The sequence below is a fragment of the Pleurodeles waltl genome, chromosome 5 (genome assembly GCF_031143425.1).
Source record: "Pleurodeles waltl isolate 20211129_DDA chromosome 5, aPleWal1.hap1.20221129, whole genome shotgun sequence".
In the NCBI taxonomy this organism is placed as follows: domain Eukaryota; kingdom Metazoa; phylum Chordata; class Amphibia; order Caudata; family Salamandridae; genus Pleurodeles; species Pleurodeles waltl.
This window is the reverse complement of record NC_090444.1, coordinates 772,914,374-772,986,462: the sequence shown is the minus strand read 5'-3', so window position 1 is coordinate 772,986,462 and position 72,089 is coordinate 772,914,374.

The following is a 72,089-nucleotide window of genomic DNA, read 5'->3' as shown; positions in this document are numbered from 1 at the left end:
CGCTTAGCCGATTCCATCAACATTCAAATAGCCGCCATGGAAAATACTATAAAAACAACTATTACTTTGACAGCCTTTAAATGTCGTCTTACAGAAATCAATGCTGAACTAAACGAGGCAAAAGAGTTTCTAACTCAGCAGACGATAACAAAACTCCAGAAAGACATAGTAAAGTTCAGCAGGGAGAAGGCTTATCCTTATATTAAGGAGGATTATGACGTTGATAATCAGTCACGCTCTTCCGATGAATCAACCACCCCATATAGAAAACCACGCCAGTATAGCAGCGGTTCATCGTCAGATGGGTGGAGTACCGATGAGAGCAGACCACAACCATTCTATAATTATCCTCCTTACCCTATTAATCAACCAATACCTTGGCAACCACCTTATCCATTCTTCCAACCCCGTCCCATGATGCAGTTCGAGCCTTTTTTAGGCCGGGGCAGAGGCAGAGGCAGAAGAAGAGGAAGAGGCAGATCTGTTCAATGGTCCAAGGAAGAACCACAGATGGTGACAAGGAGCCACACAAGGAATCCCACACCCAGAACTTAGTGGTTGACTTGTCACACAAAATCCTCTCAGTTGATGAGACTAATGTCTTGAATAGGGGACTTGGCTTTGTACCCACTCCCAATGAGGATTTTTTCCGACTTCACATTGAACTAGCTCAATTTTTTCGAAAGATTCGCCTCCATGTGTTCTTTAAAGATAAACCAGTTGAACCAAGGGGTGATTCGGGCCTTAAAAAACCTTCCACTTTTCTACCTCCCACAACGATGATGCCAACTGAAGTACTCACATTTGAAAAGGCAGTACTAGCAGATGTCTCTCGTTTATGTCCAAAAAACTCGTATGTGAATATTCCTCAACGAGAAAAACAGGCACTACAATAGCTAGCTACTAACTCTGACATAGTGATTAAACAAGCAGATACAGGTGGAGCAATTGTAATAATGGATTCAGTGGATTATAGACGTGAGTGTTTACGCCTCTTGAGCGACAACACATATTACACAAAGATAACTCAAGATCCTACCGAGAGACTCCAAAAACAGATTAGAAATCTTTTGGAAGAAGCTAAGAGCAATTCATGGATCACTTCAAAAGAAGCAGAATTCCTTGATACAGAACACCCGAGAACACCTTACTTTTACTGCTTACCCAAAATCCACAAGGGAATTCAACCACCTCCAGGACGACCCATTGTATCGGGTATTGGATCAGTCCTAGAACCACTGTCTATCTTCTGCGATAATTTTTTACAGCCACTTGTGAGATCTTCCTCCACCTATCTACAAGACACAAAGGATGTCCTAAACTTAATTGACTCCATAAACTTGACTGGAGAAGTAAAGGGGATCATTACCCTAGACGTGGAAGCACTTTACACTAACATTCCCCAAGAAGACACTCTGAGGGTGGTTGAGACAGCACTTTTGGATGACTCTACTGATTTTTCAACACCGATACCTTTTATAATGCAACTTGCCACCTTAGCTCTGACGGAGAACTTTTTTGAGTTCGAACAACAGTTTTTTCACCAGATTAGAGGGACTTCGATGGGAAGCACTTTTGCCCCTAGTTTAGCATGTTTATATATGTATGATTTCGAAAGAAAATACATTTTAACATCAACAAATCCCTTTGATAATCACATAAATCTTTGGAAACGCTACATAGATGATATTTTAATCATCTGGCAAGGCCCGTTAACATTAACTGAGGAATTTATAACTTGGATTAATTCCCTTGATCCATTTCTAAAGTTTACTGCTTCAGTATCCACTACCCAACTACCTTTTTTGGATTTGATGATTACTATTGACAATGGTTTTCTGAGTACTAGGACCTACCACAAACCAACAGATCGAAACAGTCTTCTTCTATATGAAAGCCATCACCCTAAAGCTCTAAGAGAAAATTTACCAGTGGGTCAATTCTTACGACTAAGGCGCAATTGCAGTTCTACTCATGAATATGATAGACAGGCTGACATTCTTCAAACTAAACTTTATGCTCGACACTATCCAGCTAAGAATGTAAACGCCGCCCGCAAGAGAGCGAGAAATAATCACAGGGAAAGTCTACTTGAAAAAAATATAAGGACTCCGCAGACACGTATAACCTGTGTCACCACATTCACTCCACTGTCTAATACCATTAAAAAAGTGCTCAACAAACGGTGGTCTATTTTAGAGAGTGGAGGTTCTGTTATACCAAAACCCATCTTCGCCTTTAAGCGCACTTCGAATATTAAAGATATAGTGATCCACACACGTCCACAAAAACATGATGTCCCGTTACAAAAAACACTATGGGACCTTCCACCTGTTGAGGGTCACTTCCCTTGTGGCAATTGTAACGTGTGCTCGCTAACAAGTAAAATGACATCACTTGACCTTGACCCTATTGGCAAATGGTCTCTAAAAAGACACACCAACTGTAACTCCAAGAACTGTATCTATATGGTCACATGCCCTTGTGGCTTACGTTATGTAGGAATGACAACTCGACCAGTGAAAATACGGATAAATGAGCACAGAAGTAACATTAGATGCCAGAGAGTAACTACAAAACTATGTGCCCATTTTTTGGATGTTGCCCATACGCCAGATGAACTTCGATGGGTGGTCCTTGAAGCCCCTAAAAATCTCCCTAACGGTTCTAACTCACTTTTTAGAATAGAACAGCGATGGATTTTTAAATTAGGGACAGCGTCACGGGGATTAAATGATGATATACCTTGGACTGCCCTCTCATCATAACTCTTTCTCCCCCCTTTGTTTAATGAATAATACATCGAGTATTCCTCATATAACCTCGTATGATTCTGATCTAGTATCGATAAGAATCATTAGCTGACAGTAATTCTTTTTATTTTTTTCTCTATTTTTATTTTTTGCGTTTTCCCTGTATTAGGCAAATACCTGTATGTCTCCGTGGGGGTTTTTACATTTACCATGTCTTGCTAGTCCTGTTAATAACATCCCTATACACACACATGTATAATTGCGTTATATATATCGTGTGCTTTTCCAGTTTTATGTACGCCCACTTTTTTCACCTAATAGGATATTTTCGATCTTCTGTATCGTACATTTTCAACTCCAGGCTCAATAAAACGACTCCGTATCTGTAGTCCCTTATTCAGGCCATTATCCTCCTTAAAACTACGGGCTGTAGTCCGTTTTCCCTTTTTACTAGATGCGAACCGGCAACTATTTCCGGGTTCGCATATCAGGTTTCCTCGTCAAAAACCTCGGCAGAACGTTGGACCTCTGTTCGATAAGGACACGGGTCTCGAGGGTAGGTTAATCAGCCTACTGCCAAGGAATGAGAAGTAAGTCTTTTCCTGTGCCTCTTTCTCGTCTATCCCCACCTTTTTTCCGTTTTTCTTTTGCCGATTTTTTTCACTTTGCAACAATGCGTGTTGACTCAGTTAACCAGCGACATACTACGAGCATTCACTTATGAATGTTCAATTTCCCTTTATAAATCACATAGCTGACTCGTATGAGTGTCATAACATTTATCCACTCTCTCTGAACGTTGATTATATGTAAGACTAGATAATCTTCAGTCCTACATTGGCTCTAACCTTGGTACTATTGACCGATACCAGATCGATGGCAAGAGGTTTCAAAAGCAATCACTTACGACAAATCCTTTTAACCATAAAATTATGACTGAAGTTTTGAGATGATTACTGACTCCTCCATCAACACTCACTCATGACATTCTTCTATGAATTATGGTTCTCTTTGCTGACATTAATGCCATATTAATAATGATAACGGTTTCCATGCTTAGCAGTGACTTGATTTGGCGATCTGTGAGCCAAGGATGTTTGTGAACTCCTTGTTATTCTAACCTCTCTTGATTATGCATCAACAGAATATTAGTTCCTTTTCCTGACCTTGATCCTTTAAGCACTATCCTGAAATTGGGGATGGTAAGCTGCCTTTTTTTATATTTTTTCACTAGTGTGAGACACTGTAATCTATACTAACTTCACATATGCACTAACCTTGCATTTTGAATGACACAATCTGATCATGGGTTATGTTTTATCTACTTAGGGTGACCTTTTCGTACGAGTAGAACTAAGTAAGTGACTACTTATTCTTAGACATTGTTGAATATTAGTTCTGGCATTTTGGAGTAGATTTCCTTTTGGTCCTGAAGAAGCGTCATAGGATCCGGCTGGACCACTCGGACGCGAAACATGTAGACCTGCTATAGAGTGATACCGTATAGTGTCTATCCTCGTTTTTTTGAGAGTGGGTGACCATCATTCATCACCCTCGACTCTCTGCCTTGTTTTTAATCTTGGTCTTCATCACATAAAACTGATTAAATTATGAGTGATATTTGTTGATGATGAACCAATTTTAATTTGTTCTATTCACTCCATTTACATTTGGGTTCTTCGAATTGGGCACCCAGTCTAAACAAATGCTTTTGGATGTGCGACTATTTGAGCACCCCGGTTAAGAGCTCCCCCATGGGGGGAGCCCGTTAGGCATTGCAGTACCAGCCTAACGAGGAGCTGTCCCAATGATGAAGCCAGTCATCCATTGCGATGCATGAGGGTTCTTGCTCCTGTAGATTTTTGTTCACTCTAATAAACTATCTAGATAGGAACAGTGTACTCTTAGATTCATAACGTTTACATTGGGAGGCTGTACACTGGACCTGTAATCTCCCGGTCCCTCTTCTATTTATAAGTTGTATGTACAGTAGCTATACTGTGGGACCTTTTAGCTATCTATACTGAAACGTAATTCTTACGTGTTGACCCAGTCGTACTTCATAATCATGGAAGACTTCCAGGGCTTAAGTTATGATGATGAAATGGTATCAGCTATATTACAAGCACCTTCTATTCTTGGTAACGAAGGATCAAGTCCATCAGGAAGCCTTAAGGAAGAATGGAACAAACTTTCCACTCTAAAACGCGAATTAATCAAGACAGTCATGCATGGCACCATCATGACCGAATACTTACGAGCAAATATAGCACCTAACGGTTTACTAGTGGCCAATATACCTAGAATTTTCCTACAAGATCTGGCATTTAGAAAAGACTGGGCACAAATTGCATGGAAGTGCACCAGAGATTGGCTGATACTTATCATCAACACTTCCAAACGCTTAGCCGATTCCATCAACATTCAAATAGCCGCCATGGAAAATACTATAAAAACGACTATTACTTTGACAGCCTTTAAATGTCGTCTTACAGAAATCAATGCTGAACTAAACGAGACAAAAGAGTTTCTAACTCAGCAGAAGATAACAAAACTCCAGAAAGACATAGTAAAGTTCAGCAGGGAGAAGGCTTATCCTTATATTAAGGAGGATTATGACGTTGATAATCAGTCACGCTCTTCCGATGAATCAACCACCCCATATAGAAAACCACGCCAGTATAGCAGCGGTTCATCGTCAGATGGGTGGAGTACCGATGAGAGCAGACCACAACCATTCTATAATTATCCTCCTTACCCTATTAATCAACCAATACCTTGGCAACCACCTTATCCATTCTTCCAACCCCGTCCCATGATGCAGTTCGAGCCTTTTTTAGGCCGGGGCAGAGGCAGAGGCAGAAGAAGAGGAAGAGGCAGATCTGTTCAATGGTCCAAGGAAGAACCACAGATGGTGACAAGGAGCCACACAAGGAATCCCACACCCAGAACTTAGTGGTTGACTTGTCACACAAAATCCTCTCAGTTGATGAGACTAATGTCTAGAATAGGGGACTTGGCTTTGTACCCACTCCCAATGAGGATTTTTTCCGACTTCACATTGAACTAGCTCAATTTTTTCGAAAGATTCGCCTCCATGTGTTCTTTAAAGATAAACCAGTTGAACCAAGGGGTGATTCGGGCCTTAAAAAACCTTCCACTTTTCTACCTCCCACAACGATGATGCCAACTGAAGTACTCACATTTGAAAAGGCAGTACTAGCAGATGTCTCTCGTTTATGTCCAAAAAACTCGTATGTGAATATTCCTCAACGAGAAAAACAGGCACTACAATAGCTAGCTACTAACTCTGACATAGTGATTAAACAAGCAGATAAAGGTGGAGCAATTGTAATAATGGATTCAGTGGATTATAGACGTGAGTGTTTACGCCTCTTGAGCGACAACACATATTACACAAAGATAACTCAAGATCCTACCGAGAGACTCCAAAAACAGATTAGAAATCTTTTGGAAGAAGCTAAGAGCAATTCATGGATCACTTCAAAAGAAGCAGAATTCCTTGATACAGAACACCCGAGAACACCTTACTTTTACTGCTTACCCAAAATCCACAAGGGAATTCAACCACCTCCAGGACGACCCATTGTATCGGGTATTGGATCAGTCCTAGAACCACTGTCTATCTTCTGCGATAATTTTTTACAGCCACTTGTGAGATCTTCCTCCACCTATCTACAAGACACAAAGGTTGTCCTAAACTTAATTGACTCCATAAACTTGACTGGAGAAGTAAAGGGGATCATTACCCTAGACGTGGAAGCACTTTACACTAACATTCCCCAAGAAGACACTCTGAGGGTGGTTGAGACAGCACTTTTGGATGACTCTACTGATTTTTCAACACCGATACCTTTTATAATGCAACTTGCCACCTTAGCTCTGACGGAGAACTTTTTTGAGTTCGAACAACAGTTTTTTCACCAGATTAGAGGGACTTCGATGGGAAGCACTTTTGCCCCTAGTTTAGCATGTTTATATATGTATGATTTCGAAAGAAAATACATTTTAACATCAACAAATCCCTTTGATAATCACATAAATCTTTGGAAACGCTACATAGATGATATTTTAATCATCTGGCAAGGCCCGTTAACATTAACTGAGGAATTTATAACTTGGATTAATTCCCTTGATCCATTTCTAAAGTTTACTGCTTCAGTATCCACTACCCAACTACCTTTTTTGGATTTGATGATTACTATTGACAATGGTTTTCTGAGTACTAGGACCTACCACAAACCAACAGATCGAAACAGTCTTCTTCTATATGAAAGCCATCACCCTAAAGCTCTAAGAGAAAATTTACCAGTGGGTCAATTCTTACGACTAAGGCGCAATTGCAGTTCTACTCATGAATATGATAGACAGGCTGACATTCTTCAAACTAAACTTTATGCTCGACACTATCCAGCTAAGAATGTAAACGCCGCCCGCAAGAGAGCGAGAAATAATCACAGGGAAAGTCTACTTGAAAAAAATATAAGGACTCCGCAGACATGTATAACCTGTGTCACCACATTCACTCCACTGTCTAATACCATTAAAAAAGTGCTCAACAAACGGTGGTCTATTTTAGAGAGTGGAGGTTCTGTTATACCAAAACCCATCTTCGCCTTTAAGCGCACTTCGAATATTAAAGATATAGTGATCCACACACGTCCACAAAAACATGATGTCCCGTTACAAAAAACACTATGGGACCTTCCACCTGTTGAGGGTCACTTCCCTTGTGGCAATTGTAACGTGTGCTCGCTAACAAGTAAAATGACATCACTTGACCTTGACCCTATTGGCAAATGGTCTCTAAAAAGACACACCAACTGTAACTCCAAGAACTGTATCTATATGGTCACAAGCCCTTGTGGCTTACGTTATGTAGGAATGACAACTCGACCAGTGAAAATACGGATAAATGAGCACAGAAGTAACATTAGATGCCAGAGAGTAACTACAAAACTATGTGCCCATTTTTTGGATGTTGCCCATACGCCAGATGAACTTCGATGGGTGGTCCTTGAAGCCCCTAAAAATCTCCCTAACGGTTCTAACTCACTTTTTAGAATAGAACAGCGATGGATTTTTAAATTAGGGACAGCGTCACGGGGATTAAATGATGATATACCTTGGACTGCCCTCTCATCATAACTCTTTCTCCCCCCTTTGTTTAATGAATAATACATCGAGTATTCCTCATATAACCTCGTATGATTCTGATCTAGTATCGATAAGAATCATTAGCTGACAGTAATTCTTTTTATTTTTTTCTCTATTTTTATTTTTTGCGTTTTCCCTGTATTAGGCAAATACCTGTATGTCTCCGTGGGGGTTTTTACATTTACCATGTCTTGCTAGTCCTGTTAATAACATCCCTATACACACACATGTATAATTGCGTTATATATATCGTGTGCTTTTCCAGTTTTATGTACGCCCACTTTTTTCACCTAATAGGATATTTTCGATCTTCTGTATCGTACATTTTCAACTCCAGGCTCAATAAAACGACTCCGTATCTGTAGTCCCTTATTCAGGCCATTATCCTCCTTAAAACTACGGGCTGTAGTCCGTTTTCCCTTTTTACTAGATGCGAACCGGCAACTATTTCCGGGTTCGCATATCAGGTTTCCTCGTCAAAAACCTCGGCAGAACGTTGGACCTCTGTTCGATAAGGACACGGGTCTCGAGGGTAGGTTAATCAGCCTACTGCCAAGGAATGAGAAGTAAGTCTTTTCCTGTGCCTCTTTCTCGTCTATCCCCACCTTTTTTCCGTTTTTCTTTTGCCGATTTTTTTCACTTTGCAACAATGCGTGTTGACTCAGTTAACCAGCGACATACTACGAGCATTCACTTATGAATGTTCAATTTCCCTTTATAAATCACATAGCTGACTCGTATGAGTGTCATAACATTTATCCACTCTCTCTGAACGTTGATTATATGTAAGACTAGATAATCTTCAGTCCTACATTGGCTCTAACCTTGGTACTATTGACCGATACCAGATCGATGGCAAGAGGTTTCAAAAGCAATCACTTACGACAAATCCTTTTAACCATAAAATTATGACTGAAGTTTTGAGATGATTACTGACTCCTCCATCAACACTCACTCATGACATTCTTCTATGAATTATGGTTCTCTTTGCTGACATTAATGCCATATTAATAATGATAACGGTTTCCATGCTTAGCAGTGACTTGATTTGGCGATCTGTGAGCCAAGGATGTTTGTGAACTCCTTGTTATTCTAACCTCTCTTGATTATGCATCAACAGAATATTAGTTCCTTTTCCTGACCTTGATCCTTTAAGCACTATCCTGAAATTGGGGATGGTAAGCTGCCTTTTTTTATATTTTTTCACTAGTGTGAGACACTGTAATCTATACTAACTTCACATATGCACTAACCTTGCATTTTGAATGACACAATCTGATCATGGGTTATGTTTTATCTACTTAGGGTGACCTTTTCGTACGAGTAGAACTAAGTAAGTGACTACTTATTCTTAGACATTGTTGAATATTAGTTCTGGCATTTTGGAGTAGATTTCCTTTTGGTCCTGAAGAAGCGTCATAGGATCCGGCTGGACCACTCGGACGCGAAACATGTAGACCTGCTATAGAGTGATACCGTATAGTGTCTATCCTCGTTTTTTTGAGAGTGGGTGACCATCATTCATCACCCTCGACTCTCTGCCTTGTTTTTAATCTTGGTCTTCATCACATAAAACTGATTAAATTATGAGTGATATTTGTTGATGATGAACCAATTTTAATTTGTTCTATTCACTCCATTTACATTTGGGTTCTTCGAATTGGGCACCCAGTCTAAACAAATGCTTTTGGATGTGCGACTATTTGAGCACCCCGGTTAAGAGCTCCCCCATGGGGGGAGCCCGTTAGGCATTGCAGTACCAGCCTAACGAGGAGCTGTCCCAATGATGAAGCCAGTCATCCATTGCGATGCATGAGGGTTCTTGCTCCTGTAGATTTTTGTTCACTCTAATAAACTATCTAGATAGGAACAGTGTACTCTTAGATTCATAACGTTTACATTGGGAGGCTGTACACTGGACCTGTAATCTCCCGGTCCCTCTTCTATTTATAAGTTGTATGTACAGTAGCTATACTGTGGGACCTTTTAGCTATCTATACTGAAACGTAATTCTTACGTGTTGACCCAGTCATACTTCATAATCATGGAAGACTTCCAGGGCTTAAGTTATGATGATGAAATGGTATCAGCTATATTACAAGCACCTTCTATTCTTGGTAACGAAGGATCAAGTCCATCAGGAAGCCTTAAGGAAGAATGGAACAAACTTTCCACTCTAAAACGCGAATTAATCAAGACAGTCATGCATGGCACCATCATGACCGAATACTTACGAGCAAATATAGCACCTAACGGTTTACTAGTGGCCAATATACCTAGAATTTTCCTACAAGATCTGGCATTTAGAAAAGACTGGGCACAAATTGCATGGAAGTGCACCAGAGATTGGCTGATACTTATCATCAACACTTCCAAACGCTTAGCCGATTCCATCAACATTCAAATAGCCGCCATGGAAAATACTATAAAAACGACTATTACTTTGACAGCCTTTAAATGTCGTCTTACAGAAATCAATGCTGAACTAAACGAGACAAAAGAGTTTCTAACTCAGCAGAAGATAACAAAACTCCAGAAAGACATAGTAAAGTTCAGCAGGGAGAAGGCTTATCCTTATATTAAGGAGGATTATGACGTTGATAATCAGTCACGCTCTTCCGATGAATCAACCACCCCATATAGAAAACCACGCCAGTATAGCAGCGGTTCATCGTCAGATGGGTGGAGTACCGATGAGAGCAGACCACAACCATTCTATAATTATCCTCCTTACCCTATTAATCAACCAATACCTTGGCAACCACCTTATCCATTCTTCCAACCCCGTCCCATGATGCAGTTCGAGCCTTTTTTAGGCCGCGGCCGGGGCAGAGGCAGAGGCAGAAGAAGAGGAAGAGGCAGATCTGTTCAATGGTCCAAGGAAGAACCACAGATGGTGACAAGGAGCCACACAAGGAATCCCACACCCAGAACTTAGTGGTTAACTTGTCACACAAAATCCTCTCAGTTGATGAGACTAATGTCTTGAATAGGGGACTTGGCTTTGTACCCACTCCCAATGAGGATTTTTTTCCGACTTCACATTGAACTAGCTAAATTTTTTCGAAAGATTCGCCTCCATGTGTTCTTTAAAGATAAACCAGTTGAACCAAGGGGTGATTCGGGCCTTAAAAAACCTTCCACTTTTCTACCTCCCACAACGATGATGCCAACTGAAGTACTCACATTTGAAAAGGCAGTACTAGCAGATGTCTCTCGTTTATGTCCAAAAAACTTGTATGTGAATATTCCTCAACGAGAAAAACAGGCACTACAACAGCTAGCTACTAACTCTGACATAGTGATTAAACAAGCAGATAAAGGTGGAGCAATTGTAATAATGGATTCAGTGGATTATAGACGTGAGTGTTTACGCCTCTTGAGCGACAACACATATTACACAAAGATAACTCAAGATCCTACCGAGAGACTCCAAAAACAGATTAGAAATCTTTTGGAAGAAGCTAAGAGCAATTCATGGATCACTTCAAAAGAAGCAGAATTCCTTGATACAGAACACCCGAGAACACCTTACTTTTACTGCTTACCCAAAATCCACAAGGGAATTCAACCACCTCCAGGACGACCCATTGTATCGGGTATTGGATCAGTCCTAGAACCACTGTCTATCTTCTGCGATCATTTTTTACAGCCACTTGTGAGTTCTTCCTCCACCTATCTACAAGACATAAAGGATGTCCTAAACTTAATTGACTCCATAAACTTGACTGGAGAAGTAAAGGGGATCATTACCCTAGACGTGGAAGCACTTTACACTAACATTCCCCAAGAAGACACTCTGAGGGTGGTTGAGACAGCACTTTTGGATGACTCTACTGATTTTTCAACACCGATACCTTTTATAATGCAACTTGCCACCTTAGCTCTGACGGAGAACTTTTTTGAGTTCGATCAACAGTTTTTTCACCAGATTAGAGGGACTTCGATGGGAAGCACTTTTGCCCCTAGTTTAGCATGTTTATATATGTATGATTTCGAAAGAAAATACATTTTAACATCAACAAATCCCTTTGATAATCACATAAATCTTTGGAAACGCTACATAGATGATATTTTAATCATCTGGCAAGGCACGTTAACATTAACTGAAGAATTTATAACTTGGATTAATTCCCTTGATCCATTTCTAAAGTTTACTGCTTCAGTATCCACTACCCAACTACCTTTTTTGGATTTGATGATTACTATTGACAATGGTTTTCTGAGTACTAGGACCTACCACAAACCAACAGATCGAAACAGTCTTCTTCTATATGAAAGCCATCACCCTAAAGCTCTAAGAGAAAATTTACCAGTGGGTCAATTCTTACGACTAAGGCGCAATTGCAGTTCTACTCATGAATATGATAGACAGGCTGACATTCTTCAAACTAAACTTTATGCTCGACACTATCCAGCTAAGACTGTAAACGCCGCCCGCAAGAGAGCGAGAAATAATCACAGGGAAAGTCTACTTGAAAAAAATATAAGGACTCCGCAGACACGTATAACCTGTGTCACCACATTCACTCCACTGTCTAATACCATTAAAAAAGTGCTCAACAAACGGTGGTCTATTTTAGAGAGTGGAGGTTCTGTTATACCAAAACCCATCTTCGCCTTTAAGCGCACTTCGAATATTAAAGATATAGTGATCCACATACGTCCACAAAAACATGATGTCCCGTTACAAAAAACACTATGGGACCTTCCACCTGTTGAGGGTCACTTCCCTTGTGGCAATTGTAACGTGTGCTCGCTAACAAGTAAAATGACATCACTTGACCTTGACCCTATTGGCAAATGGTCTCTAAAAAGACACACCAACTGTAACTCCAAGAACTGTATCTATATGGTCACATGCCCTTGTGGCTTACGTTATGTAGGAATGACAACTCGACCAGTGAAAATACGGATAAATGAGCACAGAAGTAACATTAGATGCCAGAGAGTAACTACAAAACTATGTGCCCATTTTTTGGATGTTGCCCATACGCCAGATGAACTTCGATGGGTGGTCCTTGAAGCCCCTAAAAATCTCCCTAACGGTTCTAACTCACTTTTTAGAATAGAACAGCGATGGATTTTTAAATTAGGGACAGCGTCACGGGGATTAAATGATGATATACCTTGGACTGCCCTCTCATCATAACTCTTTCTCCCCCCTTTGTTTAATGAATAATACATCGAGTATTCCTCATATAACCTCGTATGATTCTGATCTAGTATCGATAAGAATCATTAGCTGACAGTAATTCTTTTTATTTTTTTCTCTATTTTTATTTTTTGCGTTTTCCCTGTATTAGGCAAATACCTGTATGTCTCCGTGGGGGTTTTTACATTTACCATGTCTTGCTAGTCCTGTTAATAACATCCCTATACACACACATGTATAATTGCGTTATATATATCGTGTGCTTTTCCAGTTTTATGTACGCCCACTTTTTTCACCTAATAGGATATTTTCGATCTTCTGTATCGTACATTTTCAACTCCAGGCTCAATAAAACGACTCCGTATCTGTAGTCCCTTATTCAGGCCATTATCCTCCTTAAAACTACGGGCTGTAGTCCGTTTTCCCTTTTTACTAGATGCGAACCGGCAACTATTTCCGGGTTCGCATATCGGGTTTCCTCGTCAAAAACCTCGGCAGAACGTTGGACCTCTGTTCGATAAGGACACGGGTCTCGAGGGTAGGTTAATCAGCCTACTGCCAAGGAATGAGAAGTAAGTCTTTTCCTGTGCCTCTTTCTCGTCTATCCCCACCTTTTTTCCGTTTTTCTTTTGCCGATTTTTTTCACTTTGCAACAATGCGTGTTGACTCAGTTAACCAGCGACATACTACGAGCATTCACTTATGAATGTTCAATTTCCCTTTATAAATCACATAGCTGACTCGTATGAGTGTCATAACATTTATCCACTCTCTCTGATCGTTGATTATATGTAAGACTAGATAATCTTCAGTCCTACATTGGCTCTAACCTTGGTACTATTGACCGATACCAGATCGATGGCAAGAGGTTTCAAAAGCAATCACTTACGACAAATCCTTTTAACCATAAAATTATGACTGAAGTTTTGAGATGATTACTGACTCCTCCATCAACACTCACTCATGACATTCTTCTATGAATTATGGTTCTCTTTGCTGACATTAATGCCATATTAATAATGATAACGGTTTCCATGCTTAGCAGTGACTTGATTTGGCGATCTGTGAGCCAAGGATGTTTGTGAACTCCTTGTTATTCTAACCTCTCTTGATTATGCATCAACAGAATATTAGTTCCTTTTCCTGACCTTGATCCTTTAAGCACTATCCTGAAATTGGGGATGGTAAGCTGCCTTTTTTATATTTTTTCACTAGTGTGAGACACTGTAATCTATACTAACTTCACATATGCACTAACCTTGCATTTTGAATGACACAATCTGATCATGGGTTATGTTTTATCTACTTAGGGTGACCTTTTCGTACGAGTAGAACTAAGTAAGTGACTACTTATTCTTAGACATTGTTGAATATTAGTTCTGGCATTTTGGAGTAGATTTCCTTTTGGTCCTGAAGAAGCGTCATAGGATCCGGCTGGACCACTCGGACGCGAAACATGTAGACCTGCTATAGAGTGATACCGTATAGTGTCTATCCTCGTTTTTTTGAGAGTGGGTGACCATCATTCATCACCCTCGACTCTCTGCCTTGTTTTTAATCTTGGTCTTCATCACATAAAACTGATTAAATTATGAGTGATATTTGTTGATGATGAACCAATTTTAATTTGTTCTATTCACTCCATTTACATTTGGGTTCTTCGAATTGGGCACCCAGTCTAAACAAATGCTTTTGGATGTGCGACTATTTGAGCACCCCGGTTAAGAGCTCCCCCATGGGGGGAGCCCGTTAGGCATTGCAGTACCAGCCTAACGAGGAGCTGTCCCAATGATGAAGCCAGTCATCCATTGCGATGCATGAGGGTTCTTGCTCCTGTAGATTTTTGTTCACTCTAATAAACTATCTAGATAGGAACAGTGTACTCTTAGATTCATAACGTTTACATTGGGAGGCTGTACACTGGACCTGTAATCTCCCGGTCCCTCTTCTATTTATAAGTTGTATGTACAGTAGCTATACTTTGGGACCTTTTAGCTATCTATACTGAAACGTAATTCTTACGTGTTGACCCAGTCGTACTTCATAATCATGGAAGACTTCCAGGGCTTAAGTTATGATGATGAAATGGTATCAGCTATATTATAAGCACCTTCTATTCTTGGTAACGAAGGATCAAGTCCATCAGGAAGCCTTAAGGAAGAATGGAACAAACTTTCCACTCTAAAACGCGAATTAATCAAGACAGTCATGCATGGCACCATCATGACCGAATACTTACGAGCAAATATAGCACCTAACGGTTTACTAGTGGCCAATATACCTAGAATTTTCCTACAAGATCTGGCATTTAGAAAAGACTGGGCACAAATTGCATGAATTGCACCAGAGATTGGCTGATACTTATCATCAACACTTCCAAACGCTTAGCCGATTCCATCAACATTCAAATAGCCGCCATGGAAAATACTATAAAAACGACTATTACTTTGACAGCCTTTAAATGTCGTCTTACAGAAATCAATGCTGAACTAAACGAGACAAAAGAGTTTCTAACTCAGCAGAAGATAACAAAACTCCAGAAAGACATAGTAAAGTTCAGCAGGGAGAAGGCTTATCCTTATATTAAGGAGGATTATGACATTGATAATCAGTCACGCTCTTCCGATGAATCAACCACCCCATATAGAAAACCACGCCAGTATAGCAGCGGTTCATCGTCAGATGGGTGGAGTACCGATGAGAGCAGACCACAACCATTCTATAATTATCCTCCTTACCCTATTAATCAACCAATACCTTGGCAACCACCTTATCCATTCTTCCAACCCCGTCCCATGATGCAGTTCGAGCCTTTTTTAGGCCGCGGCCGGGGCAGAGGCAGAGGCAGAAGAAGAGGAAGAGGCAGATCTGTTCAATGGTCCAAGGAAGAACCACAGATGGTGACAAGGAGCCACACAAGGAATCCCACACCCAGAACTTAGTGGTTAACTTGTCACACAAAATCCTCTCAGTTGATGAGACTAATGTCTTGAATAGGGGACTTGGCTTTGTACCCACTCCCAATGAGGATTTTTTCCGACTTCACATTGAACTAGCTCAATTTTTTCGAAAGATTCGCCTCCATGTGTTCTTTAAAGATAAACCAGTTGAACCAAGGGGGGATTCGGGCCTTAAAAAACCTTCCACTTTTCTACCTCCCACAACGATGATGCCAACTGAAGTACTCACATTTGAAAAGGCAGTACTAGCAGATGTCTGTCGTTTATGTCCAAAAAACTCGTATGTGAATATTCCTCAACGAGAAAAACAGGCACTACAACAGCTAGCTACTAACTCTGACATAGTGATTAAACAAGCAGATAAAGGTGGAGCAATTGTAATAATGGATTCAGTGGATTATAGACGTGAGTGTTTACGCCTCTTGAGCGACAACACATATTACACAAAGATAACTCAAGATCCTACCGAGAGACTCCAAAAACAGATTAGAAATCTTTTGGAAGAAGCTAAGAGCAATTCATGGATCACTTCAAAAGAAGCAGAATTCCTTGATACAGAACACCCGAGAACACCTTACTTTTACTGCTTACCCAAAATCCACAAGGGAATTCAACCACCTCCAGGACGACCCATTGTATCGGGTATTGGATCAGTCCTAGAACCACTGTCTATCTTCTGCGATCATTTTTTACAGCCACTTGTGAGATCTTCCTCCACCTATCTACAAGACATAAAGGATGTCCTAAACTTAATTGACTCCATAAACTTGACTGGAGAAGTAAAGGGGATCATTACCCTAGACGTGGAAGCACTTTACACTAACATTCCCCAAGAAGACACTCTGAGGGTGGTTGAGACAGCACTTTTGGATGACTCTACTGATTTTTCAACACCGATACCTTTTATAATGCAACTTGCCACCTTAGCTCTGACGGAGAACTTTTTTGAGTTCAAACAACAGTTTTTTCACCAGATTAGAGGGACTTCGATGGGAAGCACTTTTGCCCCTAGTTTAGCATGTTTATATATGTATGATTTCGAAAGAAAATACATTTTAACATCAACAAATCCCTTTGATAATCACATAAATCTTTGGAAACGCTACATAGATGATATTTTAATCATCTGGCAAGGCCCGTTAACATTAACTGAGGAATTTATAACTTGGATTAATTCCCTTGATCCATTTCTAAAGTTTACTGCTTTAGTATCCACTACCCAACTACCTTTTTTGGATTTGAGGATCATTATTGACAATGGTTTTCTGAGTACTAGGACCTTCCACAAACCAACAGATCGAAACAGTCTTCTTCTATATGAAAGCCATCACCCTAAAGCTCTAAGAGAAAATTTACCAGTGGGTCAATTCTTACGACTAAGGCGCAATTGCAGTTCTACTCATGAATATGATAGACAGGCTGACATTCTTCAAACTAAACTTTATGCTCAACACTATCCAGCTAAGACTGTAAACGCCGCCCGCAAGAGAGCGAGAAATAATCACAGGGAAAGTCTACTTGAAAAAAATATAAGGACTCCGCAGACACGTATAACCTGTGTCACCACATTCACTCCACTGTCTAATACCATTAAAAAAGTGCTCAACAAACGGTGGTCTATTTTAGAGAGTGGAGGTTCTGTTATACCAAAACCCATCTTCGCCTTTAAGCGCACTTCGAATATTAAAGATATAGTGATCCACACACGTCCACAAAAACCTGATGTCCCGTTACAAAAAACACTATGGGACCTTCCACCTGTTGAGGGTCACTTCCCTTGTGGCAATTGTAACGTGTGCTCGCTAACAAGTAAAATGACATCACTTGACCTTGACCCTATTGGCAAATTGTCTCTAAAAAGACACACCAACTGTAACTCCAAGAACTGTATCTATATGGTCACATGCCCTTGTGGCTTACGTTATGTAGGAATGACAACTCGACCAGTGAAAATACGGATAAATGAGCACAGAAGTAACATTAGATGCCAGAGAGTAACTACAAAACTATGTGCCCATTTTTTGGATGTTGCCCATACGCCAGATGAACTTCGATGGGTGGTCCTTGAAGCCCCTAAAAATCTCCCTAACGGTTCTAACTCACTTTTTAGAATAGAACAGCGATGGATTTTTAAATTAGGGACAGCGTCACGGGGATTAAATGATGATATACCTTGGACTGCCCTCTCATCATAACTCTTTCTCCCCCCTTTGTTTAATGAATAATACATCGAGTATTCCTCATATAACCTCGTATGATTCTGATCTTGTATCGATAACAATCATTAGCTGACAGTAATTCTTTTTATTTTTTTCTCTATTTTTATTTTTTGCGTTTTCCCTGTATTAGGCAAATACCTGTATGTCTCCGTGGGGGTTTTTACATTTACCATGTCTTGCTAGTCCTGTTAATAACATCCCTATACACACACATGTATAATTGCGTTATATATATCGTGTGCTTTTCCAGTTTTATGTACGCCCACTTTTTTCACCTAATAGGATATTTTCGATCTTCTGTATCGTACATTTTCAACTCCAGGCTCAATAAAACGACTCCGTATCTGTAGTCCCTTATTCAGGCCATTATCCTCCTTAAAACTACGGGCTGTAGTCCGTTTTCCCTTTTTACTATATGCGAACCGGCAACTATTTCCGGGTTCGCATATCGGGTTTCCTCGTCAAAAACCTCGGCAGAACGTTGGACCTCTGTTCGATAAGGACACGGGTCTCGAGGGTAGGTTAATCAGCCTACTGCCAAGGAATGAGAAGTAAGTCTTTTCCTGTGCCTCTTTCTCGTCTATCCCCACCTTTTTTCCGTTTTTCTTTTGCCGATTTTTTTCACTTTGCAACAATGCGTGTTGACTCAGTTAACCAGCGACATACTACGAGCATTCACTTATGAATGTTCAATTTCCCTTTATAAATCACATAGCTGACTCGTATGAGTGTCATAACATTTATCCACTCTCTCTGAACGTTGATTATATGTAAGACTAGATAATCTTCAGTCCTACATTGGCTCTAACCTTGGTACTATTGACCGATACCAGATCGATGGCAAGAGGTTTCAAAAGCAATCACTTACGACAAATCCTTTTAACCATAAAATTATGACTGAAGTTTTGAGATGATTACTGACTACTCCATCAACACTCACTCATGACATTCTTCTATGAATTATGGTTCTCTTTGCTGACATTAATGCCATATTAATAATGATAACGGTTTCCATGCTTAGCAGTGACTTGATTTGGCGATCTGTGAGCCAAGGATGTTTGTGAACTCCTTGTTATTCTAACCTCTCTTGATTATGCATCAACAGAATATTAGTTCCTTTTCCTGACCTTGATCCTTTAAGCACTATCCTGAAATTGGGGATGGTAAGCTGCCTTTTTTATATTTTTTCACTAGTGTGAGACACTGCAATCTATACTAACTTCACATATGCACTAACCTTGCATTTTGAATGACACAATCTGATCATGGGTTATGTTTTATCTACTTAGGGTGACCTTTTCGTACGAGTAGAACTAAGTAAGTGACTACTTATTCTTAGACATTGTTGAATATTAGTTCTGGCATTTTGGAGTAGATTTCCTTTTGGTCCTGAAGAAGCGTCATAGGATCCGGCTGGACCACTCGGACGCGAAACATGTAGACCTGCTATAGAGTGATACCGTATAGTGTCTATCCTCATTTTTTTGAGAGTGGGTGACCATCATTCATCACCCTCGACTCTCTGCCTTGTTTTTAATCTTGGTCTTCATCACATAAAACTGATTAAATTATGAGTGATATTTGTTGATGATGAACCAATTTTAATTTGTTCTATTCACTCCATTTACATTTGGGTTCTTCGAATTGGGCACCCAGTCTAAACAAATGCTTTTGGATGTGCGACTATTTGAGCACCCGGGTTAAGAGCTCCCCCATGGGGAGAGCCCGTTAGGCATTGCAGTACCAGCCTAACGAGGAGCTGTCCCAATGATGAAGCCATTCATCCATTGCCATGCATGAGGGTTCTTGCTCCTGTAGATTTTTGTTCACTCTAATAAACTATCTAGATAGGAACAGTGTACTCTTAGATTCATAACGTTTACATTGGGAGGCTGTACACTGGACCTGTAATCTCCCGGTCCCTCTTCTATTTATCCGTTGTATGTACAGTAGCTATACTGTGGGACCTTTTAGCTATCTATACTGAAACGTAATTCTTACGTGTTGACCCAGTCGTACTTCATAATCATGGAAGACTTCCAGGGCTTAAGTTATGATGATGAAATGGTATCAGCTATATTACAAGCACCTTCTATTCTTGGTAACGAAGGATCAAGTCCATCAGGAAGCCTTAAGGAAGAATGGAACAAACTTTCCAGTCTAAAACGCGAATTAATCAAGACAGTCATGCATGGCACCATCATGACCGAATACTTACGAGCAAATATAGCACTTAACGGTTTACTAGTGGCCAATATACCTAGAATTTTCCTACAAGATCTGGCATTTAGAAAAGACTGGGCACAAATTGCATGGAAGTGCACCAGAGATTGGCTGATACTTATCATCAACACTTCCAAACGCTTAGCCGATTCCATCAACATTCAAATAGCCGCCATGGAAAATACTATAAAAACGACTATTACTTTGACAGCCTTTAAATGTCGTCTTACAGAAATCAATGCTGAACTAAACGAGACAAAAGAGTTTCTAACTCAGCAGAAGATAACAAAACTCCAGAAAGACATAGTAAAGTTCAGCAGGGAGAAGGCTTATCCTTATATTAAGGAGGATTATGACGTTGATAATCAGTCACGCTCTTCCGATGAATCAACCACCCCATATAGAAAACCACGCCAGTATAGCAGCGGTTCATCGTCAGATGGGTGGAGTACCGATGAGAGCAGACCACAACCATTCTATAATTATCCTCCTTACCCTATTAATCAACCAATACCTTGGCAACCACCTTATCCATTCTTCCAACCCCGTCCCATGATTCAGTTCGAGCCTTTTTTAGGCCGCGACCGGGGCAGAGGCAGAGGCAGAAGAAGAGGAAGAGGCAGATCTGTTCAATGGTCCAAGGAAGAACCACAGATGGTGTCAAGGAGCCACACAAGGAATCCCACACCCAGAACTTAGTGGTTGACTTGTCACACAAAATCCTCTCAGTTGATGAGACTAATGTCTTGAATAGGGGACTTGGCTTTGTACCCACTCCCAATGAGGATTTTTTCCGACTTCACGTTGAACTAGCTCAATTTTTTCGAAAGATTCGCCTCCATGTGTTCTTTAAAGATAAACCAGTTGAACCAAGGGGTGATTCGGGCCTTAAAAAACCTTCCACTTTTCTACCTCCCACAACGATGATGCCAACTGAAGTACTCACATTTGAAAAGGCAGTACTAGCAGATGTCTCTCGTTTATGTCCAAAAAACTCGTATGTGAATATTCCTCAACGAGAAAAACAGGCACTACAACAGCTAGCTACTAACTCTGACATAGTGATTAAACAAGCAGATAAAGGTGGAGCAATTGTAATAATGGATTCAGTGGATTATAGACGTGAGTGTTTACGCCTCTTGAGCGACAACACATATTACACAAAGATAACTCAAGATCCTACCGAGAGACTCCAAAAACAGATTAGAAATCTTTTGGAAGAAGCTAAGAGCAATTCATGGATCACTTCAAAAGAAGCAGAATTCCTTGATACAGAACACCCGAGAACACCTTACTTTTACTGCTTACCCAAAATCCACAAGGGAATTCAACCACCTCCAGGACGACCCATTGTATCGGGTATTGGATCAGTCCTAGAACCACTGTCTATCTTCTGCGATCATTTTTTACAGCCACTTGTGAGATCTTCCTCCACCTATCTACAAGACACAAAGGATGTCCTAAACTTAATTGACTCCATAAACTTGACTGGAGAAGTAAAGGGGATCATTACCCTAGACGTGGAAGCACTTTACACTAACATTCCCCAAGAAGACACTCTGAGGGTGGTTGAGACAGCACTTTTAGATGACTCTACTGATTTTTCAACACTGATACCTTTTATAATGCAACTTGCCACCTTAGCTCTGACGGAGAACTTTTTTTAGTTCGAACAACAGTTTTTTCACCAGATTAGAGGGACTTCGATGGGAAGCACTTTTGCCCCTAGTTTAGCATGTTTATATATGTATGATTTCGAAAGAAAATACATTTTAACATCAACAAATCCCTTTGATAATCACATAAATCTTTGGAAACGCTACATAGATGATATTTTAATCATCTGGCAAGGCCCGTTAACATTAACTGAGGAATTTATAACTTGGATTAATTCCCTTGATCCATTTCTAAAGTTTACTGCTTCAGTATCCACTACCCAACTACCTTTTTTGGATTTGATGATTACTATTGACAATGGTTTTCTGAGTACTAGGACCTACCACAAACCAACAGATCGAAACAGTCTTCTTCTATATGAAAGCCATCACCCTAAAGCTCTAAGAGAAAATTTACCAGTGGGTCAATTCTTACGACTAAGGCGCAATTGCAGTTCTACTCATGAATATGATAGACAGGCTGACATTCTTCAAACTAAACTTTATGCTCGACACTATCCAGCTAAGACTGTAAACGCCGCCCGCAAGAGAGCGAGAAATAATCACAGGGAAAGTCTACTTGAAAAAAATATAAGGACTCCGCAGACACGTATAACCTGTGTCACCACATTCACTCCACTGTCTAATACCATTAAAAAAGTGCTCAACAAACGGTGGTCTATTTTAGAGAGTGGAGGTTCTGTTATACCAAAACCCATCTTCGCCTTTAACCGCACTTCGAATATTAAAGATATAGTGATCCACACACGTCCACAAAAACATGATGTCCCGTTACAAAAAACACTATGGGACCTTCCACCTGTTGAGGGTCACTTCCCTTGTGGCAATTGTAACGTGTGCTCGCTAACAAGTAAAATGACATCACTTGACCTTGACCCTATTGGCAAATGGTCTCTAAAAAGACACACCAACTGTAACTCCAAGAACTGTATCTATATGGTCACATGCCCTTGTGGCTTACGTTATGTAGGAATGACAACTCGACCAGTGAAAATACGGATAAATGAGCACAGAAGTAACATTAGATGCCAGAGAGTAACTACAAAACTATGTGCCCATTTTTTGGATGTTGCCCATACGCCAGATGAACTTCGATGGGTGGTCCTTGAAGCCCCTAAAAATCTCCCTAACGGTTCTAACTCACTTTTTAGAATAGAACAGCGATGGATTTTTAAATTAGGGACAGCGTCACAGGGATTAAATGATGATATACCTTGGACTGCCCTCTCATCATAACTCTTTCTCCCCCCTTTTGTTTAATGAATAATACATCGAGTATTCCTCATATAACCTCGTATGATTCTGATCTAGTATCGATAACAATCATTAGCTGACAGTAATTCTTTTATTTTTTTCTCTATTTTTATTTTTTGCGTTTTCCCTGTATGAGGCAAATACCTGTATGTCTCCGTGGGGGTTTTTACATTTACCATGTCTTGCTAGTCCTGTTAATAACATCCCTATACACACACATGTATAATTGCGTTATATATATCGTGTGCTTTTCCAGTTTTATGTACGACCACTTTTTTCACCTAATAGGATATTTTCGATCTTCTGTATCGTACATTTTCAACTCCAGGCTCAATAAAACGACTCCGTATCTGTAGTCCCTTATTCAGGCCATTATCCTCCTTAAAACTATGGGCTGTAGTCCGTTTTCCCTTTTTACTAGATGCGAACCGGCAACTATTTCCGGGTTCGCATATCGGGTTTCCTCGTCAAAAACCTCGGCAGAACGTTGGACCTCTGTTCGATAAGGACACGGGTCTCGAGGGTAGGTTAATCAGCCTACTGCCAAGGAATGAGAAGTAAGTCTTTTCCTGTGCCTCTTTCTCGTCTATCCCCACCTTTTTTCCGTTTTTCTTTTGCCGATTTTTTTCACTTTGCAACAATGCGTATTGACTCAGTTAACCAGCGACATACTACGAGCATTCACTTATGAATGTTCAATTTCCCTTTATAAATCACATAGCTGACTCGTATGAGTGTCATAACATTTATCCACTCTCTCTGAACGTTGATTATATGTAAGACTAGATAATCTTCAGTCCTACATTGGCTCTAACCTTGGTACTATTGACCGATACCAGATCGATGGCAAGAGGTTTCAAAAGCAATCACTTACGACAAATCCTTTTAACCATAAAATTATGACTGAAGTTTTGAGATGATTACTGACTCCTCCATCAACACTCACTCATGACATTCTTCTATGAATTATGGTTCTCTTTGCTGACATTAATGCCATATTAATAATGATAACGGTTTCCATGCTTAGCAGTGACTTGATTTGGCGATCTGTGAGCCAAGGATGTTTGTGAACTCCTTGTTATTCTAACCTCTCTTGATTATGCATCAACAGAATATTAGTTCCTCTTCCTGACCTTGATCCTTTAAGCACTATCCTGAAATTGGGGATGGTAAGCTGCCTTTTTTATATTTTTTCACTAGTGTGAGACACTGTAATCTATACTAACTTCACATATGCACTAACCTTGCATTTTGAATGACACAATCTGATCATGGGTTATGTTTTATCTACTTAGGGTGACTTTTTCGTACGAGTAGAACTAAGTAAGTGACTACTTTTTCTTAGACATTGTTGAATATTAGTTCTGGCATTTTGGAGTAGATTTCCTTTTGGTCCTGAAGAAGCGTCATAGGATCCGGCTGGACCACTCGGACGCGAAACATGTAGACCTGCTATAGAGTGATACCGTATAGTGTCTATCCTCGTTTTTTTGAGAGTGGGTGACCATCATTCATCACCCTCGACTCTCTGCCTTGTTTTTAATCTTGGTCTTCATCACATAAAACTGATTAAATTATGAGTGATATTTGTTGATGATGAACCAATTTTAATTTGTTCTATTCACTCCATTTACATTTGGGTTCTTCGAATTGGGCACCCAGTCTAAACAAATGCTTTTGGATGTGCGACTATATGAGCACCCCGGTTAAGAGCTCCCCCATGGGGGGAGCCCGTTAGGCATTGCAGTACCAGCCTAACGAGGAGCTGTCCCAATGATGAAGCCAGTCATCCATTGCGATGCATGAGGGTTCTTGCTCCTGTAGATTTTTGTTCACTCTAATAAACTATCTAGATAGGAACAGTGTACTCTTAGATTCATAACGTTTACATTGGGAGGCTGTACACTGGACCTGTAATCTCCCGGTCCCTCTTCTATTTATCCGTTGTATGTACAGTAGCTATACTGTGGGACCTTTTAGCTATCTATACTGAAACGTAATTCTTACGTGTTGACCCAGTCGTACTTCATAATCATGGAAGACTTCCAGGGCTTAAGTTATGATGATGAAATGGTATCAGCTATATTACAAGCACCTTCTATTCTTGGTAACGAAGGATCAAGTCCATCAGGAAGCCTTAAGGAAGAATGGAACAAACTTTCCACTCTAAAACGCGAATTAATCAAGACAGTCATGCATGGCACCATCATGACCGAATACTTACGAGCAAATATAGCACCTAACGGTTTACTAGTGGCCAATATACCTAGAATTTTCCTACAAGATCTGGCATTTAGAAAAGACTGGGCACAAATTGCATGGAAGTGCACCAGAGATTGGCTGATACTTATCATCAACACTTCCAAACGCTTAGCCGATTCCATCAACATTCAAATAGCCGCCATGGAAAATACTATAAAAACAACTATTACTTTGACAGCCTTTAAATGTCGTCTTACAGAAATCAATGCTGAACTAAACGAGACAAAAGAGTTTCTAACTCAGCAGAAGATAACAAAACTCCAGAAAGACATAGTAAAGTTCAGCAGGGAGAAGGCTTATCCTTATATTAAGGAGGATTATGACGTTGATAATCAGTCACGGTCTTCCGATGAATCAACCACCCCATATAGAAAACCACGCCAGTATAGCAGCGGTTCATCGTCAGATGGGTGGAGTACCGATGAGAGCAGAACACAACCATTCTATAATTAGCCTCCTTACCCTATTAATCAACCAATACCTTGGCAACCACCTTATCCATTCTTCCAACCCCGTCCCATGATGCAGTTCGAGCCTTTTTTAGGCCGCGGCCGGGGCGGAGGCAGAAGAAGAGGAAGAGGCAGATCTGTTCAATGGTCCAAGGAAGAACCACAGATGGTGACAAGGAGCCACACAAGGAATCCCACACCCAGAACTTAGTGGTTAACTTGTCACACAAAATCCTCTCAGTTGATGAGACTAATGTCGTGAATAGGGGACTTGGCTTTGTACCCACTCCCAATGAGGATTTTTTCCGACTTCACATTGAACTAGCTCAATTTTTTCGAAAGATTCGCCTCCATGTGTTCTTTAAAGATAAACCAGTTGAACCAAGGGGTGATTCGGGCCTTAAAAAACCTTCCACTTTTCTACCTCCCACAATGATGATGCCAACTGAAGTACTCACATTTGAAAAGGCAGTACTAGCAGATGTCTCTCGTTTATGTCCAAAAAACTCGTATGTGAATATTCCTCAACGAGAAAAACAGGCACTACAACAGCTAGCTACTAACTCTGACATAGTGATTAAACAAGCAGATAAAGGTGGAGCAATTGTAATAATGGATTCAGTGGATTATAGACGTGAGTGTTTACGCCTCTTGAGCGACAACACATATTACACAAAGATAACTCAAGATCCTACAGAGAGACTCCAAAAACAGATTAGAAATCTTTTGGAAGAAGCTAAGAGCAATTCATGGATCACTTCAAAAGAAGCAGAATTCCTTGATACAGAACACCCGAGAACACCTTACTTTTACTGCTTACCCAAAATCCACAAGGGAATTCAACCACCTCCAGGACGACCCATTGTATCGGGTATTGGATCAGTCCTAGAACCACTGTCTATCTTCTGCGATCATTTTTTACAGCCACTTGTGAGATCTTCCTCCACCTATCTACAAGACACAAAGGATGTCCTAAACTTAATTGACTCCATTAACTTGACTGGAGAAGTAAAGGGGATCATTACCCTAGACGTGGAAGCACTTTACACTAACATTCCCCAAGAAGACACTCTGAGGGTGGTTGAGACAGCACTTTTGGATGACTCTACTGATTTTTCAACACCGATACCTTTTATAATGCAACTTGCCACCTTAGCTCTGACGGAGAACTTTTTTGAGTTCGAACAACAGTTTTTTCACCAGATTACAGGGACTTCGATGGGAAGCACTTTTGCCCCTAGTTTAGCATGTTTATATATGTATGATTTCGAAAGAAAATACATTTTAACATCAACAAATCCCTTTGATAATCACATAAATCTTTGGAAACGCTACATAGATGATATTTTAATCATCTGGCAAGGCCCGTTAACATTAACTGAGGAATTTATAACTTGGATTAATTCCCTTGATCCATTTCTAAAGTTTACTGCTTCAGTATCCACTACCCAACTACCTTTTTTGGATTTGATGATTACTATTGACAATGGTTTTCTGAGTACTAGGACCTACCACAAACCAACAGATCGTAACAGTCTTCTTCTATATGAAAGCCATCACCCTAAAGCTCTAAGAGAAAATTTACCAGTGGGTCAATTCTTACGACTAAGGCGCAATTGCAGTTCTACTCATGAATATGATAGACAGGCTGACATTCTTCAAACTAAACTTTATGCTCGACACTATCCAGCTAAGACTGTAAACGCCGCCCGCAAGAGAGCGAGAAATAATCACAGGGAAAGTCTACTTGAAAAAAATATAAGGACTCCGCAGACACGTATAACCTGTGTCACCACATTCACTCCACTGTCTAATACCATTAAAAAAGTGCTCAACAAACGGTGGTCTATTTTAGAGAGTGGAGGTTCTGTTATACCAAAACCCATCTTCGCCTTTAACCGCACTTCGAATATTAAAGATATAGTGATCCACACACGTCCACAAAAACATGATGTCCTGTTACAAAAAACACTATGGGACCTTCCACCTGTTGAGGGTCACTTCCCTTGTGGCAATTGTAACGTGTGCTCGCTAACAAGTAAAATGACATCACTTGACCTTGACCCTATTGGCAAATGGTCTCTAAAAAGACACACCAACTGTAACTCCAAGAACTGTATCTATATGGTCACATGCCCTTGTGGCTTACGTTATGTAGGAATGACAACTCGACCAGTGAAAATACGGATAAATGAGCACAGAAGTAACATTAGATGCCAGAGAGTAACTACAAAACTATGTGCCCATTTTTTGGATGTTGCCCATACGCCAGATGAACTTCGATGGGTGGTCCTTGAAGCCCCTAAAAATCTCCCTAACGGTTCTAACTCACTTTTTAGAATAGAAAAGCGATGGATTTTTAAATTAGGGACAGCGTCACGGGGATTAAATGATGATATACCTTGGACTGCCCTCTCATCATAACTCTTTCTCCCCCCTTTGTTTAATGAATAATACATCGAGTATTCCTGATATAACCTCGTATGATTCTGATCTAGTATCGATAACAATCATTAGCTGACAGTAATTCTTTTTATTTTTTTCTCTATTTTTATTTTTTGCGTTTTCCCTGTATTAGGCAAATACCTGTATGTCTCCGTGGGGGTTTTTACATTTACCATGTCTTGCTAGTCCTGTTAATAACATCCCTATACACACACATGTATAATTGCGTTATATATATCGTGTGCTTTTCCAGTTTTATGTACGCCCACTTTTTTCACCTAATAGGATATTTTCGATCTTCTGTATCGTACATTTTCAACTCCAGGCTCAATAAAACGACTCCGTATCTGTAGTCCCTTATTCAGGCCATTATCCTCCTTAAAACTACGGGCTGTAGTCCGTTTTCCCTTTTTACTAGATGCGAACCGGCAACTATTTCCGGGTTCGCATATCGAGTTTCCTCGTCAAAAACCTCGGCAGAACGTTGGACCTCTGTTCGATAAGGACACGGGTCTCGAGGGTAGGTTAATCAGCCTACTGCCAAGGAATGAGAAGTAAGTCTTTTCCTGTGCCTCTTTCTCGTCTATCCCCACCTTTTTTCCGTTTTTCTTTTGCCGATTTTTTTCACTTTGCAACAATGCGTATTGACTCAGTTAACCAGCGACATACTACGAGCATTCACTTATGAATGTTCAATTTCCCTTTATAAATCACATAGCTGACTCGTATGAGTGTCATAACATTTATCCACTCTCTCTGAACGTTGATTATATGTAAGACTAGATAATCTTCAGTCCTACATTGGCTCTAACCTTGGTACTATTGACCGATACCAGATCGATGGCAAGAGGTTTCAAAAGCAATCACTTACGACAAATCCTTTTAACCATAAAATTATGACTGAAGTTTTGAGATGATTACTGACTCCTCCATCAACACTCACTCATGACATTCTTCTATGAATTATGGTTCTCTTTGCAGACATTAATGCCATATTAATAATGATAACGGTTTCCATGCTTAGCAGTGACTTGATTTGGCGATCTATGAGCCAAGGATGTTTGTGAACTCCTTGTTATTCTAACCTCTCTTGATTATGCATCAACAGAATATTAGTTCCTTTTCCTGACCTTGATCCTTTAAGCACTATCCTGAAATTGGGGATGGTAAGCTGCCTTTTTTATATTTTTTCACTAGTGTGAGACACTGTAATCTATACTAACTTCACATATGCACTAACCTTGCATTTTGAATGACACAATCTGATCATGGGTTATGTTTTATCTACTTAGGGTGACTTTTTCGTACGAGTAGAACTAAGTAAGTGACTACTTATTCTTAGACATTGTTGAATATTAGTTCTGGCATTTTGGAGTAGATTTCCTTTTGGTCCTGAAGAAGCGTCATAGGATCCGGCTGGACCACTCGGACGCGAAACATGTAGACCTGCTATAGAGTGATACCGTATAGTGTCTATCCTCGTTTTTTTGAGAGTGGGTGACCATCATTCATCACCCTCGACTCTCTGCCTTGTTTTTAATCTTGGTCTTCATCACATAAAACTGATTAAGTTATGAGTGATATTTGTTGATGATGAACCAATTTTAATTTGTTCTATTCACTCCATTTACATTTGGGTTCTTCGAATTGGGCACCCAGTCTAAACAAATGCTTTTGGATGTGCGACTATTTGAGCACCCCGGTTAAGAGCTCCCCCATGGGGAGAGCCCGTTAGGCATTGCAGTACCAGCCTAACGAGGAGCTGTCCCAATGATGAAGCCAGTCATCCATTGCGATGCATGAGGGTTCTTGCTCCTGTAGATTTTTGTTCACTCTAATAAACTATCTAGATAGGAACAGTGTACTCTTAGATTCATATGGTGTAAAACACTCCAAGTGACATCTACGCAATCTACTAGTCACCATCCTCAAACAGATGGTCAAACGGAGAGACTAAATCAGACTTTGAAACAATACCTACGTGCCTACGCTGAAAAGGCACTTAATTCTTGGACATCTATGCTCTGGTTAGCTGAGTTCGCTTACAATAACTCATTCCACACTTCTATTGGCGTTACACCCTTTTTTGGTTTATTTGGCTATCATCTTGACACCTTGCCCATCACAATTCCTCAAGAAAGTTCTCTTACTCCAGCTGTGTCAGAAACCATTCAACATTTACATCAAACCCAGAAACTGATTCAACAGCATTTAGAAAAAGCCAAACAAAAATATAAAAGGCATTATGACAAGAAACATTGGGGGTCATTCTGACCTCGGCGGTAAAAGGCCCTTACCGCCGGTCAGAAGTCCGCCATTCTACCGCCGCGGCCGCGGTAAACCGCCACGGTCATTCTGACCACCAACTGTGAAACCGCCAACAATCCGACATCCAAGGAAGGCCGCCTCATCAGCGGGCCGCGGAAAACTGGAGATGACCAAACCTCCACCGTCACGCCAACACAAACACGTCCATGCCATTCTGACCCACGAATCCACGCGGCGGTCTTTCAACCGCGGTATTCCATTGGCGGTACACACTGCCGCGCTCAAAATACACACCCAGCTCCAAAACACAGCCACATTGGACAATTTGAAATACGCACACCTGAGACACATACAAACAACACTCCCACACATCCAATCAACTATAAAACACACACCCACATCACCCACAAACCCCCACTAGTTGGAAATCGGAGTGAAGGCGATAGAGATAGAGATAGAGAGAGCGAGCACAGCAAAAGAAAACCCGAACACACACAGGAACCCAACTTCATCACCCACAACACATCTACGCACACATCACCACATATCACCACGCACATCACCACAAACACCACCCCACACCTCATCCACACCACCCCATGGCACCCCAAAGACACCCAAGGTTTTCGGACCAAGAACTCCGGGTCATGGTGGAGGAAATTATGAGGGTTGAGCCCCAGCTCTTCGGCACACAGGTGCAGCACACCACCATAGCAAGGAAGGCTGAGCTATGGCAAAGGATCGTAGACAGGGTCAACGCTGTGGGACAGCATCCCAGAAATCGGGAAGATATCAGAAAGCGATGGAACGACCTACGGGGGAAGGTGCGCTCGATGATCTCCAGGCACAACATCGCTGTGCAGAAGACTGGCGGCGGACCCCTACCCACTCCACCCCAATTCACAGCATGGGAGCAAGAGGTGGTAAACATCCTGCATCCTGATGGCCTCGCTGGAGTAGGCGGAGGAATGGACTCTGGTAAGTCGAATCTCAACTACTTCACCCCCCCCAACCACCAGCATGCCAACCCCCACCCCACCCCCAATCTCAACCCCCCAGCACACAACCTCCCTGCCAATGTCTCACCAGCACAACCCACCCTAAACAGCACCAACCTCTGAATGCCAACACAAACCATAGACAGCCACCACCAAAGCATGACCATTGCACATACCCATTCCCCCACCACCCTCACAACACCTCCCACAAGGGAATGCCAGCACTGGGGGACAAGGGCACTCAAAATGCACGCCATGGCACACACAGAAACAATAACCATACTCCTTTACCCCTGCAGGGCCCGAACGCCAACACACCGCCACAGAGGGTCCAGATTTGTCCATCCCACCCCCAGAAGAGGCCCCCAGCGAGGACAGCAGCTCTGTCGACCTAGAACCTGATGACCAGCCCGGACCATCGGGGACCTCTGGACAGTCGGTTCCCCACACACAGACACAGGCCACAGCAGACCCAAACCCCTCTGGGAACACCAGCACAGCTCCCACCCAGCGGGCCCATGCCTCTGTCTCGCGGACGCGTCAATCAGCGGTGTGTCCGCCACTACAGGGCACCCAGGCTGACCCACCACCCCAACAACAACAGGGACCTGGGGGCAGTGGTAGTGGGCACACCGTCCAGGGGACAGAGGCCCGGGGAAACAGGGCAACTGGGAGGGCTGCTGTGCGACAGGGGGGGGAGGACAGGCCCAGGGAACCGACTCTCCAAGAGGCCCTCACCACCATCATGGGAGCATACCATCACTCCCAGGAGACGATGGCGACGGTACTGGCCAGGTTCACAGAGATCCAGGCACAGCAGGAGGAACGTTACATGGGGTTCAGCAATGAACTCAGGAACATCGCTACCGCTATGGGGACCATAGTCCAGGCCCTCAACCGGATAGAAACCACATTGCGGGACCATGTGGCACCGCAAAGGGCCCCTGTCACTAGCCAGGAACAGCCTACCACCTCCGCCGGCGCTAGTGGTCAGGAGGCCCCCACAGAACGACGGGCCACCAGAACCCCACCTCCTGCTGAAGAACAACCACCCCGCAAGAGGAACCTGACATCTCAAAGGAAGACAGAGTAGGATGCCAAGACCCCCGCCAGCCTAATATCCCCCCGGATGTCATTCCACTGTCCCACAGTGTCACCCTGTCCAACCTTGAACTGCCCCTGCTCCATCCTTCCACAGGCATATGGACAATGCACCTGTGCGACCGAGAACTGGACTCTGCCCTGGACATAACTCCACCCTCACCCATCACCGTTTTAATATCATGTACCAATATCTAGCACTAAAAATAAATCACTCATTGCACTGAAATCATTCAGGAGTCAGCCTGTATTATTTACAAATGTATAACACATTACTGATCAATAATGTTCTGTTATTTTTGTGATGACAACATACCAGTGTCAATAAGCATTAGTCCATGGGCTAACCAAGCAGAAGTCATGCAGTGGGTCATATATCACTGAAAAGGGAAGGGAAAATCAAACATCAGTTTAAAGGAACTGGGGGGAAATACACAAAGTAAAGATGCAGGGGGCTTTCAGTAAATGTTAAATGGCGTGGGTGATTCTTACCTGTGTGCTACTGAAAATACTGTTGGATAACTCTGTCCCTGTTGTCTGGGTCGTCCTCTTCGTCTTCCTCCTCTTCACTCTCCGCAGGCTCCACAGCTGCTTCAACAACACCATCTGGACCATCCTCCTGCAGGAAAGGCACCTGACGTCGCAATGCCAGATTGTGAAGCATACAGCAGGCCACGATGATCTGGCACACCTTCTTTGGTGAGTACATCAGGGATCCCCCTGTCATATGCAGGCACCTAAACCTGGCCTTCAGGAGGCCAAAGGTTCTTTCGATGATCCTCCTAGTTCGCCCATGGGCCTCATTGTACCGTTCCTCTGCCCTGGTCCGGGGATTCCTCACTGGGGTCAATAGCCAAGGCAGGTTGGGGTAACCAGAGTCACCAATTAGCCACACACGGTGTCTCTGTAGCTGTTCCATCACATAAGGGATGCTGCTATTTCGCATCACATACGCGTCATGCACTGACCCAGGGAACTTGGCATTCACATGGGAGATGTACTGGTCAGCCAAACAGACCACCTGGACGTTCATAGAATGGTAACTTTTCCTGTTTCTGTACACCTGCTCATCGTCTTTTGGGGGTACTAAAGCCACATGGGTCCCATCAATGGCACCAATTATGTTGGGGATATGTCCAAGGGCATAAAAATCACCCTTCACAGTGGCCAAATCAACCTCCTCAGGGAATACAATGTAGCTCCGCATGTGTTTCATCAGGGCAGATAACACTCTAGACAAGATTTTTGAAAACATAGGCTGAGACATTCCAGATGACATGGCCACTGTTGTCTGGAATGAGCCACTTGCCAAAAAATGGAGGACTGACAGAACCTGCACTAGAGGGGGAATTCCTGTGGGTTGGCGGATGGGGGACATCAGGTCTGGCTCCAGCTGGGACCACAGTTCATGTATAGTGGCTCGGTCAAGTCGGGATCGTAGTATGATATGGCGTTCTTCCATTGTCGACAGGTCCACCAGCGGCCGGTACACGCGAGGATTCATCCGTCTCCTCGCAAGTCCCAGCGAACGGTGCCTAGGAAGGACAACATGGAGCACAGAGTCAAGCAAATCACAGGTACGTTCACCACAGCATGCATAGCACACGATTATCTATGTATTGAAAGGCGTGTATGTGTGGCAATGCAAGGCCTAGGCCTGTGTGACGCAGTACAAATTAAGCCATGTGGGCCCTTGAAATGGCGGCTGCCTGACCTGTGAAGTGGGACAATGGGATGTGAGGTCAATGCGCTGGCGTGGCACACCGTGGCGGTAGGCGGTCGAAGACCGCTATACGAAGCCGCATTGGCTAACATTGAAGCCTATGGGTTTCAGGAGCCAATGACGAGGTGCGCCAGCGGTCGCGGTACGCACCGCCGCGGTACGCACCGCCGCGGGCGTGACCGCCATTTTCTATCTGCTTAATCACTCGAGACCTGATCATCCACAGGAGAGGACCTATACTGCAAGTGCTGCTGTGACCTCGGTCTGGAAGTGACAATGGCTGCTGCGACTGGGGAAAGGGCCCCTGCCTTCACGTCTGAGGAGTTGGAGAAACTTGTGGATGGGGTCCTCCCCCAGTATGCGTTACTCTACGGTCCTCCAGACCAACAGGTAACTACACTGGGTGCACATTGAATGGGATATGCCTGTGTGGAGTGGGGTGGATGTAAGTTTGTGGGGTGGGGGGCGAATGAGGAGTGCAACGCACGACAGATGAGAGCATGTGCCATATGGCAAGGTTGGGGGGGGGGGGGCCAATCCCATCTAACATGCAGAAAATGTATGATTTTTTCCTTCCCACCCTGTACATGTCAAATAGGTCAGCGCCCATCAGAAAGTGGACATTTGGCGTGCCATCGCCAAGGAAGTCCGGGCCCTGGGGGTCCACACAAGACGGGGCACCCACTGCCGCAAGAGGTGGGAGGACATCCGCCGCGGGACCAGGAAGACCGCCGAGTCACTGCTGGGGATGGCCTCCCAACCTAGGAGGGGTGCCAGTCGTACCCTGACCCCCCTGATGTCCCGGATCCTGGCGGCGGCCTACCCTGATTTGGATGGGCGCTTGAGGACATCACAGCAGACACAAGGGGGTGAGTATCAGCACATTCTGCTATCTCTCTGCGCAGTGGAGGCGTCTGGGTGGGGGAGGAGGGTTGTGGGTGACATTAGGCCAGGGCGCTTTCTGTAGTGTAGTCCTCTCCTTTAGGCATGGCCCTGTGCTCCCGGCCCCCACCTCTGTAGGGTGACAAGTACAGCTATCGATGGTCCAGCATCACACATGTGCGCGTTTGTCGTCTCTAGACCTGTTGTCCTAGTCAGAAGTACTGAGTAGTGTACCCCGAATGCGCGGCTTAGTGCATGAGGCTCCTGTGTCTGTCCTCTCCGCCAACGGTGTTGACATTGCATGCACTCAACCTGGTCTTCGTTTTTCTCCCCCCACCCTTCTTCTTCATCTTCTTGTGCATGTGTGCATTAGCATCATCAGGCGGAGGAGAATTGGCATCGGAGCACGAGGGAGCTGCAAGTCACAAGGCCCCGGTGGGACCAGGAACAGACACCGAGGGCACCAGTGATCCGGAGGGCGAGGGGAGCACCACAACGGGGACCGGTGGTGACACCAGCGACAGCGACACGTCCTCGGATGGGAGCTCCCTAGCGGTGGCGGCAACATCCGGGCCCCCTGCCTCTCCAGGTACAGCCACCCAGCGCACCAGCCCCGCCCTCCCAGCAGCCCCTCAGCCTACGCTCCGTGCCCGCTCGCCCAGGAAGGCGGGCGTCTCCTTCGCCCCAGGCACCTCAGCCCCTGCCCCTGTTACCCCTGCTGCCCTCACTGAGGAGGTCATTGACCTCCTTCAGACCATCATTGTTGGGCAGACTACCCTTTTGAATGCCATCCAGGGGGTAGAAAGGGAGGTGCATCGGAGCAATGCCTACCTGGAGGGCATTCATTCGGGTCAGGCTGCCCATCAACGATCGTTCAATGCTCTGGCCTCAGCACTGATGGCAGCCATTGTCCCTGTTTCCAGCCTCCCTCTTCTGACTGCCTCCAGCCTGTCTCTGTCTCCTGTTCCTCAGCCTATCCCATCCACACCATCTGACCAGCCTGCACACACCTCAACACCCAAGGGCAGCTCATCCAGACACAAGCACCACAGAAGCCACAAGCATTCACGCAAGCAACACCCAGATGCAGACATTCCAACAGTCACTACCACCTCTGTGTCCCCCTCCTCCTCGTCTCCCTCCTCCCTCCCTGTGACGTCTACACTCACACCTGCATGCACACCACCATCAGCCAGTGCTTCCATCACCAGCACACCCTCCAGTTCAGTACGCACACGTGCAGTCACCACCCCCACTACCATTTACACGTCCCCTGTGTCCTCTCCCACTGTGTCTGTCACCCCCTCTTCCAAGACACACAAACGCAGGCAGACACCCACCCAACAGCCATCCACCTCATGACAGCCTCCAGCACAAGCACCTGCACCCAAAGACAGCACACCTGACTCTCCTACAACCACATCCTCTTCCTCCACTCCCATCACCACTTCTCCTACCTTTTACCTTGGTCCTAAGAAAGTTTTCCTCGCTAATCTTGACCTCTTTCCCTCCACTGACCCACCCCCTCCATCTGCAAAGAGTCCCAAGAGCACCTCAGCCACCACCAGCCCAGCTTCGAGTGTCACTGTGGTGCATGGGTTCTGGAGTCCACCCTTTGCCAGCAGTGACACTTCAATCAGCAGCAAGGGGACAGCCAGCCCCCCACCAGGCAAGAGGACCAGGAAGCTAAAGGGCCGCCGTGAGAGGACTGACACGGCTGCCCCCAAGGAGCAAAGTTCGCCCACTTCACCAGCCACAACATCTAGGGGAGGCAAGGGCCCGAGAGCCCCATCTAAGGAGCAAAAGGGCAGCAGGGCGGAGAAGTCAGCCAGCAGGAGCGCGGAGCAGGAGGGGCCCACAAGCCCCTTCCCGGGTGTTAGGAAGAACACCAAAGGGCCCAGGACTCCGTCACCGAAGGGTCCAGCAACAGCACGGTCGGAGGGCGACTGAGCAGGGAGTCCAGGCCAGGTCTGGCTCCCTTGACCTACTGGACGAGCACCGCTGAAGAGGGCCCCGCCGTGCAGAAGAGCACCGCTGAACAGGGCCCCGCCGTGCAGAAGAGCACCGCTGTACAGGGCCCCGCCGTGCAGAAGAGCACCGCTGAAGAGGGCCCCGCCGTGCAGAAGAGCACCGCTGAAGAGGGCCCGCCGTGCAGAAGAGCACCGCTGAAGAGGGCCCCGCCGTGCAGAAGAGCACCGCTGAAGAGGGCCCCGCCGTGCAGAAGAGCACCGCTGAACAGGGCCCCGCCGTGCAGAAGAGCACTGCTGAACAGGGCCCCGCCGTGCAGAAGAGCACCGCTGAACAGGGCCCCGCCGTGCAGAAGAGCACCGCTGAAGAGGGCCCCGCCGTGCAGAAGAGCACCGCTGAAGAGGGCCCCGCCGTGCAGAAGAGCACCACTGAAGAGGGCCCCGCCGTGCAGAAGAGCACCGCTGAAGAGGGCCCCGCCGTGCAGAAGAGCACCGCTGAACAGGGCCCCGCCGTGCAGAAGAGCACCGCTGAACATGGCCCCGCCTTGCAGAAGAGCACCGCTGAACAGGGCCCCGTCGTGCAGAAGAGCACCGCTCCGCTGGGCCCTTCCTGTCAAGCACCGCTCCGCTGGGCCCTTCCTGTCAAGCACCGCTCCGCTGTGCCCTTCCTGTCAAGCACTGCGCCGCTGGGCCCTTCCTGTCAAGCACCGCTCCGCTGGGCCCTGCCGTCTCATGCACCGCTCCGCTGGGCCCCGCCGTCTCAAGCACCGCTCCGCTGGGCCCTTCCTGTCAGGCACCGCTCCGCTGGGCCCCGCCGTCTCAAGCACCGCTCCGCTGGGCCCTTCCTGTCAAGCACCGCTCCGCTGGGCCCTTCCTGTCAAGCACCGCTCCGCTGGGCCCTTCCTGTCAAGCACCGCTCCGCTGGGCCCCGCCGTCTCAAGCACCGCTCCGCTGGGCCCTTCCTGTCAAGCACCGCTCTGCTGGGCCCCGCCGTCTCAAGCACCGCTCCGCTGGGCCCTTCCTGTCAAGCACCGCTCCGCTGGGCCCCGCCGTCTCAAGCACCGCTCCGTTGGGCCCCGCCGTTTCAAGCACCGCTCCGCTGGGCCCTTCCTGTCAAGCACCGCTCCGCTGGGCCCTTCCTGTCAAGCACCGCTCCGTGGGCCCTTCCTGTCAAGCACCACTCCGCTGGGCCCCGCCGTCTCAAGCACCGCTCCGCTGGGCCCTTCCTGTCAGGCACCGCTCCGCTGGGCCCCGCCGTCTCAAGCACCGCTCCGCTGGGCCCTTCCTGTCAAGCACCGCTCCGCTGGGCCCTTCCTGTCAAGCGCCGCTCCACTGGGCCCTTCCTGTCAAGCACCGCGCCGCTGGGCCCTTCCTGTCAAGCACTGCTCCGCTGGGCCCCGCCGTCTCATGCACCGCTCTGCTGGGCCCCGCCGTCTCAAGCACCGCTCCGCTGGGCCCTTCCTGTAAGGCACTGCTCCGCTGGGCCCCACCGTCTCAAGCACCGCTCCGCTGGGCCCTTCCTGTCAAGCACCGCTCCGCTGGGCCCTTCCTGTCAAGCACCGCTCCGCTGGGCCCCGCCGTCTCAAGCACCGCTCCGCTGGGCCCCGCCGTCTCAAGCACCGCTCCGCTGGGCCCTGCCGTCTCAAGCACCGCTCCGCTGGGCCCCGCCGTCTCAAGCACCGCTCCGCTGGGCCCTTCCTGTCAAGCACCGCTCCGCTGGGCCCCGCCGTCTCAAGCACCGCTCCGCTGGGCCCTTCCTGTCAGGCACCGCTCCGCTGGGCCCCGCTGTCTCAAGCACCGCTCCGCTGGGCCCTTCCTGTCAAGCACCGCTCCGCTGGGCCCTTCCTGTCAAGCACAGCTCCGCTGGGCCCTTCCTGTCAAGCACCACTCCGCTGGGCCCCGCCGTCTCAAGCACCGCTCCGCTGGGCCCCGCCGTCTCAAGCACCGCTCCGCTGGGCCCTTCCTGTCAAGCACCGCTCCGCTGGGCCCCGCCGTCTCATGCACCACTGGCACAATGACAGTGCCGGATCTGTCTCGAGCTACTGTTCACGGTTCACTGTGCCCACCATGCCTCATCCTTGACCGGTGGAGACTGTTATCCACCTGATGGACTGTGGCTTTGCACTCCCCAGGATGGCAGAGTGGGCAAGCCACCCACTGTAGAGACTTGAGAGACTGTGGCTTTGCACTCCCCAGGATGGCAGAGTGGGCAAGCCACCCACTGTAGAGACTTGAGAGACTGTGTCTTTGCACTCCCCAGGATGGCACAGTGGGCAAGCCACCCACTGTAGAGACTTGAGAGACTGTGGCTTTGCACTCCCCAGGATGGCACAGTGGGCATGGTGGCCCCTTCGTGGATCTGGCGTCGTGGACTCATGTGGCTGTGGTGCCCCCCCCCCTTCCCTTCCCCCTGAGGTGCCTGTAGTTTTGTCATCAGATGCCCCTGCAGTGTTCTCTCCAAAGGACTCAGGTCTCCTGTGTGGGCTTTGCCCTTGTGTTGATACACTTTGGCCCACGGACACTTGGAATTTCGTTAGATGTGCAGGACTTATTGCCTCGGTTTATCGTATGCACTGAATATTGAATTGATTTTTTTGAATTGTTATTGCTATTTGACCGTGACTTATCAATGGTTTTTATTTCCCATAAATTTCTAATCACAATTTAATTATGTCCTTGCTTTTTCACGGGGGTTTGGGTGGTGTCACTGTGACTTGTTGCTCTGCATTGGTGTGTACATGGTTTGGGGGGGTGGGTGTATCGCGTATGTGTGTGCACGTAACCTTTCGTCCTCCCCCCTCCCCTGTGTCGTAGGTGCAGTACTCACCGTTGTCGTCTGCGCCGGCGTTCGTACTCGTGGTAGATGAGCAGGTAGACGAGAGCAGGTAGGATGTTTAATTCGGGTTCCATGCTGTCCTCCTTCCTCGTGGAGTGCGTAGAGGTGCGCGTTTTCCCGTTCGTAGTCTGTTTCTGCCGTGTTTTTATCGGCGGTGCTCCCGCCCCGGAAAAGGTGGCGGATTGGCCGGTCATAATAGTGTGGGCGGTACATTGTCTGCCGCCTGTCTGTTGGCGGTGACCGCCGCGCTGTTTGTTTGTACCGCCGTGGCGGTCGGAGTGTTAATGTGGCGGGCTGTGTTGGCGGTTCCCGCCAAGGTCAGAATTCCATTTTTTGGACCACCGGCCTGTTGGCGGGTTGGCCGCCGCTTTATCACCGACCGCCAGGGTTAGAATCACCCCCATTGTGAGGGACCGCAATATCAACCAGGTGACAAAGTGTGGCTTTCCACAAAACATATAGACTTCAAGTAGAAGCACATGTTTAACCCTAAATTCATAGGTCCTTATACTGTCCTTCAGCAAATCAATCTGGTGACCAATAAACTACTATTTCCCAAATCCTTACGGATTAATCCAGTGTTCCACACTTCCCTCTTGAAAAAGGCAGTCCAAAAGGTCCACCCTCATCCAGCTCCTGTTCTAGTACAAGGGGAAAAAGAATCCGAAGTCAAGAAAGTGTTGGATTCTAAACTGAGAGGGCGTAATCTATGGTACTTAATCTCATGAAAGGTTATGGTCCTGAAAGTAACTCATGGGTTTCCGCATCTGATGTTCATGCTCCAGTACTTGTGAGATGCTTTCATCGTCTTAATCCAAGCAAACCAGGCCCTAGAGCGCGTCTGGGAGAGGGGAGTACTGTCAACACCAGAGCAGTACGCGCTCTATTGGCGACAAAAATGCAAAAACCCAGCACTCTCAAAACAAAGTAATTTATGCATTGTGCTGATATGTTGTGGTTTAACCTTTTGCATTGCAGAGTTCAATTCAGAAAACTTATTTTTAATATGCTTACAAATACTGTTCCTTTGCAATGTATTGCTGAAGGTTTTCAGAGTGTGTTAGGATGTGGCCCCTTTCCAGGGCCTTACAGAGACTTTCCCTGCAACATGCCTGGGCGTGGTTCTGGGCTGGGCCAAGCCTCTATAAAAGAGAGCCAGCCCAACTCCCAGTGCTCACTATTCAGAGGTCCCGGTGCAGAGCAGCAGCTTCTTCCTGAGCTCCTGTTCCTGCGGCCTACTTGGATTTTCCAGTCTTCTGCCCTTCATCCTTCATTGGTGATCATTGTTCCAGGCGGTAAAACGGTGGTTGGACTGTCCCGACACCGTTATTGAGAATTTTCATATTCTTGGTTTAATTCTTAAATGAGTAACATATTACTTGCGCGCTACCATTTCTTAACATTTATATGGTAGTTTACAAATAGGCAAGACGCGCGATTGGTTTCATAAAGGTTTGACTTTGTTATTCATTGCGTGCTACCATTTCTTGACATTGGCATGGTGGCTTAAGAATCAGCAAGACGCGCAATTCGTTTTATGGTGTTTAAACATTGTTGTCCATTGCGCGCTACTATTTCTTGACATTTACATGATGTTTTACGAATTGACAAGACGTGCAACTCGTTTCATGAGGATTTAACTTTGTTGTTCATTGCGCGCTACCATTTCTTGACATTTACATGGTGGCTTAAGAATCGGCAAAAGAAGCACGATTCGTTTCATTGTACTTTGATCTTGTTATTTATTGTGAGCTGTTATTTCTTGACATTTACATCGTGTTTTACGAATTGGCAAGACTCGCGATTCGATTAATGATGATTTGACCTTGATATTCATTGCGTGTTACCATTTCTTGGTATTTTACATGGTGACACTCGAATCGGCAAGACGCACGATTCTCTCCTCGAGTTTATTTCATGTTGTTTATTGTATACCACTATTCTAAGATATTTATTATGTAAAATTTGAGTTGACAAGTTATGTGATTTGTTTCCTGAATCCATATTGTGTTATTCATGGTGCACAATGCTTTTATGGTGTTTACTATATATATATATATATATATATATACTGTATATATATATATATATATATATATATATATATATATATCTGCAACATGCGCAATTTGTGTTGAAACATTTTAAGAGTACACAGAAGGCCAGAGTTTCTAGATGCAATATTGTATGGTCCTAGTATACATTCTCAAACCAGGATTTATATGACTGGTTTAAAATTTAGTCAGAATGTTTTTCTGATTCTCATGTAAAGGAAAGTACTTGAATAAGAAAGTTTTCATTTAATTCATCTTGATTCCCCTACAGGTATACGGCCATCTTGAAACTTAATCATTTTATACTTAACTCTTAGATTGTTCATGTTTTCAGAGTGACTAGGCTTAGAATCACAGTCTAGTATTGATTTCAGGAGATATAATTTTCATATCGTGTGTTCTAACCTTTTTCTTACTACAGGTCTCCTTCCCAGCTGTTCCCTTCCTAATCCCCTCTTCCCCTCTTGAACTCTCTCAGTCTCTGTGATTTATCTATCAGAGTCTTGGAGCTGTTCAGTGGTGGACATGTTGGGAACGTGCACAGACCCCGAGGATCTGGTGACTCTGACATACTCTATGACAGTCGATGACATCCTACTCTATTATTTGACACGCCATTCCATTCTACAACTTGCTGCTCCAATCTTTCTGATAGCCTGCTCCACCTCTTTACATGTAATAATGAGGGACCCGCAGCTTTCAAGGGGTCTACCTAAGATTGGCGAGGGTGTGATTCTAGACAATACATTGGAATCACTTTCTCCTGTAGATGGTGAGTATAGATTAGAGAAATTGTAAGAGTTTATTTTGTATTGCTTCTTTTCTTATAGAGACATTTAGTTTGAGTCCTCTCTCTAAACACACTACATCTTGTATGTTTTATTTTATATATTCGTTTAGTAAAAAGCCTGGTTCTACAACGGGCTTGCAGCTGGTTTCTTTCCCTATCTGGGACACATTACTCATTATATTTGTGTGGTAAATATAAACTGACTGCCCTTGGCTGTCGTACTCTGGGGAGGGAAAAGAATGATAATATACGGCAGGAAGGCCTGAATGTGATATCTGTATCTTTGAACCATTAAATCCTTTGAAATGTTCCAAGAATGTGCAAGGCCAGACAGCTGCAGAAGGGAGTGGAGAACAGAGCAAGGACAGGAACCAGTGTGTGAAAACTGATTCCCTCCTTAAATTCCTGTATGACATGTACCATAATTTACTTATTTTATGAATCCTTTGATGTATGATTATAAATATCGCTGTTCAACACACCATGTTTGCACACTTTACTTCGGGCTGGGGATGCCAGTTGTAAATCTGTTCTCTTTGCTGCAGCATAATAAATAAGACCTTGGTCTTGATTCTCCACTCCGACCCCTTGTGTCTAACTCCTTTGTAAATGCATTTGTAAGTATTTTTGGATTGTCCTTTACAAATGGGGGCTCGTCCGGGATCTTCCAGTGGATGTCTCCAATAGCGCTGTCACGAGACGTGCTGCCAGTGGGAGGACGCCGTTCCGGAAGTGTAGATTCCAGGGGCCTCTGCACAAAGACATAGGCGGTCATTATGAACATGGCAGGAAAGACCGCCGACCACCGTGGTAGCGGTGAACAGAATTCCGCCGCCGCCGGCGAATGGAAAGCTGCCATACAATGATAGAAAAACCCAACCCTGCCAACAATTCCCAGACCACCACTCCCCACCACGACCCAGTCGGCGGGAATCCCAGCCCACCGCACCCCGCCACCACCAAGCACACCCACATCCGCCCTTCAAATAATGATGCACAAATCACCTCGGCGGACAGTGGAGGCCGGACGACCATTGGCCGCTGCGACTGCCACTGGCGGCAAGTGGGCCCAACAGCAACCAGTGCACACATTGGCTAGGCCTAGCACCCACACACATCCAGAACACCATAAAACATCCCCAGACACACCCCACAATCCCTTGCAATGAAACCAGGACCAGAAGACGGAGAGCACCAGAGCCAGACAGAGAACACCAACAGACAGGACACGCATAGCGACCCACACAGGAGCACCCGAACCCCGTCCCCAGTCCCAACGCCATCCACCACCCTCACCATGTCCCCCCCAAAAATCCACGCTTCACCGAAAGGGAGCTAAGGACCATGGTGGACGAGATCCTAAAGGTGGAGCCACAAATATTCGGGTCCGAGGTGCAGCACACACCCATTGCACGGAAAATGGAGCTGTGGCAGGCCATTGTCAACAGGGTGAATGCAGTGGGACACCATCCACGCACCAGGGCAGAAATCTGCAAGAGATGGAACGACCTGTGGGGGAAGGTCAGGGCCATGGCATCCAGGCACTACATCGCAGTGCAGAAGACTGGGGAAGGACCGCCACCAACACCACCCGACTACACCAACTGGGAGGAAAAGGTACTCGCCAACCTGCACCCAGAGGGACTCACTGGAGGAATGGACTTGGGTAAGTCATCTACAATTACCCCATATACACCATACCTGTAATGCATGCACCACCCCACCCCACCCACACCCAGCTAGACCCACACCCCACCCAGCCATTACCCACCACCCTGCATCAACCACAACACACTACCAGTCCCACATCACTCCCGCTGTGCACAGCCACCCACCCCTGCACGTACCAACAATGGAATAATAACCCCCACCACAATGTAACCCCACCACTGCCACTAAATGCAATGACCACATCACAAAGGCACCCTGGAAGGCCACTGAAAGGCACACCAGCACAAAATTGCACAGTTCAGTACACCTCAAACCCTCATGCATATGTAACAGACAACACCCATGCAACCCTAATAGAGGGGACAAGGAGTGCCACAGCACTCCAGGGAGACAGAGGCACATCACAAGACCTTGGCGAAGGACCCCTGGACACTGATGAGCAGGCAGGCCCCTCACACAGCCCTGGATGCTCACCATGCAGCAGCCCCACCCAGGAAACACTGTCACCCCTAACACCCAGTCAAGACCAGCAGGCCAGGGGAGGCGTACCCACACCAGTGGACCCAGGGCACAGACAGGTGGAACACCGCTACAGAGGCCACAGTCTCCCACTCCCAACATGCAGGAAGGCGAGGGCACCAGTACAAGTGGCACGTCAAGACCTGCGCAGGGGACACAGGCGCAGGGGGCCAGGCCAAGGTCAAGTGCCCCAGTGGGTCAGGGGGTAGGGCACCGGATGGATGCAGCAGCCCAGGACATCATTGCAGAGGTTTTGGGGGCCTACCAATATACCCAAGACAGGTTGGTACAGATTGTATCCACCTTGGAGCAAAGTCAGAGGATGCAGCTGGAACAACACCAACAGGCCATGGAGCAGTGGAAAGAACACAATGCCACAATGGCCACCATTGCTGGAGCACTGCAAACAGTCAGACATCCACACTGGACAAGAGGCCCCCACAACAGCCCTGGACACCCAGCATCAGATGACCCAAGCAGCAGAAACAGCACAGGAAATACCCTCCCAGGAATCACAAGGGCCAACCATGCCACCTCAAGAAGCTCCACAGCAGGCGCCCAAACGTAGTCTTAGGCCAAGATATGGCACTGGAAACCCAGCTAAGAACAAGCCCCACTCCAACAATTGACACTGCTACCACTGCAATGCAACTATCCCACCCATTCACCAACTACACTTAGCTGAGGGCTAAATAAAGTACTATACTACAAATAGGACCCACCTATGACATCCAACAGGGCTGCCACCAAGTCCGTTCTGAGGACACCCAACCCTTACGACTTCCATCACTGTACATAGCAGATTTCACTGTATTCGACCAATAAACAACATTTCTCACATGTAACACTGTCCCCTGCTTTCAATCTTGAACAAAGTGGAGTATGGATGCAACTGGCAGGGAACAACATTATTGTCAATTTGTGCTTGGTGGTGGCAATGTGTGTTTCAAATTATGCAAGGAGGTAATGCATATATTGTCTGTCAGTACCATGCTGAAGAGGTCCATGTCTCGCCTATGACCAATTCCCCCTATATGACATGGCACACTTCAGTATCAGTCACTAACCCCAATTACAGGCTTAAGTCCCACACACTTATAGGAAGTGGAGTTGTATCAGTTGGTTCCTGGAATTGACATCTTCCCCTTCCTCATCCTCACCATCACTCTCCTCAACTCTCTGAGGTAACTGATCAGGACCTATAGCACCCTCCACCTCCAAAAGGGGATTGAATGTCTCACAGCCACGTTGTGCAGCATGCAGCAGGCCACCACTATTCTACACACCTTATCAGGCCCATAGGCCAGGGAACCCTCAGAGATATGTAGGCACCGGAATCTAGCCTTCAGGAGACCTATAGTACGCTCTATCACCCTCCTAGTATGTCCATTGGCCTCATTGTATTTCCTCTCTGCATCCGTCCTGGGATTCCTCACTGGTGTCAGGAGCCAACGCAAGTTTGAATAGCCAGAATCACATAGAGAAATGGTCAATACAGAGCCGTCATTGTAATGTCCTTAGTCAGACAGGCTGGTTTTCTGCAATGTGTCAGTTAGTGACATGCAAACTTACCTATGATCCACCCTCTGTCCTCTTGTAGTTGTTCCATCTTCTGTGGCACACTACTGTTCCTCGAAACAAATGAATCATGGACAGAACCCGGAAATATGGCATTCACATGGTAAATGTACTGGTCTGCAATACTTTCCAATTGGATGTTCATGGAGTGAAAGTGCTTCCTGTTTCTGTACACCTGTTCACTCACTCTTGGGGGGATGATAGCTATGTGGGTGCCTTCGATGGCACCTATGACATGGGGAATGTTTGCAAAGGCATAGAAGTCAGACTTGATGGCAGGGAGGTCAGCACTTTGGGGGAATCGCACATAGGATTGCAGATGTTGTACAAATGCATTCAGAAATCTTGTCAGTACCTGGCTGAACATTGGCTGTGAGAAACCAGCACCCATGCCCACTGTCACTTGAAATGAGCCTGTGGCCAGGAAATGGAGTTCGGAGAGCACCTGCACCTCAGTTGGAATGGCATGCTGATTACAATTTCCGGGAGTCAGTGCAGGATCCAGTAATGCACATAGGTCCTGAATAGTTGCACGTGTGAGTCTGTAGGTGATTATGATCTGACGCTCCACCATGGTCCTCATATCCACAAGTGGTCTGTACACCAATGGTGCCCTTCCTCGCCACAAGGGTCGGTACCTATGAGGGGTAAGAAAAAGGAGTGATGTGCACACATACACTGGCAGATTTGCTACATACATGCAGTGCATTTTTCATAGTAGTGTCTGTACAATAACTGCAACCTGACAGATGTACATGTACATCACTAGGAGGGAACGGAGTAAATCATGTGTGATTATATACTCAATGGATAGAGGCCTAGGTGCTTCATATGGCTAGTAGGACCAGCATTGTGAGTATTATGAATTTCAAGATGCGTAGGTGATGGCAAAATGTCTGCCCACTGTAGTTCTGCCCCTTCTTTGTGGAAGTGACCTAATACTGCTAGCGGTTGACGTCACAGCGTACAGCGGTGTTGACCAATGTTCGCACCCTCATTGGCTAACATGGATGCCAATGGGGAATCCTGGCGTATCATGACGCCGCCGGCTGTGGCAGTGCATACCGCCACGGAAAGTTCGCACGTTCGTCATCGTTTGATCACTTGACTCCCTGATCTTGTGCAGACAGGTACTCCACTCTGTGTACTGCTGTGGCCTGCCTCTGGCTATGGATGTTCCACGTGGTGCAGGGGAAAGAGCCCCAGCCTTCACCCAGGAAGAAATGGAGAAACTTGTGGAAGGGGTCCTGCCCCTGTACGGCAGACTCTACGGCCGACCAGAGGTACAGGTGAGTCCGGGTTTGGGGGGCACTGTGTGAGTAATGGATGGAGTGGATTGCACAGATGTGTGCTCCTGTGAGCCAGGATGGGCCTTGGTGCATGGATTGCTGCGTGCCACTGCCCTGCATGTCTGGGAGAACTGTCTGTCCTATGTCTGACAATCTGCCAGCTGTTGCCATCGTGCAAGTGCCTGACCTCTGTGTTCCATTTCTGTGTCACCCTACTAGGTCAGCGCCCACCAGAAGAGGGTACATTGGCATGCCATCGCCAAGGAGGTACGGACTCTGGGGGTCTACAACCGGCGGAGCACCCACTGTCAAAAGAGGTGGGAGGACCTGCGGCACTGGGCGCGGAAGATCACTGAGGTCCAGCTGGGGAAGTCCTCCCAACGTGGAAGGGGTGCCTGTCGGGCACTGACCCCCCTCATGCGAAGGATCCTGGCGGTGGTGTACCCAGACCTGGATGGGCGCTTGAAGGCTGCACAGCAGTCACAAGGGGGTGAGTACTCACAGCCCATACTTCAGCCTGCGATAGGGCTAATGGTGCTTAGAGCAGGGAATTCGACTGGTGTCCAGCTACTGTCTGCTCCCCAAAGGGTGTAGGGGCGTCCCTGTCAGGTTTCACCTACTTCAGCTCCAATACAATTTCAGGGGATGGGTGTAGGTCAGTATACTGCTCAGTAGTCAGGGCCATGGCCATGGGCATAGTGCACGGTGCTGCCTGTTGGGTGTGTCTGCTGGGTAGATGTATGTCTGGCCATTGTGTATCAGCATTCAGCTACTTACAAGTGCCTCTCCTGTTTTCTCTCCCCATCCCTGTTCTCTTGTGTTTGTCTGGTACAGCATCAACATCAGGCGAGGGAGCTGAGGCACTGGCAAGTGGGGAGGCTGCGGCCCACAGATCCTCTGAGGCAGAGACAACGGACGCCCAGGGGACCAGTGGGTGGGAGGTCGAGGGGACTTCCATGGGGGAGGCTACTACCACAGGAGGTAGTAACTCTGAGACCTCCTCTGATGGGGGTCCTCTGGTGGTGGCGGACCCTAGTGGACAAACCACTATTGTGAGATCTTCTGCCACCCTCCATACCATCAGCGCCCTCCCTTCTGCTCCCCACTGAGTTGCCAGTGCCCACCCACCCAGAAAAGTGGGCGTCTCCTTCGCCCCAGGCACCTCCTCCCCTGCCCCAGTCATCCCTGCTGCCCTCACAGAGGAGGCTATTGACCTCCTGTGAACCATCTCTGTAGGGCAGACAACCATCGTCAATGCCATCCAGGGTCTGGCTTCTGAGGTGCAGCAGACCAATGCCTATCTGGATGGCATTCAAGGTGCTGTGTCTGCTCTACAAAGATCTTTTCAGGCTCTGGCCTCCTCTTGGACGGCAGCCAGTTTCCCTGGCCATTCCGTCCCCACTCCAACCTCCTCTACCCCTTCCACCCCACTCCCTTCACCCATGCAAAGCACACAATCAGACCCGCTCACAGGCACATCAACACAGAAGAAGCACACTTCCAAACACAAGCACCACACCTCCCACAACAAGCATTCAAACAGCCAACAGACACCTGCACACACAGCAACGTCCACTTCCCCCAGTTTTCCCGCCTCTTCTGCCTCCCTGTCTGCCCCCTCTACATCCACACCCTCATGCACTGCACCTTCACTCACTGTTACTGTTCCTCTCCCTGCACTAACCCCAATAGCAGACAGCCATACATGCACCCCATACACCACACCTGCACTCACCACCTCCACTGTAGTTGACACATGCAGCACACTCACTAGACTTGCAGACACCCACCCAACATACATCCACACCAGCTGTCTGTCTTCTCCCACTGTGTCCACCCCCACCTCCCAAAACACTCAAACGCACCAAGACACCCACCCATCAGACATCCACCACACCACAGCATACTGAGAAGTCACCTGCACCCACTACACGCACCCCTACACCCCATACATCAACTCCCTCTGCCTCCACTCCCACGGCCACCCCAATTGCTCCCAAAAAACTTTTCCTCTCCCGTGCAGACCTGTTCCAACCCACTGGCCCACCCCGTCTTGTCCCAAAACGTGCCCACCTCCTTGCCCTTTCCGCTCCTTCCACATCATAGCCCACCCCGGTCCAGCCTTCCCATTCCCGTGTCCCTTCTCCAGTGAAGAAGAAGGCCCGCTCAGAGCCTAAGACATCCAGCTCCACCCGAGCCAAACAGCCCCCACCCCCTTCAAAGGAGAAGCCCACCCCCCTCCAACCTCCTCACGCAAGTCTAAGTCCCACCCCCGTCAGAAATCCCTCCCTGCCCCCCTTCCATGAGGTGCCTGGATCCCCATATGGTGCCCCGTTCAGTGGAGTACCCAGCACTTGTGGGAGTCAGGTGTGGCCAGTTGTGGCCAAGGACAAAGGACTTTTTATGGTCTCGCCATTGGCCCTGTTGGCATTGTTTTGCTCAGTGAGCTACATATTAAAATTTCTGTGTGGCCTCTGTTTGGCCTGCATGCAGTTACACCCTGGTGTTTGTTTTAATTATTTATGGTTGTGGGGCTATTGTATGTACTATGGTCAAGTTGCAGTGGCCTTCGGTCGGGTACCTCCCTCTTGGTGTGGGGTATCTGACTTGTGCTGCTGGGAAGGGTTGGGGGGCGTTGCAGTGGGTGGAGTGGGTGGGTATTTAACTTTGCCCTTTCCTCCCTTGTGTCATAGGTTGCAGTACTTACCGTTGTCTTCTTCGTCGGCGGTCTCGGTCGTGTAGATATATGGCAAGGAGAAAGGCTGGCATGATCTGCAGCTCTCTGTCCATGGCTGCCGCTGCATGTTTTGTGGAACTCCGGTGACTGATTCCTTCTATTTGTTTCTTTTCTGTCTGGCTTTGTGTGGCGGTGGTTCCCGCCCCGGAACTGGCGGGGAATGGTGGTTCATAATTTGATGGGCGGGTTGGGCCTTTCCGACGGCCTGTGAGCGGACTCTGCCGTCATCAGCGGGACTCCTTTCCTGGCGGTGGGTGGTGCGTGGGATGCGTGTGTCTCGTTTGCTTCATTATTTAGCGGTCCGGCCCGCTCCTCTGTTGGTGGTTTCTACCACCAGCGGAGCAGAACGGACCGCCATGTTCATAATGAGGGCCATAGTTTCAAAGCAGCTACATCTTATCCACTGGGTAGGCCTCTTCCCGCTTTTCGTGACGTCCCAGCGAAGATCCTGAACATCGGCTTTTGAAATTGACTGATTAGTCTGACATGGGCTGCCGGAGAGAGATCTCGGAAAACAGATGATCAGGTGAGACTGTTCCACGCTGACTGGATGTCTGTTTCTACTTGCATTTGACAGAATAACGGCTTTAGGCAGCAGTTATAAATTTGGAAATAACTAGTTTTTGGTAAAATTGTATTGGTAATGGTACCTTTTGAAATGTTGTGTTGCACGTGCTCTGTTAACTTTTGAATATTTTGTCCGGACCTGGACTAATTTGTAGGTTGATAAGCATTTGGTAAAGGGGTTAGAGAAAAGGTACCCCATGGCATGTTTCATTTGGGAAATTTAAAAAGTTAGATATGGTAAATAGAAAATTTTGGCAAGGGCTATGTCGTTGTTTTCGCCGAAATCGTGTTCCACATTTGGACGAAAGACAACCGATCCCAAAAGAAGGAACACCAGGGTGGGACATGTTAGAGGATTATGGTTTAGAGAATAATTTGTACAATAGTGTATGGCGCAGATATACTAGACATTGTCCTGACCTCCACTGGCCGGAGGATGGATCTTTTGATTTGAAGAAAATATCCTACCTGCAGGAATGTTTGCTTCATAAAAAGGCTAGACAGCACATGTTTGATGTACATAGAAAATGGGAGACTGAGGCTACCAAGAGGAGAATTAAGGCGGACAAATTGGTAGAGAAAGAAAAACGAAAAACAATAATGCAAAAAGCGGCCCAATACTACCACTCCCAAACCCAGAAGGGAATGGAGTACAAAGATAGAATCCATAGAGCCCAGGTAGAGGGAAGTTATGTATCAAAACAGACAGAATCCAAAAATGCATTGGAAGAAGACGAGGTATTGCTACAGTTGTTAGATAATAGCCCCACTGCACCTCCACCTTACACCCCCCGTAGCAGTTCAACCTATCATGGGAGCACAGCAGCAGCAAGGCCAGAATTTGGGAGGGCAAAATTTGGGCAATCCAGGTATACCACCACATCAGCACGTGCCGCAGCAACCACAGACCCCAATCAAAGTCCCAGTTTCTCTGCCCTCTTCTCCACCGCCGCGCGCACCTATGAAATTAACTTTGCCCCCCAATACACGCTCCACTATTAGGGAAAATGAAAAACGGGTTATTAAAAATCAGTCAGAGGCTTGGATGGCAGATCCTATGTACACTCATACTGATATTATACAAACAGTACAACATATGCCACATTTTGAACAACAATTAGCAATTCAGTACATGATTGAGAAATTAGAGAAGGATTGGAATTGTTGTACTAGCAACTCTACCCCTCTCCCTTATAAACAGGAATTATACCAACTTTGGCGTGACAGTACAGCTTGCAAACTTGGTGATAAGGACCTAATGAAGGGAGTACGCATTTACGTTTTAGCCAGAGAAGATGTTCTCAATATGTATGAAAGGGGATACCTAATGAGGTAAGTACATCCTGATCCCCCTAATGCTGCTGCAATTGCAGCTGCAGCTTCCGCCAACCGACCGCCTCCTGTACCTGTGGCTCAGTTTGTCCATATCCCTTGGAAAAGGGAGGAGGTGATGGCTATAAAAAAAGACTTGCCGGATCCTGAAAGAATCCAGCTGGGTTCTATCGGGACCTTAGAACTGCTATGTCCACCACCACCATGACCCTCAAAGACATTGATTATTTTTTTGGTGTTTTATTGGGCCCTGAAGTCTGGCATAAATTTGAAGAGTAGATGACGCACTTACCTTAGGGGCCACATGGCAGGCATTAGAACAACATGAAACAGGCAGGGCGCCAGGAGCCCTGCCTCATCAGGACATTTTAGATTTGCCCGACTGAATATTGACCAAATTAGAGACTATTATTCCACTTCAAGCTGTAGACTGGGGAAAACTTGCCACCTATAAACAAAAAACAGATGAAGATGTCCCAGATTATTTTACTAGATTTGAACAAGCATTCACAGATTTTAGCGGTCAAGACCTCACCACCGTCACGAGTGTCACGTTATTTGTGGAACGTTTTGTTAATGGCCTTCTACCTGAAATATCACAAAAATTAAAAGCAACAGAGAGTTCATGGATGACAAAAGGACAGGCAGAAATCTTACAGATGGCACAATATTATGAGAGTAGGTATAAGGAAGAGTTAGAACAGAATGAGAAGTCAGTAAAAGATTTGAAGAAAAAGGTACTATTACAGCAGGCATATCCCCAGCGGGACCCATTCCCTCAGCCGAAGGGTGGCCCAAAAAGGGGACGGGGAAGGGGCCGAGGGCGAGGTGTATCTGCACCACCCCAAGACCGCCGATTGAATATCAACCAATGTGCCTACTGTAAACAGGATGGCCATTGGCGTGAATCTTGCCCATTGCTGGAAGGGAGACAGAGCATGTCACTTGATAGAGGGAATGCGTCAGGTAACCCACAAGGGCGAGGAAGAGGCAGAGACGATCAGAATTTGCAGAATGTAAACCAGGTCCCAGATAACACTAATATTTTTGACAATGCATTTGAACGAAAATATTATGCTGGTGATTCCCTTTCTGAATTATACGATTACTAGGACAGCCACAGACAGGGCCAGGGGCGAGTCAGTATTCCTGTAGATCAGAGTGGTCCCTACATCGATGCAAATATCGAAGGGGAGGGCCATAAGTTTCTTCTGGATACTGGGGCCACCAGAACATCTATTGCACATACTGCAGTCCCCGAGGCTCCCCTGTCTGGGCTTCATACCACTTCAATAGGAATTTCTGGGATCCCCATGGTGAGCCCCATCTCAGCACCTATTAGAGTAACTGTAGGACCATTTACAGTACACACGCCACTCTCCTTAAACACAGGTTGCCGCAAAAATGTGTTTGCATTGGATATGTGAAAAAAATGAAATGCAGTCATTTACTGTTCAATGGATGGTGTCTATGTAACTATGGATAACACTGCCCCTACCCTGTGATGTTTTCACAGGAATGCAACTTACCCTCAGAGCTAGCGGAGGTAGACCCCGCTTATGGGCCACTGGCAAAAATGATGTAGGCATTATGGATATCGACCCTATTGTAATAAAAGTCAAACCAGGTGCCCGGCTACCTCGTATTCCTCAATACAAATTGTCTAAAGCAAGCGAAGAAGGGCTCAAGGCAGTCATTTCTGACCTCATGCATGCAGGTGTGGTAAAGGAAATAGTGGGCGGCCCCTGTAACAGTCCAATTCTCCCTGTTGTTAAGAAACCAACTGATATTAATAACTCAGATGTTGACCAATCAGCTATGAAAAACACGGTATATCGACTAGTTATTGATCTCTGAGAAAACAATAAAGTAGTCTTTCCCCAGTTTCCTGTGGTCCCAGACATGAAGAGTCTTTACACCATGATGCCACCCACTGCATGCTATTTCTCAGTTATTGATTTGAAGAATGCTTTCTTCAGTATTCCGATTGCGCCAGAAAGCCAATATTTGTTCAGTTTCTCAATATTTGGCCAATCATTTTCCTTCACAAGGGCTCCACACGGATTTGTGGACAGTCCCAGCATATATAGCCAAGCTCTTAAACGTCAAATAGACCAATTCAATCCACTTTCGGCTCTGTACTGTTGCAGTACATTGACGATATTTTAATTGCCTCCGATTCTATGGCACAATGTAAAGCTGATACTTTTGCATTATTTCATCATTTAGCATCCTTGGGTCATAAAGTGTCCCTCCCAAAATTGCAGTACTGTAGAGAGGAGGTCACCTATTTAGGACACCTCCTCTCTAAGTAGGGAAGGAGATTACATCCAGATAGAATAAAACTTGTTCATACTATGACTGCACCATGCACCCCCACTGAAGTCGTAGCGTTTTTGGGATTTACATCCTTTTGCAGACAGTGGATCCCAACTTTTTCGCTCATAGCGAAACCATTGACTGCCCTGACACTTTTGGGTGTGCCCTCTCCTGTACCTTGGACTGACAAATGTGAGGAGGCTTTTCAGGAACTAAAAAAGGCGTTGTGCTCTGCACCTTCTTTGGGTAATCCGGATTACAGCAAACCATTTGTTTTACTTGTGCATGAAAAGCATGGCTGTACGTTGTCAGCTTTGACACAGGATCAAGGTGGGAGACAACGCCCTTGTGCATACTTCTCTTCCACCTTGGACACTGTGGCACAAGCTTTGCCTAGTTGTCTTAGAGAAGTAGCTTCTGCAGCTGCTGCGGTGAAACAAAGTGAAGGGTTTGTTGGTGGCAATCCGCTCACTGTGATGGTTCCTCATGCAGTTGATATTTTGTTAAACAAAATACAGACGCAGCATCTCACCAGTGCTCGTCTAACGGGTTATGAATTAACATTGTTCAGTCCAAATATCATTTTGAAGCATTGCAATGTCTTGAACCCAGCTACGTTACTACCCCTCCCTCAGGACAATGTGGAATTTGACCATAATTGCATTTTTGCCACTGAGGAAGAAACCAAGGGATGGGTAGATTTAACAGATACTCCCCTATCTGACCCACAGGAAGAGCTGTTTGTAGATGGATCTTGCTTCAAGTTACCAGATGGTACAACCACTGCAGCCTATGCCGTTACCACGTTAAAAACAGTGGTTGAATCCCATAGAATCACGCAAAATTCATCACAGGCTGCAGAATTAATTGCCCTCACTAGAGCCTGTGAAATAAGTGAGCATCTTAATGTTAATATCTACACTGATAGCCAGTATGCGTTTGGAGTAGCTCGTAATTCTGGGCGACTCTGGGTGAAAAAAAGCTTTATCACTTTGCATGGCAGTGCCATTCAGCATGGCACTTTGATTGTGGCACTTCTGAATGCTCTCGGTTTGCCCCGTCAGGTCGCAATCATTAAGTGTAGTGCCCACAAGAAAATTACTGATGACATAGGAAGAGGCAATGCTTTTGCAGATTCTACTGAAAAGCAACAGCACAAGCACCATTTGACAATGCATACGTTGTGAGTAGTACCAGTTGAGAGACCAAGAACGGAGTACTAGAAAATACCTTGCAGTGTGTGAGAGACATTCAAGCAGAAGCAACAGCAGAAGAAAGGGAGCAATGGGAGAAGAACTGTAGGCTAGACAATGAGGGTTGTTACACAGAGGACACAGACAGGAGAAGATGGATGTTACCTAATTGTTATGTACACACTATGGTCACTATGGCCCACAGTCCTGCACACATCAGTGCCCAAGGCATCAAGACAACTTTGGACCACGTTTGGAGTAATCCTATGATATCCAAAGCTGCTAATAACCTGGTCAAGAGTTGTATGGGTGTGTGCGCAACGCACAATGCAGGGAAAGGGACCCCGATGCCCCCTGGTCACTTTGCCCCTCCTGATCTCCCCTTTCAAGCTATACAGATGGATTTTATCCACATGGAACCATGTAACAAACTGAATTATGTGTTAGTGGTAGTATGTATGTTTTCAAAATGGACAGAGGCCTACCCATTAAAAGACAATGGTGCCCTCTCTACCGCCAAGATACTACTAAAAGAGTACTTTCCTAGATACGGATTACCTAGGATGGTATGGAGCGACAATGGCCCCCACTTCGCTAATGAAGTGATGGGAAAGGTTTGTACTGCCCTTGACATCAAACAGCGATTTCATGCTGTGAATCACCCACAATCAGAGGGCCTCGTAGAGAGGTATAATTACACCTTGAAGAGCAAAAGACCCAAGATTTGTACTGAGACCAATTTAAAATGTCCGGATGCTTTGCCCCTGGCTTTGCTGTCCATTAGGACCACTGCCAGTAGCAAGTCACGATTATCCCCCTACGAGATGGTCATGGGAAGGCCAGCCAATGTCTGGGGGGGTACCGGGGCCAAAGAAGCTTTCTGAAATACAGTATTCTTTGTTTGTAGATTATTGTAAACAACTGACTTTACGTTTGATCCACCAACAGGTCAAGGCCAGCCTACCGACTCCTCTTGATGGCCCTGGTCATCATTTCAAACCGGGGGACTGGCTTATGACAAAGAACTTTCAGAGAACCAGCAGTCTTCAGCCCAGGTGGCGGGGCCGGCCCAGGTACTGCTTGCTACACAGACGGCAGTGAAAGTGGAAGGAAGGAAAAATTGGATACATGCTAGCCATTGTAAGCATGCACCGATTCCACTACAATCTACTCCAGCAGCAGAATTACCTTTGCCTCCTGACTACAGTGACGTAGAGAGGCAGGAGACACCTCCACATGATTCAAATACTACCACTTCTGTTCCTGAGGTGATACAGCAGCCCTAGCGACGAAGGTTTGCTGTTTGAAGATCAACAAACCCATTGATACAACCTGCGTCCTCGCCCACCCAAATGAACAGTGTTCTGAAGGTGCGTACAGTGGTGACACCCACGAAAAACTACATTTACATCACCTTGATAGCTCCCAGCTTTCCTTGGCCCTCTCTGGATGGCTAGATGTTCCTATGTTGCACCCTGGGCAAATGTATCATTTCTAAATGAAATTTGGAGGGATTACAAGTATTGTAATAGTTCTGAGCATGACACACCCAAGGGTGTGAGTTTGCCCCGAGTAAAGTACAGCATTATAAACTCACAAATCCAGGGAGGCATATATTTTGTATGCAGAAGAACTGCGTATAAGGTCTTCCCCCTAAATTGGGAAGGGATATGCTCGCTGGCATATTTGGCACCCAACATTACTGTGATATCAAATATATAATCTTCCCAGCCCCTTAACATGGGTAGTTTTGCTGATAGGTACAAACGAGGGACACCTATATTAGAGGAACGAAAGAATTGGGTATTTCAATTACTACACGTTTTTATTCCGGGATTTGGAGTTTTCGACTTACAGCTGGCAATGATGAACATGTCCGCTGAATTAGCCATTACAGTTAACGCCATTAGGGAGGCCATAGGAAGTGTACAGCTAGAAATAAACTCTGCAGCCCAATTGGCTATACAAAATAGTCTTGCTCTAGATCTAATTACGGTGCAACAAGGAGGAGTATGAGTTTTAATCCAACACCAGTAGCAGCAAAAATCCTGCTATTTTGTCAACAAATCAGCAGAGATAGAATTGGATATTGGGAAAATAAAAGATGCAGTAGAGGTTTTTGAAAAGGGGGGCAAATATGATGGAGGCAATTTGAGCTTGTCATGGCTATGGTCCTGGCTTGGCGGGTGGGGCTGGTTGTTCAAAGACATAGGCCCTCATTACAACCCTGGTAGTAAATCCCGCTTACCGCCATGCAGAAGACCGCCAACATACTGTTGCGGCAGCGGAATTCCGCTACAGGTATTATGACTCACAGCTCGGAATTCGCCACAATACAGACACCCACACAAGTCCGCCACACCAAAGATCAGTGATAAACTGGCAATACCAAAACCTACACCGTCATGCCAACAGGAATACGCCCACAGTATCACGACCCACGAATCAACACGGCGGTCTTTCAACCGCGGTATTCCATTGGCGGTACACACAGCTGCGCTCAAAATACACACACATTTACAAAACACAACTACATTGGACAATTCAAAATACACACACCTGATACACATACACACACCACACCCACACACCCAATCCAATATAAAGCAAACACCCACATCACCCACAAACCCTTACAACCAAAATGTTGAAAGAAGGCCAGAGAGAGAGACTACCTAACACAACACCCGCATCCACAGACACAACACCATCACTCATACAGCATCCACGCACCTCAAACAACACACACCAACACATCCCCTCACACATCAGATACCACCAGATACCACCTCACCCACACCACATCATGTCACCTCAAAGACACCCCAGGTTCTCTGAGGAGTAGCTCAGGGTCATGGTGGAGGAAATCGTCCGGGTAGAGCCACAGCTATTCGGATCACAGGTGCAGCAGACATCCATTGCAAGGACGATGGAGCAATGACGGAGAATTGTCGACAGGGTCAGCGCAGTGGGACAGCATCCAAGAACACGGGATGACATCAGGAAGAGGTGGAACGACCTACGGGGGAAGGTACATTCTGTGGTATCCACACACCAGATTGCTGTACAGAGGACTGGCGGTGGACCCCCACCTCCTCCCCCACAATTAACAACATGGGAGGAGCAAGTCTTGGCGATCATGCATCCAGAAGGCCTCGCAGGAGTAGCAGGAGGACTGGACTCTGGTAAGGCAAATCTTTACTACTTCATCCCCCCGCCCCACCTGCATGCCATCACATACTCTCACTCTCACCCTCACACCCGTCACCCCAACAACCCACAGATACCCCACTAACACAACCCACACATCCCAAAATCAAGCCCTGCATGTAACACCAATGCATGGACACCCATCACCAAAGCATGTCCAGTAGAGAGACTCACTCATGCCCCAACATCACCAATCACACAAGGGCCATGGCAATAATGCAAGCATAGGAGTAGAGGGTAACTCACCCATTGCACAAGATGGCACACACAGATACAATAACTATGCATTTACACCCCAACAGGACCCCTACCCAACGTCACCGGACAGGAGGTGCCAGACATATCCAGTCCCCCCACAGAAGAGGCCCACAGTGACGACAGCATTTCTGCATGCCTGGATCTAGATGACCAGCCCGGCCCATCAGGGACCTCGGACAGTCGGTTCCCCTGCCACTGTCACAAACCACCACTGAACCTCCCCCCTCTGGAACACCACCACAGCACTTACCCAGCGGGCCAATCCCTCTGTCCCCAGGACACGTCAATCAGCAGTGTGTCCACCACTACAGGGAACCCAGGCTAACCCCACTAACACATGTCGATCAGGGACCTGGGGCAGTGGCAGTAGGCACACGGTTCAGGGGACAGAGGCACAGGATAACAGGGAAGCTGGGAGGACTGCTGTGCGACAGGGGGAGGACAGGCCCAGGGAACCCACTCTCCAAGAGGCACTCTCCAAAATCATGGGAGCTTACCACCATTCCCAGGAGACCATGGGCACGGTCCTGGCCAGGTTTCAGGAGACCCAGCGGCTGCAGGAGGAACAGTACCTGGTGATCAGGGAGGACTTGAAGTCCATTAACACCACCCTGGTCACTATTGCAAGGGTGCTGCCAGACATGGCTAACAGCAGGAGGGATGCAGTGGCACACCAACAGGCCCCTGACACTACCCTGGACGATGAACAGGCCTCCACCTCCGCCGGCGCTGGTGGACAGGAGGCACTGCTACAGGAACAACAGGACACCAGCAACCCACCCCCTGCAGATGGAGGACCAACCTGGAAACGGTCCCTGAGATCCAGGAACAAGACAGAGAACATTGCCAAGACCCCCGCCAGGAAATAAGACCCCCTGAATGTCACCCTTCTGTCCCACTTTGTCACCCTCTCCACCTTAAACTGTCATTGCTCCACTTCCTATGCCCCATTGGACAATGCACCTGTGAAACAAATAGACTGGACTCGCCATGGACATTCCTCCACCATCACACCAGCCCATTTCACACACCCCTCCACTTATTTTCACAGAAATAAACACCCTTGAATCACAAAACAATCTGGAGTCTGTCTGTGCTTTCACTAATGTGAAATTGCAAAACCTCTGGAATAGCAATGCTGATGTACTTGTTCACATACCAATATAACACAGCTGTAGGCCAGCAGTACACATAGCAGAGGGCAAAAAGTGGGACCCAGATCTGTGAAAAAGAAATGCAAAGTATAACGTCAGGGTCCATAAACGGAGTGAAAATGACAGACTTATGCTAGCTCCAACAATAGTCTGAGATGTGGTAAGCAGTTACATATTCTGACCTGTGTCTCACTGGAAGTATTGCATGATGATGTTGTTTCGGTTGTCGACATCTTCTTCTGCCTCCTCTTCTTCACTGTCCACAGGCTCCACAGCTGCCACAAGACCACCATCTGGCCCATCCTCCTGCAGAAAAGGCACCTGGCGTCGCAAAGCCAGGTTGTACAGCATAAAGCAGGCCACGATTATCTGGCACACCTTCTTCGGTGAGTAGTATAGGGAGCCACCTGTCAGATGGAGGCACCGGAATCTGGCCTTCAGGAGGCCGAAGGTGCGTTCTATAATCCTCCTAGTTCGCCTATGTGCCTCATTGTAGCGGTCCTCTGCCCCTGTCCTGGGATTCCTCACTGGAGTCAGTAGCCATGATAGGTTGGGGTAACCAGAGTCACCTGCAAATGTCGAGGGACAACTGTTAGACACACACTAACCATAAGGGACAACCTCATACCCAGACACCTATGTCAACTGTTTTGGGACCATGGCCTCACCTATTAGCCACACATGGTGCCTCTGGAGTTGCCCCATCACATAAAGGATGCTGCGATTCCTCAAAATGTAAGCATCGTGCAAAGAGCCAGTATACTTGGCATTCACATGGAGATGTACTGGTCTGCCAAACACACCATCTGCACATTCATCGAATGGTAGCTTTTCCAGTTTCTGTACACCTGTTCATTACTGCAGGGGGTACAAATGCCACATGTGTACCATCAATGGCACCAATGATGTTGGGGATATGTCCCAGGGCATAGAAGTCACCTTTCACTGTGGGCAAATTCTCCACTTGAGGGAACACGATGTAGCTGCACATGTGTTTCAGCAGGGCAGCTAACACTCTGGACAACACGTTAGAGAACATTGGCTGTGACATCCCTGATGCCATGGCCACTGTTGTTTGAAAAGACCCACTGGTCAGGAAATGGAGTACAGACAGAACCTGCACTAGAGGGGGGATTCCTGTGGGTTGAGGGATAGCTGAAATCAGGTCTGGCTCCAACTGGGCACACAGTTCCAGGATTGTTGCACGATCAAGTCTGTAGGTGATAATGATGTGTCTCTCTTCCATTGTCGACAGGTCCACAAGGGGTCTGTACACCGGAGGATGCCGCCCTCTCATCACCTGGCCCAGCAGACGCGCCCTATGGAAGAAAACAGCAAGCAGAGGGTCATCCAACACTTACGTATCACTATGTGTTATTTGCTAACACGTTGGAAAATCGCAATGTCCCGGTATCTGTCTGTATTCCAGGCCTAGATAGGTGTGATGCAGTTTTTTCCATCCCAGGTGGCCCCCTGAAATGGCGGCTGCCTGACCTGTAAGGTGGGACCAGGGGAAATGAGGTAACTGCACTGGCGTTGTATAACGTTGCGGTGGGCAGTCGAAGACCGCGGCGCAATTCAGCATTGGTAAACATTGGGCCCTATGGGTTCCAGGAGCCAATGACAATGTACGCCGGCGGTGACGGCATGCGCCGCCGCGGACGTGACCGCCATTTTCTATCTGTTCACTCACTTGATACCTGACCTTCAACAGGAGAGGACCTACACTGCAAGTTGCTGCTGTGGCCTGTGTCTGGAAGTGACGATGGCTACAGTGTCTGGGGAAAGGGCCCCTGCCTTCACTTCGGAGGCGTTGTAGAAACTGGTGGATGGGGTCCTCCCCCAGTACACGCAACTGTACGGTCCTCCAGACAAACAGGTGAGTACACTGTGAGCATGGTGGATGGCACACAAGTGTATGGAGTGTCGTGGATGGAAGAGGGTGGGGAGGGGGACAGGCCAGCATGTGAGGATTGTGTGTGTATGTATGGCAGGGCCAGGGTGGGAGGTTTTTGGCAATGCGTGAGATTAAATGTACAGGCTAGAAACCACCATTTGTACTTCACTTTTCCTCTAGGTCAGCGCCCACCAGAAGAAGGGTATTTGGCGTGCCATCGCCAAGGACGTCCGGACCCTGGGGGTCTACCATAGACAGAGCACCCACTGCCGTAAAAAATGGGAGGACCTGCGCCGCTGGAGCAAGACAGCGGAGGCCCAGCTGGGGATGGCCTCCTAATGTGGAAGGGGTGCCCGTCGCACTATGACCCCACTGATGTACCGGATTCTGGCGGTGGCCTATCCGGAGTTGGATGGGCGCTTGAGGGCATCACAGCAGCCACAAGGGGGTGAGTACACTCTAATTCAGTTGACTCTGCGCGCATTAAAAGGTGTCTGGGTGGGGGAGGTGGGCTGTGGGTTCCCCTAGGCCAGGGCGAACTTGGTAGGCAAGGTCCCTTGTTAGGCAGGCTCTGTGGCACCCCAACCCCACTACTGGTAATAGCCATCTATACCTAGTCAGGCTCCCGTGAATTCCAGGTGTGCAGCAATTGGGCTTAGGCCTTGTCCCCCATGGGCATGTGATTTTGCTAGGAACTGTTAGTGCATGGCTTAGTGCAGAGGGCTGCTCCCTGTGTGTTGTGTCCGCCAACGGTAGTGGTGTTGCATGCACTGAACATGTGTTTCTTCTGTCTTTCCCCCCCTTTTTGTTTTGTCTCCCTGTTCTTGCGTGCAATAGCATCATCTGGCAGAGGAGCAGTGGAACCGGAGCAGGATGGAGCTGCAACCCACTTGGCCCTGGAGGGCGAATTAGCGGAGTCAGAAGCCATCAGTGGGACGGAGGGCGAGGGGAGCTCCACGACGGGGACAGGAGCATACACCAGCAACAGCGACTCCTCCTCTGATGGGAGCTCCCTTGCGGTGGCACCTCTGTGTCAACCGCATCAACAGGTACAACCGCCACCCCCCCTACCAGCACTGCCCTCCCAGCAGCCCCGTGCCCGCTCACCCAGGAGGGTGGGCATCTCCTTCACCCTAGGCACCTCAGGCCCTGCCCCAGTCAGCCCTGCTGCCCTCAGGGAGGAGGCTATTGACCTCCTGAGATCCCTCACTGTTGGGCAATCTACAATTTTGAATGCCATCCAGGGTGTTGAGAGGCAGTTGCAACACACAAATGCATACGTGGAGGGCATTAATTCTGGGCAGGCGGCCCAACAGAGAGCATTTCAGGCTTTGGCCTCACCACTGATGGCAGCCATTGTCCCTGTGTCCAACCTCCCCCCTCCAACTTCCTCCACCCAGACCCAATCCCCTGTACCTCAGCCTATCCCAAGCACACCATCAGACCAGCATGCACACTCCTCAACACACAAGAGTGGACATGGCAAACTTAAGCACCACACATCCCACAAGCCCTCACACAAGCACCATCCTCATGCAGACACAGCAACATCAACTGCCTCCACTGTGTCCCCCTCCTCCACGTGCTCCTCCTCCCTCCCTGTCTCGTCTCCACTCACACCTGCATGCACTACATCCTCAGCCACTACCTCCATCACCATCACGCCCATCACCACGCACCGCTCACATGCAATCACCACCCCCACTACCATGCACCCATCCCCAGTGTCCTCTCCCAGTGTGTCTGTGAGCCCTTCTCCTAAAGTACACAAACGCAGGCACACACCCACCCAACAGCCATCCACCTCACAACAGCCTCCGGCCCATGCACCTTCACCCAAACTCAGCAAATGTACACCTCCTACAACCACTACCTCTTCCTCCACTACCAAACCCCCTCCATCTTCCCGTCCCAGTGTGTCTAAAAAACTTTTCCTGGCAAACTTTGACCTCTTCCCTTCACCTCCCCCCCTGGCCTTCCCCTAGGGCTAGGCTTTCCAGGTCCCAGCCCAGCACCTCAGCCACCAAGTCCCCAGGCACAGTGGTGCCAGCAACTGCGGGGTCATCGAGTGCGCCACCCATCAGGGCTGCCAGTGTGCCACCTTGTGAGGCCGAGGACATTCCACCACCTGCCAAGGTGAAGAAAGTGCCCACATCCTGGAGGGAGAAGCCGCACCTACCAGCCACCAAGGGCTCCGGTAAAACAAAAGGGGACAGTGGCAAGACACCTGGGGCACCATCAAAGATGGGGAAGGGACAAAAGCAGAAGAGTAGGTCAGGACAGGACACGGTGGCACCGACTGAGGGACTAGTCACACCTTCTGTCATCGATTACATCAAACTGTACGGCGGTGAACACCGCAACCTGCCCCGCCACCAGCACCGCCACCTGCACCGCCACCTGCACTGCCACCTGCACGTCTGCAGCCTCAGCAACAGTCCCCAGCATCTTCCCCAGTGGGCAGCCGTCCCAAGGATGCAGGAGACGTCCTGTTGTGTCCCTCAACAGGTGCTGACACATGCACCACGGCCAGCATCGCCGCCAGACACCGCTGCAAGCACCGCCACCAGCCCCGCGACGTGCTCCAACAGTGGCACCACCGCTGACATGGCTACCATCCCCAGTGGTCAGCCGTCCAAGGCTGGAGGAGGCTTCCTGGACCCTGCCCAGCTTCCATGAGGCATGACTGTCATCACTGTTTGCACCTGCAGGTGGAAGGCAAATCCGCAGCAGGGTGGGGTATGTACATGCCCCCATGGTGCATCATGCTACCTGTTCCTAGGCAATCTTGTGGCACACACACCCAGGTGAGGGAATGGGACCTGCCACACTGCATGTGGAGCACTCTGGGCACAAGGCCCCCTCCAGAACCAGTGGAGAATCACATCCACTACCTCAGTCCTTGGCAGGATGAAGCACTCTGGGCACAAGGCCCCCTCCAGAACCAGTGGAGAGTCACATACACTACCTCAGTCCTTGGCAGGATGAAGCACTTTGGGCACAAGGCCCCCTCCAGAACCAGTGGAGAAAGGCATCCACTACCTCAGTCCTTGGCAGGATGAAGCACTCTGGGCACAAGGCCCCCTCCAGAACCAGTGGAGACTGTTATCCACTTGAGAGACTGTGGCATTGCACTCCCCAGGATAAAGCAGTGGGCAAACCACCCACCGAAAAGACTTGTGAGACTGTGCACTCCCCAGGATAAATCAGTGGGCAAACCACCCACTGGAAAGACTTGAGAGACTGTGGCTTTGCACTCCCCAGGACAGAGCAGTAGGCAAACCACCCACTGGAAAGACTTGTGAGACTGTGGCTTTGCACTCCCCAGGATACAGCAATGGGCAGGGACCCTCCTCGTGCAGTAGTGGCGTTGTGCGTTCATCCGGCTGAGGTGCCCCCCTCCCCTTCCCCCTGAGGTGCCTGTTTCATTTCGATCTGATGCCCCTGCAGTGTTCTCTCCGTTCCGAGTCAGGTATCTTGTGTGGGCTTCGCCCATGCATTTTGGGACCACTGGTCCACGGACAATGATTGGTACACTATCCAGACTTGTGTAGTTGGTGTACATATTTGTATATACTGATTTTTGAACTTTCACAATCTGATTTTTCATGATTACAATCGTTACAATCTTTTAATTTTGTCCTTGCATTCTTCCAGGGGGTGAGTGGGTGTACATGTAATGTTGCTGCATGTATTTGTGTGTAAGGTGTTGTGGGTGAGGGTGGGAGTATTGCATGTTGTGTGTGTGTGTGTCACTCTCTTTTCCCTCCCCCCCTCCCCTGTGTTGTAGGTGCAGTACTCACCGTGGTCATCGACGGCGTCTGTCCTGCTCCTAATAGAGCAGGAGGAAGACCAGCATAGGCAGTATGTGGAGTTCGGGCTCCATTGCGTCCTGGTTCCTCGTTGAATGTCGAGAGGTGAGTGGTTTCCTTTCTGTGTACTGTTTCCGCCATGCTTTCGATAGCGTTGGTTCCGCCCCGGAAAAGGTGGTGGATAGGCCTGTAGTTATACAGTGGGCGGTACTTTGTCCTCCGCCTGTCTGTTGGCGGTTACCGCTGCGGAGTTTGTTTCTACTGCCATGGCGGCCGGAGTGTTAAAGTGGCTGTCTATGTTGACGGTTTCCGCCATGGTCGTGATTCCATTTTTTTTCCCGCCGGCCTGTTGGCGGTACTACTGCTGCTTTAACACCGTCCACCAGGGTTGTAATGAGGGCCATAATGTTTATAATAATAGCTATTGTATTAAGCTGTCTGTTAGTGCAGTGCTTACCTGCTCTATGTTCCTGTTTAAAAATGTGTAAGCCTTCTCCAGTTAAAATACCAGAAACAAATCGAACTAAGATGCAGAGGGAAGAGATCAAATCCCTAATGGCTATTGATCCCACTATTCTCACAAAAGATACTGGTTGCTCATACCCATCGGTTGTTTATGTCCCCATGAATACCAATTCCAAAGACGTAGGAGTAAAATTGAACATATATGAGGAGATTTAGGACACCTCGTGAAAACGTTTGTTATGTTTGAGAGAAATCTCAAAAAGGGCCGATTGTAAGAATCTATTTTGTATTGCTTCTTTTCTTATAGAGACATTTAGTTTGAGTCCTCTCTCTAAACGCACTACATATTGCTTATTTTATTTTATATATTCGTTTAGTAAAAAGCCTGGTTCTACAACGGGCTTGCAACTGGTTTCTTTCCCTATCTGGGACACATTACTCATTATATTTGTGTGGTAAATATAAACTGACTGCCCTTGGCTGTCAGTACTCTGGGGAGGGAAAAGAATGATAATATACGGCAGGAAGCCTGAATGTGATAGATGTACCTTTGAACCATTAAATCCTTTGAAATGGTCTAAGAATGTGCAAGGCCAGACAGCTGCAGAAGGGAGTCGAGAACAGAGCAAGGACGGGAACCAGTGTGTGAAAACTGATTCCCTCCTTAAATTCCTATATGACATGTACCATCATTTACTTATTTTATGAATCCTTTGATGTATGAGTATAAATATTGCTGTTAAACACACCATGTTAGCACACTTTACTTCGGCTGGGGATGCCAGTTGTAAATCTGTTCTCTTTGCTGCAGCATAATAAATAAGACCTTGGTTTTGATTCTCCACTCTGACCCCTCGTGTCTAACTCCTTTGTAAATGCATTTGTAAGTAATTTTGGATTGTGCTTTACAAAATGTGTTTTCCAGGCTTCAGTAGCTGTGTTGCATTTTATTGTGGCAGTCCCCTCCGTGTTCCCAATAGCTACTGGATTGCAAAAGATGGTCTGATCATTATCCCTTGTGGCTGCTAAAAGTGACTCCCACCTCCCTTGATCCCATTTCCTTTTAGCTTTATTAATAATACTTTTATATGTGGTTACCCTAGCTTGGATCTCATGCCTGTCCTGTGACTTGATAGAACTAATCAGTGTAGTTTGGCAATGAATGTTAAACCACAAAAGCGGGCTCCTCCTCTTTCCCGGTGTTAGACCTGGCATCCTTGGCGTGGTTTCTCCTGTCTTTTTGCCACTGTTTCCTTTATTTTTGACTGAGTGCTGGGCTTTGTTTTTGCTGGTTTTTGGTACTTTGGACACTTTACCACTGCTGACCAGTGCTAAAGTGCAAGTGCTCCCTATGTAAATTGCGAATATGACTGTTATCCCTGATTGGCATATTTTATTTACTAGTAAGTGCACTAGAGGTGCCCAGGGTCTGTAAATCAAATGCTGATTACGCCACCCACAATCAGGTTTTAGACATGCCACTGCAGTGTGTGTGTGTGTGTGTAGTCTTGCACTGCCAATACGACCTGGCAAGTGTCCAAACCTTCCCTTTTACTACATGTAAGTCACCCATAATGTTGGCCATAGGCAGCTGTTCTGTGCAATCCACTCACCTGAATTCCAGGCGTTTCGATGGGGCAATGACAATTCCACAATCCCGGTGAGGACTAATGTGAATGCGATGCAGTGTATATTGCCCTCTCACAAGTCCTCAAGGGGAAGGAGTTTTTGGGAAGAGAAAAAGAGAAGATACCAGATTCTGCTTCGTGGGCTGCGGAATCAGAATGCTGGACCCTAGACTGTTTGATCTGTTGGGTGTTAGGACTTCTGGGAAATACTGGGTTCATGGTTTTTAGGATTCTGGGCTGCAAAAGAATTACTTCATTAATACATTGAACTTGCATAAACTATGGTACGTAGCATAATGTCAGTTATTGTTGACACATTGTGCATACGTTTCTATGGCTGAACAAGTCTCCTCTTCTTTTTGCAATACTTTCAGAGTCTCTGAAGCAATGTCAAAACTCAAATATAATCAACTTGACTAAAATAATCAACTTGCGTAATATCTTGCCAATAACAGTTTTGATAAACTTCCTCTTTTTCCAATCTCCTAATTCTCAGGAGAGTGTTTGTTACAGGAAATGTGTCTTTCCTTAATGTCTGTTCAGCGGTATCTTGAATTCCTACTCAAACGATAAATCATGTCAGCTCTCATTGTCCTAAATTATTTAAAAGACAGAGCTCTGTTTTGTTTCATTTAAGTGATTAATCTTTCTTTACCTTGAAATTAAGTTACCTGCTTGAAAATTGCAGAAGAACCCACTCTAGGTTCTTTCACCTTTCCTATTTTCTCTCTTTTATAGGAAATACAGGATCATTGGCAGAAGCCGTAAGAGAAGAGCCAGAACTCCACAGGAAGCCAACCATCGGGCGAGGATCGCAGGAACTCAACTGGAGGCTGGTCGGGGAACCAGGAACACTGGAACTCGAGTGGAGGCAGGCTGGAGAACAAGGAACTTGACTTGCACTGTAACTCAACTGGAGGCAGGCTGGAGGACAAGGAACTTGACTTGAAACAGGTGAGCAGAGCAATAGGTACTAAGCCAAGCAAGGCCTCAGACTCACAAACATTCTTAAATAATAAAATGTGCATATGTGCCTTTTGCTTGTTAAGGAAATGAACATTTATCCTCCTGATTGTGGCACATGTTCAATACAGATCACATTGTGAAGAGCACAAGTTTTGTCAGCTTCAGTTGGAGCAGGTGGAATGGCAGTTGGTTGCTTGTTAAGGAAATTAGCAGTTACCCTCCTGGTTGTGGCACATGTTCAATACAGATCACATTGTAAAGAGCACATGTTTTGGCAGTTACAATTGGCACAAGTTTAGCAGGCGGGATACAATGTGCATAATCAACAAGCACTGGTTATAATAAATGAGACATTTAACAAGCATTGGTAATTGTAAACCTGATATTCAAGGATGTAATGAATATACCCAAATATTTCTGAATGTTGCAAGCAACAGTATCTTACTGTAATTGAGCTCTTGGATATGCTACTGTACACACAGCAGTAGCCCCATGGGTAGGGTGCAAAGGTAGGGCATGTACTGGTGTGTTCTAAATATCCTGATAATGAAATACTGCCAAATTCGTTTTTCATTATTGAAAGGCCTATCTTTCCCTTAGGTTAACATGGGCACTGCCTTTAAATATTTTTAAGTACAGTTTCCCACTGGGAGCAGATAGAGATCTTGAGTTTGAGGTCTCTGAATTCACAATTTCAATTTATTTTGCTGGAGTTGGTTTTCAGGTTGTCTATTTGAAAATGCCACTTTTAGAAAGTAGACATGTTCTTGCTTAACCATTCTATGCCTCTGCCTGCCTGGGAAATCTAAGTCTGAGTCAGACTGACAGTTGGGCTGTTTGTGAATTCCCTCTAGACAGTGACACAAAGGGAGCTGAGAAGTGTCATGTATATCCTGATAAGTCTTCCTGGGCTAGAATAGGGAGGGAAAAGCTGCAACCTGCATCTGGAAGGGCTGTGCCTGTCCTCACACAATACAGTCTCCAACCCCCTGGAGTATGTCTGGTGCCTGACTTGGGCAAAGCAGGATCATGTGAACAACAGAGACTTTCCTTTGAAATTTTCCTACTTCAAAGGCAGAAATTAGTATAAGTAGGGGACACAACCCCCCCCAGATTTTTAGAACACTTCTGGATCAAGAGGAACCTCTGCCAGGGAGAAGACCTGGAGGAGGAGGACTCCCTTTTGCTGTGTGCTTTGTTAGGTTGGCCTCCAATTGCTTCTTCTGCCTTAAAAAGGACAAAGACTGGACTTTGTTATGTAACCTGCTTGTAAAGATTCTCCAAGTGCTTGGACTGAGCTTGCCTCCTGTTAAGAAGTCTCAGGGATATCAAAGACTTCATCTGCCAGCACCTGGGCTCTCTTGCTGAGACCCCCTGACTTGCCAAGTGGTGCCACATCCAGTCCCTGGGCCCCTGGAAGGAGAAGCTGGCAGAACCAGAGAGAAAATCCACGCACCGGAGCCGAGTGGCAGAAAAATCAATGCAGTGCCTGCACCGCAGCTGAAAATGTGACACAGCACTGGTGAAATCAACGCATCACCCGCTCAGTGCAGATTCATCACTGACGTTCGTCTGGATTTTCCAGGCATTATCCCTGGGTGTCAAAAACTTCAACATCACTGCATGGACCCGGGGCTGCTGGTCCGGAAACTGACTCATTGCTTACCCTGTGGAGAAAGAATCAACGCATTGCCTCACTTGTGAGTAAGAAAACAATGCATCGCTTGCTTTTCTGATGCACACCCGCCTGTTCAACTTTATTTTTCATGCATTCCAGGTACTTTGTGCTAAAACAAAGCATCCTTTGATTTCTATAGATTAAGACTCTTTTACTTTCAAAATTCATATCTTTGCTTGTGTTTGTTGTTTGTTGTTTTGGTCTTGTTTGATTTAGATAAATATTAGCTATTTGTCTAAAGAGGTGTACAGCCCTTATGTGGCATTTTCACTGTGTTACTATATGTGTTTGTGCAAATACTTTAGACATTGCCTCTGAGATAAGCCTGACTGCCTCTGCCGAGCTACCAAGGGGTGAGCAGTGTTATCTGAGCTGTGTATCTCCCTGACTAGAGTGATAATGCCTACTTGGATAGGTTGTAAACTGACTGCCAACTAGAAACCCTATTTCTAACACCCAGGGACGTTACTTCTTTGAAGAACCTTAGGCAAGAAAGTGTCTGAGCCTAGGTTAGAATCTAGAGTGCAAAGAACCCCAAGACTCTTTTCCACAGAGTTGTAAATGGATTTCACAGAGTCCTGCGTGCAGGTCACTACACGCTGGTGTATTCAACGCCTATTAGA